The sequence below is a fragment of the Gobio gobio genome (assembly GCF_949357685.1).
Source record: "Gobio gobio genome assembly, chromosome: 23".
Lineage (NCBI taxonomy): Eukaryota > Metazoa > Chordata > Actinopteri > Cypriniformes > Gobionidae > Gobio > Gobio gobio.
Genome location: NC_137119.1, coordinates 32,182,657 through 32,254,745, shown reverse-complemented (window position 1 = coordinate 32,254,745; position 72,089 = coordinate 32,182,657). Strand labels below are relative to the sequence as shown.

At 39.0% G+C, this 72,089-nt stretch overlaps 1 protein-coding gene across 2 annotated transcripts; it reads right to left on the bottom strand.

Moving 5' to 3' along the window:
* Positions 1–44,473: 44,473 nt before the first annotated feature.
* rnpc3 (RNA-binding region (RNP1, RRM) containing 3) lies at positions 44,474–64,356 on the bottom strand. Of its 2 annotated transcripts, none has more exons than XM_079805879.1 (16): positions 64,310–64,356; positions 62,261–62,420; positions 62,115–62,162; positions 61,918–62,027; positions 59,081–59,176; positions 55,697–55,808; positions 54,997–55,065; positions 54,643–54,782; positions 51,872–51,997; positions 51,585–51,739; positions 48,127–48,294; positions 47,693–47,787; positions 46,080–46,138; positions 45,805–45,937; positions 45,526–45,598; positions 44,474–45,091 (listed from the first exon to the last, which is right to left on the bottom strand). In XM_079805879.1, the coding sequence occupies exons 2-15, from the start codon at positions 62,414–62,416 to the stop codon at positions 45,530–45,532; spliced, it is 1,536 nt and encodes a 511-aa protein (XP_079662005.1). In that variant the 5' UTR covers positions 62,417–62,420; positions 64,310–64,356; the 3' UTR covers positions 44,474–45,091; positions 45,526–45,529. The 2 variants fall into 2 exon arrangements, with proteins under 2 accessions (XP_079662005.1, XP_079662004.1); XM_079805878.1 differs by having other exon boundaries at positions 44,954–45,352.
* Between the last annotated feature and the right edge of the window lie 7,733 nt (positions 64,357–72,089).

The window sequence follows — 72,089 nt, the reverse complement described above, 5'->3', positions numbered from 1 at the left end:
CACACTATATTGCCAAAAGTATTGGGACACCAAGGCTCATTGATGCACGTACTGTAGGTAGCAAAGGCTTGTCCGTGTGGTCCGATCAAACTGAGCACAGATTGCTCAAGAAGTTAATGCTGGTTCTGATAGAAAGGTGTCAGAATACACAGAGCATCGCAGTTTTTTGCGTATGTGGCTGCATAGCCACAGACCAGTCAGGGTGCCCATGCTGACCCCTGTCCACTGCCAAAAGTGCCAACAGTGAGCATCAGAACTGGACCACGGAGTAATGGAAGAAGGTGGCCTGGTCTGATGAATTACATTTTCTTTTACATCACGTGGATGGCCGGGTTCGTGTGCGTCACTTACCAGGGGAACACATGGCACCAGGATGCACTATGGGAAGAAGGCAAGCCGGCAGAGGCAGTGTGATGATTTGGGCAATGTTCTGCTAGGAAACCTTGGGTCCTGCCATCCGTGTGGATGTTACTATGACACGTAGCACCTACCTAAGCATTGTTGCAGTCCATGTACACCCTTACATGGAAACGGTATTCCCGGGTGGCTGTGTCCTCTTTCAGCAGGATAATGTGCCCTGCCACAAAGCAAAAATGGTTCAGAAATTGTTTGAGGAGCACAACAACGAGTTTGAGGTGTTGACTTGGCCTCCAAATTCCCCAGATCTCATTTTTCAATATCTCAATATTAATTTATTTTTATTTAGCTCTAAGCAAGCAAGTAGTTTAACATATATAGCGCTCTTCCTGAGATTAAAGTACTTTACAATAAACAAATACATAAAAAACAGGACAAATACAATAAACGATACAGTATACACGTCAATCACCACATGGAATCGGAGTCAAATGTATAGTCCGGAGTGAAAATATATACGTCCGACCCAACAGTCCAGACAGAATGAGCAAAAGAGTAAAAAGATGTAACCAGAGTAGTCCCTCATGGAGTGAGTACACAAAGCAACCTGTGTCAAACCGCATCTCAAATGCCACAGAGCCCAAACGAGAGCTAACTCCAGGACCCCAAGCGGAAAACTAGAACACTCAATGATGACAGCCACCACGCCACAAAATCCTCCTGTCAAAGACTCAGCCACTTCATCCACATCAACCACACTGCAAACATCGTCAGGTAGACAGGCCGGTGGAGTCAGATAGGCCAGATGAGACCTCAGCAAGAGGCACAGTGGAGCAAACCAAACTTTACTTTCACCTAAATCTTGGGAACTTTATAATTTCAGTTTTAACAATGTTAATACTACAACTTCAACTTTTGTATGTCAGTTAGTTGCCAAGGCAACAATCATTTCAATTTTAATTTTCACGTAATATTTAGATTTTATTTTATTTCAATTATGATTTTTAATAGTTTAATTTTAGTTAATAACAATGCTCCACACAAAGTGCATTTGAATTTGACATTAGCATATTGCTAAGACACCGACTCAATACTCAAATAAGCATAAAATAAGATGCACAGCACACACACATTTTAGGTATTTAGTTATATTGAGGATACTGAATGAAATACATCAAGGCTGCTTTTGTTTCATCCAACATTCTGTATTTTTGGAGTTTCCTGCAGAAAAAGAAAAAAGTTTTCATCAATCTAAACTGGTTTGATGTCTAAGCTAGTTTAAGCAGTTCTAGTTCTAGTCTGGCCAAGCTAGTGTTCAGCTGGCAAGTGCCCAAAACCTTTCTAAAACCAAAATCCAGCCTGGCGAAACTGAGAGAGCAGATAGACTGGAAACCAGCTTCAGCTGATTTAAGATAGTATTGCAATCTGGGATTGCTTTCTCAATGAAAGTATATGCAATACTGCCTTTGAATTGGAAAGATGTTTGCCCAATTTACGATACATTTGTTGTTCTTGATTTGAAACGTTATTCAAGCAACCATTTTGCCTTATTCCCATTCAAAACTGTGCTTGCACGATTGGAAAAAGCTGTTTGGAGACTGTAGCAATACGGCCACCAAGTGTCCATGAATTATAGTGAATTGCAGAGTGAACTGAATTGCCAATAACCACAACTGTGATGTAGATTAAGCCATAAACTGACAGTAAACTAAAAGCTCTCTACGTACATTACAGTGTCCTGACAGTGACGGCAAAGCTGCTAATGAGCTTGTTAGCCTTGCACATTTTGTGTGCATGAAAGCTGTACTTGCTGGATGCTGCAGAGAAAGAAGGAGAGTTTTTCTCTCTGTATTCAACAGCAAAGCCCAGCTCCCATTGATGCAGCACTCAGCACAGCACTGCTATAAGAAGACGTGAACTGTGCCTGTGGCCATCGTCCCATCACCCTAGCTGTCCGTCTCCCGTGATGGGCCTTTGAGACACATCAATATTTAACCAGCCTCTTTCATTGACTCAGCAATTGTTCCTTAATTAATATGTGGTTGATTACCATCAGACATCACCAGCTATTCTGAGCGCCGATTTCTCAAAATAAACGATTTTGCTTGGCGTGAATGTATTTGCAGGAATATTATAAATTAATCTGTTTGGTTGGGGGGGAGGGGAGAAAAATGAGTCATTAAAGTGAATTTTTACATGATGAATGAGTCAGCAGATGCTCACTTTTTAACGCAGCGTTACAAATATGGAGCATGTGCATATTTACCCTGAGCTAATGCATATTTACAAAGTGGAATATATTGGAAAGTGGAGTATTTTTAGCAGTATAGTGTCACAATCACTTACAATGTCGAGATAGTTGCTAAACAGCAAGACAGATGACACTGAATAACAATGTGGAATAGTGAGAAAGAATCAGACACACACGCACACACACACATACGCTAAGCCATCCAGCCCAGCCAATCAAAGCCACAGATTCTGCGATTCAACAAAGAGGCCATCCTCCGGAGGCAAAGTCCTTTTAGATGGGCAGTTTGACACATCAATCAAACGGCAACTGTGGCCTCAATGTGCCTGTAATGTTTCCTCCGTACAGCTCAAGGGAGGGAAAAAAAACTGCAGTGGTGTCACTTCGCTCAGGATGTTATAGATTTTTTTTTTCCACATTACGATGTTTGCCAGCATCCTTCCGGGTAAAGCTGCGGAATTCGTGTTTGTCCAAAGTCAAGCATAAAGATGCTGCATTCTGTGAAACGATCTGCCTTCTAGAGGACGAATTTTGATGTGTAAAACATTTTAGATGAATCTGCAAAAAAAAAAAAAAGCTCTTGCACAGCTGCTAACAAATGGTAAAAACATGCTGGAGCTAAATGAGAGACCATTTTTCCCCCAGCACATAGCATTTAAAAAAATATTATGTCATAATCAGAGTCAAAACAGAGTCGCGGCAAATGCATGATTCCTAGTAGAATGCAACAGTGCACTTTTTCAGCAACTTTGGTTCTGGAAGTATTTTATTTTTCATTTTGCCTTCAGGGATTTAAAAAAAGTTTACATCAAAGAGTTACATGCCATGAACCAAACCAATGAGGTGAATCACATAACAAACCTTAATTTGAAGCAAGAATTTGAAAATATGACAAAAATCAAGCGTATAGCGTCAGTTCTGGCAGGTCACGTCAGTCAAGCTCATGCAACGGAGGCCAGCTAGTAGTTGCTGTGCGAGTAAACCTCACTCCTCTGATCTCAAGAGATGCTCTAGTGACTGACACTAGAGGTTGCAGCCTTTAGCCTCCGTGTTAGAGCCTCCAACTCTCATGCCGGCGGACCCGGGTTCGAGTCCCGCTTGGAGCGGACAAGTCGAACAGGAGGGGTTACTTGGTGCCGTGACCCGGATGGGAGTGAGGTTTAGGAGGGTGACTGTAACGGAGGCCAGTTAGTAGTTGCTGTGCGAGTAAACCTCACTCCTCTGATATCAAGACATGCTCTAGTGACTGACGCTAGAGGTTGCAGCTTTTAGCCTCCTTGTTAGAGCGTCCGACTCTCATGCTGGCTGACCCGGGTTCGAGTCCCGCTTGGAGCGGACGGGTCGAACAGGAGGGGTTACACTCGCATCAGCTGACTGTCAGCTGATCACGTCTACCTATAGGAATACGACGTCTTTCACAGCATACATACTGTATATAAGCTCCTTCAGTACTATTAGCTGCTATCGCGTTTCTCCAGAGCTCATTTACCCTCCTCCATCCCCAGTTCCTCCTCTCGTCCAGTCAGGATTTAGTATTCTGATTCCCCCTGAATCAGACTAAATTCCTAAATTATTTGGTACATTTAATAATATGACATTAATGATATCTGCATCATGTTTACCCTTAGGGGGGTTATTGCTGCTCTCCCTGCTCTTATCCATGCTAGGCTGCTTGGATGCGCGGGAAGTTCTTGCCCATACCGTTCTTGCCCAGAACAGAACCATACCGGCAATCCAAACTGTATGCTAATAGTCAATCAATCATCTTTGACGATAGTGGTCCTGACAGAAAGAGGAAGGTACAAGATTGTATACTTAATGAATCCAAAAAGTATTGTAAAGGACAATCAAATGGATAAATATGAAAATTTTGATTTATAGATGTTGATTATAATACAGAAATAATAAATTTTACATTAATTGCAAAATATGCATAATATATACACACCATATTTAAGCAATTTGAGAATGTAGGAAGAATGTAAGGAGACCTTTTTTTTTTTAAGGCCATGGCTGTGTGGACATTGGCAGAACATTTATCCTCCAAAATACCCGCGGCTTAATTTGTTTCTGAAGTGATTATGACTTCGCTATTGGCTAATTAGGAACTCTCATTAAAATTTCCTACGAATGCTTGTAATGCATTAAGCTGCACTGATTGAATATGAGATCCTTGATGACAGCTCACAGCAGTCGTAATGCATCTGAAAGTAACCTTCCCGTCAGCATGCAAATTCTGCCACCACTGCTCTCGCTGAACAAAGCAGAACTCAATGAATGCGCTTTTATGTCTCAATTACAGAGAGCTCAAACTGTAGACTTTGAGGACAGACTAAATGGTTTGTGTATTGTTTGAATAACGGTATAGGATTACGCCAATACGATTTTTTTTAAAACAATATATGCATATACCATGAGATCCAAAATGTTTATTCAGTGTCTGAGATCACATAAAAAAATCTGGGATTTGAAATTAAATTTAAACCTGAAATTACAGAATGTTTTAGCATTTGTAAAAAATTTAAACAATGAATTTACAAATAAAAAAAATATAATAATAAATATAACATATATATATATATATACACACACTCACCTAAAGGATTATTAGGAACACCTGTTCAATTTCTCATTAATGCAATTATCTAATCAACCAATCACATGGCAGTTGCTTCAATGCATTTAGGGGTGTGGTCCTGGTCAAGACAATCTCTTGAACTCCAAACTGAATGTCAGAATGGGAAAGAAAGGTGATATAAGCAATTTTGAGCGTGGCATGGTTGTTGGTGCCAGACCGCCAGTCTGAGTATTTCACAATCTGCTCAGTTACTGGGATTTTCACGCACAACCATTTCTAGGGTTTACAAAGAATGGTGTGAAAAGGGAAAAACATCCAGTATGCGGCAGTCCTGTGGGCGAAAATGCCTTGTTGATGCTAGAGGTCAGAGGAGAATGGGCTGACTGATTCAAGCTGATAGAAGAGCGACTTTGACTGAAATAACCACTCGTTACAACCGAGGTATGCAGCAAAGCATTTGAGAAGCTACAACATGCACAACCTTGAGGCGGAGGGGCTACAACAGCAGAAGACCCCACCGGGTACCACTCATCTCCACTACAAATAGGAAAAAGAGGCTACAATTTGCAAAAGCTCACCAAAATTGGACAGTTGAAGACTGGAAAAATGTTGCCTGGTCTGATGAGTCTCGATTTCTGTTGAGACATTCAGATGGTAGAGTCAGAATTTGGCGTTTAACAGAATGAGAACATGGATCCATCATGCCTTGTGGTGGTGTAATGTTGTGGGGGATGTTTTCTTGGCACACTTTAGGCCCCTTAGTGTCAATTGGGCATCGTTTAAATGCCACGGCCTACCTAAGCATTGTTTCTGACCATGTCCATCCCTTTATGACCACCATGTACCCATCCTCTGATGGCTACTTCCAGCAGGATAATGCACCATGTCACAAAGCTCGAATCATTTCAAATTGGTTTCTTGAACATGACAATGAGTTCACTGTACTAAAATGTCCCCCACAGTCACCAGATCTCAACCCAATAGAGCATCTTTGGGATGTGGTGGAACGGGAGCTTCGTGCCCTGGATGTGCATCCCACAAATCTCCATCAACTGCAAGATGCTCTCCTATCAATATGGGCCAACATTTCTAAAGAATGCTTTCAGCACCTTGTTGAATCAATGCCACGTAGAATTAAGGCAGTTCTGAAGGCGAAAGGGGGTCAAACACAGTATTAGTATGGTGTTCCTAATAATCCTTTAGGTGAGTGTACATAATCTGTAATATAATTCTCATACAATTCCCTAACTGAACATATTATGATTTTTAAAAAGAGATACATTTTCACTAGTTGTGAAATTATTTATTTATTTATTTGTTCATGCAAACCATGGCACAACCTTTGTCCATTGTGATTAAAGTAATTTGATTGGCTTTTTTTGCTTTCACCCCCAGCAACTGTGCTGTCAGTCACTTGTGCATTTTTGTCACTGTCCCAGTATCCCTTGCCTTCTGTGCTTGCCCTCTAAGGTGGCCTTCGTCGTTTTGAGGTCGCCCACACAATAGCTTCCATCTCAGATAAGCCCAGAGCCACCAGAAGCCCAAGGAAGAGCACAGGGTGAACACAATAAACATGCTGTTTAACAGTGCACTGCCCTTATGTGGGTGAAAGAAGCAATTTCCAGTAGCTGTTTATGACTAAAGCAAGCCAATGAGATGATGCTGGGAGCACATATGGAGAGCACATTCATCCCCTTCTCTAAAAAAAACCATCACCATCTACAACCAGAGCACTGACTCAACAGCAGTGCAATTGGGCTTACAACCACATACTACAATAATGTTAGAAACTTGAAGGGAGAACACAATTTGAATCATGAGTACTTGACCTAAACCATTAAGTCAAAAGGTCTCATCATCAATGAAAGTGGGATTTTTCTTCCAATTGTATCATCCTTAAGGTGGTAATCGTACATTACAATCTTTATAAAAGCAATAGCACACTACGACACATCAAGTTGATGTATCAACTCATGTCCATAACAAAAATTGTGCCGGATGCCCCAAAATGCAACTCTATCACCCTGATTAGGCAAAAAAAGTGCAAGTTATTGTAATCAACGTGTTGGAAGCAGGAAAAATGTGCAGGAATAAAGATCTGGGCGACTTTGACAAGGGCCAAATTGTAATGGCAAGGCAACTGGGTCAGAGTATCTCTGAAACAGCAAGGCTTGTGGGTTGCTCCCGGTCAGCAGTGGTGAGAATTTACCAACAGTGGTCTGGTGAGGGACAAACCACAAACAGGCGATAGGGTATTGGATAGGTTTGGGTACCGTTCACATTTTAACCGGTAAAAACCAACGGTACCTTTTTTCGGTACTTTAGGGATGCATCAATAACTGTAAATAAACTGTAATTCATTTATAGAAGTGTTATTGACATTATGCCAGAGCTGCCTTGGTTTGCCATTGTCTGTGATCTTTGTTCACTGTAATATTAACCAGTAAATAGTACTAGCTACTAAATTAATTGAATTCATAAAAACAACCATATTATTATTTTTTTCTTTTTAATTCAATTTCTATAAAAAGATTCCCCACAAATTCTGTGTTGTGTATTTTCTGGTAATCAAATAAAGACATAAAACATTAAATGTATCTTAATTTAATTTAACTTTTTTTGACAAACAAAGCTGCACAACTGAGCTTTATACTGTTAAAATTAAAACATGGAAGAAAAATTTATATATTACTTAAAAAATAAAGTTTTGATAATTTATTATTATTACATTGGTGTTAGTAGCCTATTTTTATTACAATGAGACGTATCTAAATTCTACTGTACAACAGTTATATATTTTGTCAAGTTAAACCAAACTTTTATTTTGACAGGTTGCCGTGATTACCTTTCTGTGTGTTTCTGTAAGTTTATGACATGACGGTAGTTTTTCTCAAATGAAACGGTAAAATGCTCATGAAGTGACTCTCAGAGCGCCTCTGGAGATGATGGACATGCGTTCATGTCCTCGTATGAGATGGAAACACGCGACCGACACAAGCAATTCTGTGTGTGAGGTAAATAATCTGAGGGTCAGCGCCATTCATTCACACAGACACACAGGATTCGTATTTAAATATTCTTTTTGCTGTTTAATATTCACAGACAAGTCTATATCACCAGATGCGTTCTCAGATTGAATTAATGTGAATCGGTACTCTGTAGTACCAACGTAATTCGGTCAGTGCCCTTAAAAGTACAGAGTTCAGTACCCAACCCTAGTATTGGATGCCCAATGCTCATAGATGCACGAGGGCAACGAAGGCTATCATGTCTGGTCTGAAGGTCTACAGTGGTACAAGTCACACAAAATGTTTGTGATGGTTATGGGAGGAATCACAACACGCGTGGGGCTGCGTAGACGTAGATCACGTGAACGTTGGAACTGGACCTTGGAGCAGAGGAAAAAGGTCTGATGGTCTGATGAGTCCCGTTTTCTTTACATAACATGGACGCCCGTGTAAGTATGTGCCATTTACCTGGTGAAGTAATGGCACCAGGATGAACTGTGGGACAACGACGGTGGAGGGACTGTGATGATTTGGGCAATGTTCTGTTGGGAAAACCCTGGGTCCGGTCATTCATATGGATGTAAATTTGACATGTGCCACCTACCTAAACATTGTTGCAGACCAGGTAAACCCCTTCGTGACAATGGTGTTCCCTGGTGGAAGTGGCCTCTTTCAACAGGATAATGCACCCTGCCACAATGCACACATTGTTAAAGGGATAGTTCACCCAAAAATGAAAATTAGCCCATAATTTACTCACCCCCAAGTCATCTTAGGTGTATATGACATTCCTCTTTCAGACGAATAAAATCGGAGTTATATTACAAAAGTCCAGGCTAATCCAAGCATTAGAACAATGATTCATAGTTGCTCTGTTTTTGAAGTCCATAAAAAGTGCATCTGTCCGTCAAATAACGTGCTCCACGTGGCTCCGGGGTGTTAATAAGGCCTTCTGAAGCGAATCGACGCGTTTGTGTAAGAAACATATACATATTTTTAACTTTATCAAGTAAACTTTCGACTGACCGCATTCCATGGCATTCCATCCAAAAGTGTTGAATGTTGAAAGTGAAACTCAAGATGCGTCCGTGACGTCATGACAAGCGGACCTCGTCGCGTTAGTCTTTCGATCGGCAGGGTAACTTTCAACAATTTTTCCATAAATTGAACAGGGAAGGCGGTCGGTCGAAAGTTTACTTGATAAAGTTAAAAATATGAATATTTTTCTTACACAAACGCGTCGATTCGCTTCAGAAGGCCTTATTAACACCCCGGAGCCGCGTGGAGCAAGTTATTTGATGGGCAGATGCACTTTTTATGGACTTCAAAAACAGAGCAACTATGAATCCAATTCAAATGCTTGGATTAGCCTGGACTTTTGTAATATAACTCAGATTTTATTCGTCTGAAAGAAGAATGTCATATACACCTAGGATGACTTGAGGGTGAGTAAATCATGGGCTAATTTTCATTTTTGGGTGAACTAACCCTTTAAGGAATGGTTTGAGGAACATGATGAAGAGTTCAAAGTGTTGCCCTGGCCTCCAAATAATAAATAAATAGCATTTTTGGACATGCTGGTCCAACAAACTCGATCCACGGTGGAAGGATCTGCTGCGTCTCGGTGCTAGATACCACAGAACACCTTCAGGGGATTTGTAGAGTCCATGCCTCGACACCATTTTGGCAGCATGCGGAGGACCAACAGCATAATGTTTTGGCTCATCTGTGTATATTATATACACATACATAGATGTACACATACTGACACACACTCAAATGACTTGGAATCAAATCAGTTTCGATTTGGAATTGAATCAAAAGCAAAAACTGAATTGGAATAAATTCCAGCCCTACGAGATATAGACAGAAGAGTCAAGTAAATGCAATGCATTTTGAAAAAAATTAATCCTAATTTCAACTTAACTTGACTCTCATTCATTGCAGTCAACTATCACTTCTTGTGTCAATGAAAACAAAGACTGATTATGCGGGGTTTATTAATTACGCTCTGTTATCACTGCACTTTTGCCAGTTAAATAAAAGTACTCTTTAAAACACCAGAGAGCTCCAGGGAAGATGTCCCAAGGACAGGGTTTAACAAGTGAGTGCAGCGCTATGCTTAAGCGCACACTCATTAAGTAAAAATCTGAGCATACAGCACAAATGAATATAGATGTATTGTTGCTGGTAAGTAATCAGTTTTGAAAAAAGGTTACTGTGTAAGCAGAGCAGAGAGAGATGTGTACACGCTCAAGAGAGAGAGACACAAACAAGCAGACGGTTTGTCTGATTCAGCTTGGCTGGAGACCGGGCCAGACTGTCTTGCTCCATGTATCTCATCTATCACTGACTATTTCCAGAGATGCACCCCTTTCTCACCTCAGAGAAAGAGGATTCAATCTTTCCCGGCCTTCTGTTCGTCTCTAAAAAAGCATTTATTTGGGTCTCATGAGGGAAGCTGCCAATGATGGGGCCCGTCGTAAAGCAGATGACCAAGAGATCCAGAGCCTTCTTCATGTATTCTCACATCAATTTGTAAGGCCCCGAAGCACAGGACAACTGCTTATGGGTACACGGTCCATTTACGTGAGTTCAATGAGGGCATTTTAAGGGAGGGACAAAATGTACTCATGTTTAGTTTGTCAAAGAGTCAACTGCAAATTCATGACAATAATGTCTAATGGCACAAGAACAGTCCTAAAACCTTCACTAGCAACTATATACTGCGTTTCAAAGGAAAAGCTATTTGCCCCAATGCTAACCAGCCAAAACTTGGTCTGGATATTAGAAGGGTAAGCTCTTAAAAGGACTTGTGATATTGAATGTGGTTTGAATTTTGTTAATGACACAATGAAGAATGAGCAACAATCAATTTTAGTTTCCAAATGTTAAAAAAAATTATTGAAAACGGAACTGAATTTTGTTTGCTTTATTTTAAAGATAAAAAGTGGTTACGATGTTTCTTCAAAAAGTATGAGACAAAGAAACGTATGACATTCTTTTTATATTTATCTCAACATGTTTACTGTCCAGAATTAAATCCACCTGTAAGAAAGAAAGAAAAAAATCTAAATGGGAATAATATAAACTTTTGATTAATTCTTCGACTTACAATATGTTTTTTTTTCCAGAGAAAAAGTCTCAACATGTCAAACTGTTGAGAAATGTCCAATTTGCAATAAATTGTCAAAGACTTCAAAATGGTCAAAAGTCAAAGGCTTTAATATAAACTCGATTTTTCCAAGGCCAAATGATCTGAGCTATGCCATCCACATATACTATTAGTACTATGTCAACAAATGACTAATTTGCTTCCACTTTTAAGAACTTTGACACTAAAAATAACTGAAATCTCCATGAATTCTCCTGAGCTATAAGAGAGCAACCTCTGAGCAATAAAAATGTTCTCCGTTCCAAACCTCAACACCCTCGATGAGAGACAGACCTGAGAAGCGAAAGACCTTTGCACATTAATGTTCCATCAGAGCAAACAGCAGTTTAGAAAAGCTTTCACATTTCCTCATATGAGAGCGGAGAAAATGAAGTGCTCACTTCAACACTGCCCCCAAGTGGTGTTTTCAATGACCAGGCCGGCTACAAACAAGAAAGCACACGATTGTTCATCCTCTGAAGATAATTACACATTCTGATCAGATATCACAGCCATAAACATGATTTAAACACTGTGATGGTCTATTAATAAAAGAGGAACAGTTTGATTGAAGGTTATAAATCCTCAGAGGAAAGTTTTAAGTGCTGTGAGTCACGCTCCTTGTCACCTATGTCTTCACACACTCAGGTAAAGTATATCTCCAAAGGTGACAGAACGGAGGAGGTATTAAAGGATCTACTCGCAGTGTTTATCACAGCATCTGTGTGTAGGGCGAGATAAAGGAAAGGTTGACGGCAGAGCAGGAGCTATACTAGCTTATAATTACGTAGTGGTGAAGCTAGCGACTGACCTCTCAGCAAGAGTCACTGATAAGAGTTTGTTTTCACCCCGACATCTGACCCTCTGCAGTGAATGTGCTTCGGCAGTGTTTAAAAACTCGGATGAAAAATATAGAAGCTCTTATTGTGTAAATGCATAGTGGCGAGATAATGAGACGGTGATGAATGTGAAGGTATTACTCTATAAGTGAAAGCCGAGGGAGGTTGACCTGATACGTTGACATGCGGGACTCTAATCGGTAGCTACAGCTTTCAGTGTGGTGCAGAGCCAAGCCACAGAGTGGGGCTAAATAATTTAACAGGTGCAATATGTTCAGGCTGGAAAATTCTCTAAAATGGCTTCCTTGTCCCAGAGTTGTTAAGAGGCATCAGATGTCGGCCAAAACGTTGAACTATTGCTCTTGTTTTAAGCCGTTGTATCCTCCGGTCAGTGTCACAGGCAAAATTTTGTGCATTTGCTTTTGGAGGGGTTTTATCAGCTTGTTTTCATATAAATAATATATGTGTATAAATGTATATTTTCTCTGGTATAAATCATAACAAAGCTGATTTTATCAATCAAATCAGATTTTATACAAAATAAATGCAAATATAAAAATTAGGGCTGTCAAAAGATTAATCGCGATTAATCGCATCCAAAATAAAAGTTTGTGTTTACATAATATATGTGTGTGTACTCTGTTAATTATTATTTATATATAAATACACACACAAGCATGTATATATTTAAGAAAAAAATATTATTTTTATATATAAAACATTTATATTTATATATAGATTATATAAATGTATATACAGTATATACATGCACACATTTCTTAAATATATACATGAATGTGTGTGTATTTATATATAAATAATAATTAACAGAGTACACACAAATATATTATGTAAACACAAACTTTTATTTTGGATGTGATTAATCGCGATTAATCTTTTGATGGCCCTAATAAAAATATATCAGATATTATGCAGAGAGAGACATAAAAAATAGAGACTCTCCATAACATATAATCACCTCATTGTAGTTTGCCAGCTTTATGCCAGTTTTAAGCTGTTGTCTCCTCCTGTTAGTGGCAAAATTTAGTGGATTTGTTATCCATCACATTACATTTCTTTGCCTTTTTTTTTTTTTTTTGAAGATGTTTTATTGTTTTCCTGCTTTTTTTCAGCCATCAAGGCCGGGTTTCCATGACAACAAAGTGGAATGTCATGCTGAATTTCACCTTTCCTGTCTCACCTCATATGGCGTTCTCAACCCACTCAAATATGGATAGCACGGCTGCCATACAGATGCCTGGTATCGCCCGGATGGCTGCTGGGAGCTGACCTTGAGAGGGTGGCCCTCTGAGTTTTGGAAGCAGCTGCTTAATTCCCAATCTGGTGAATCCTCAAATAGTGGATGCCACAAATGCACTCAGGTGAAACCAATGGAGCAACGGTGTGAGGTTGTCGGGCAAATCGAGAGGCCGCAAAGTCTGCCCTACGTGACAAACTTGTCATGTAGTTGCATAAAAGGGTGGCCAGGAAAAAGAAAATGGACAAGAATGGAATCACCTCTTAGTGTCAGGTTCAAACTTAGAGAGCCACAGAGGCTAAATTCCTAAAACGGTTATTCATCTGGGACAAGGAATCGTAACCCTTGCATGCATTTCTCAAGAGTTGCCACCACAGTTCGCCCAGAGACAATCTCTCCTTGTCACTCTAAAGTGGCAGAGAGAATGACAAACGTCCTCTGGTGGAAAATACTTTGGGTCTCTGCTTTCACCATGAGGCGTATCGTAAGAAACCTGTCAGTCTTCCAGACAATGCTACTTGGGGCGGTGTAGGGCGAGTAAGTGACAATAGCGGGCGAGGCTGTCAGAGCTGACGGCTGTATTATTCACCTTAACTAATGTGTTTGAATAGGAAGAGGATAGGAAGTCATGGATCAAACCACCCATAATCCAACTGGGCCACTATAATCCTCATCCTCTCAAAAGGTGATGGACAAGTCTATTATGGCACTCCAGAGGCAGGGTCCCTTCTCTGAGTAAATTTGGCAGACGAGCTGGAATATGTGGGCTCATGCATAAGAGGGGAAGAGCTGCTCTTGACATGCCTGACATCAATTGTTAGAGCCGGGGGTGGGGGGCGGGGGGTGGAATCAGACCGTTAGAGAAATCACAACGACAGTAGCAGGCATAAACCCTTTTACTTCTGCTGCATTGCAAAGAACGGGTGAATATCTGGATGTGGGGTCATTATTTGGAAATCACAACATGTCAGCAACTGGCAAAAACAAACTTCCAGGTGAATGTATTTTAGTTTTCTCAAGTAAAATAATATACTTTTTTCCCATAAAGCTGATAAGCAGTGCCTCAGAATAAGCCGTTTGCAGTTTCTATGCAATGTGGCGTCACCAAGCGGCAACCTCCCGCAGTTTCTCTTGAAGCCAATACGGAAGTGACTTAAACTGCAATTCATTGACTGGCCACTAGGGACATGCTCCAGAAGGGAGCAGAATCTCATTGAGCCCCATGTTAAAATGCCCAACTTTACAGCAGATTAAAACATGTTTACAGCCTGGTACAAATTGTGGTTTTGGTCTATACGGCTAATTTTGCCCTTCATGACAACTGTGAGGGGGGTGAATTTTTTTATAACTCATTCGTTTACATTATATAAAGCATTACAGTTCTGCATAATTAAGGGCGTGGCCACTTCGAGTGACAGATGGATAGCCATTTATCTGTTGTCTGTTAGTCATCGTGTCACTTGATGGCAATGGCCAGCTCATCCATACTTTGCGCTTCAGAACGGCTCATCAGAATCCTATGGGTGACGTCACGGACACTACATCCATATAATTTTTACAGTCTATATGCTTAGGCCCCGCCCACGACTGCAGACGGACTCTGTCCTATTAGCATAGACCCCGCCCTGAGTGAGCTGTACGCAGTCCGCCATGTTTATTTCCTCGCCAGCATTCTTATTAAAGCTACTAAAGTTATTTAATCAAGAGCAGTGAGTGTTTTTCTTTTGTGGTTTCATTTATATTATAGGCCTACTGTATATTACTCTGATTTCACTTCAATACACAGATCTAATCCCCAAATGCGATTTCTTTGCTTGCTGTTTATGTTCACAGATAACTGACTGCTATTATGTGGACTGTGTTTCTTTACATAACCTTGTGTGTATTTGACAGTTTAAGTGCTATAAGAGGTGAAAGAGCACTCATGGGACGCGTCGTCTGACATCCGGCTTTCTGTGCATGTGCTTCCGATGTGTGTGTTCAGAAAAACATAAATCAGAAGTTTAGACTGATATGGCTTTAAAACGCATGCAGATGATAAACTTTCGTGATGATGAAGAACTGCAATGTCACATGAGCGTGACCACAATGGTTCATTTTTTGGCAGAGTATCTGAGGCATGAGCTGTAAAGGCTCCGACCTCTTCTAGAAAGCGGGGTGAGGTGCAGCAGCTCATTTGTATTTAAAGACATATGCACAAAAACTGCTTTTTTTCCTTCCAGTCAAATATGGGCATTTACAACATGGTATAATGAATTATCTGTGGGGTATTTTGACATTATCTGTGGGGACACCTGAGACTTATATTACATTGTAAAAAGGGGAATAATAGGTCACCATTAATATCAAATATTAATTGCAATGCATGTAACAATTCATATGTATAATATTCAAGTCTAAGGCAAAGACTTATGTAAAGTCTAAAGCTTATGTAAAATTGGATCAAAGAAATAACTAGGCATTTGATCCATGTGGACAAGTCTTGAATATCTCATTCTCAGGCATGATAAACACTATCACAGTAAAAACAATCTTGACCTCTCCTTGAAGACAGACCATTTCAAACATTTTGAGATCACAGACAAAAAAAACGCACCACGTTCTTCGACCACGCTCAAATCAAAGCCCTCAGAAAAACCACACATAAAACAGACACTAGAAACCACAAAGGCCACAGACTTGAGTTCAGATCAAGATCACTACTTCCCAGGAATATACTTCTGTCAGTTAAAATAAAACAAGGGGAATAGATGATGTGTTTTGTGGCCCTGTGGGTTCCCTGCATGCTGTTAGGATTCATTAGGCTGAATAACCCCTATGGATTAGCTTTGCTTCAGGGTTCTGGCACCAGGCCTGCCACTCTGACAGGTCATTATTGCGCATCAAGCTGGGACCAACTGCGGAGCTAACCGCAGCAGCAAGGCCTTTGAATCACACCCTGCTCTCTCTACCCACATTTCATAGGACCGCAGTGTTCCAAACGTCCTCTCGCCTGCACCGTGGGGCTCTCTGTGGGACGGCGGTTCGCTACACCTGTCTTAAGGTGCTACTTGAAGAAGTACAGCTGACAACAGCATGTGACGTCAGAATCGATGAGACGGAAACTTCCATTTAGACATTAACGGCTGATTACCCTGGACACAGATTAAGGCTAGGACTAGATGATGCTGTCAATGGACAAACACATTTAGATAAATAACAAATACAAATATTAGTCATTACTATATATATATATAGCATCATACTGCCTCCGCCAGCTTGCCTTCTTCCCGTAGTGCATCCTGGTGCCATGTGTTCCCCACACACATCCAAATTAATTTCCTATCATCACTGTAAAAGCTGCTTTGAAGCAATCGGTGTTGCAAAAAGTGCTATATAAATGAAGGTGACTTGACTTGATATAAAAGAAAATGTACCTTCTTCCATTGCTCCGTGGCCCAGTTCTGATGCTCACGTGGTGCTTTCGGCGGTGGACAGGGGTCAGCATGGGTACCCTGACTGGTCTGCAGCTATGCCGCCCCATACACGACAAACTGCGATGCACTGTGTATTCTGACACCTTTCTATCAGAACCAGCATTAACTTCTTGAGCAATTTGAGCTACAGTAGCTCGTCTGTTTGATCGGACCACACGGGCCAGCCTTCGCTCCTCACATGCAATGAGCCTTGGTCGCCCGTGACCCTCTCGCCGATTCACCACTGTTCTTTCCTTGGACCACTTTTGATAGATACTGACCACTGCAGACCAGGAACACCTCACAAGAGCTGCAGTTTTGGAGATACTCTGGCCCAGTCGTCTAGTCATCGCAATTTGGCTCTTGTCAAACTCGCTCAAATCCTTACACTTGCCCATTTTTCCTGCTTCTCACACATCAATTTTGAGGACAAAATGTTCACTTGCTGCCCAATATATCCCACCCACTAACAGGTGCTGTGATGAGGAGAAAATCAGTGTTATTCAATTCACCTGTCAGTGGTCTGATATATACTACAAAACTCTCAACTTTCAAACTAGTCAATATATGTTGTCAATAAATACCGGTTTGCAAGACTGCTTTTCAACAAAGCTGTAAAGAGATTCCTACAAGTAATCATTATACATCCTGCAACTCCAGTTTGATATCATCTTCTTGGCATATCTCATGCAGATAAAATCAGCCACTTCACAGGGTCAGAAGATACAGTGGGGGGAAAAACAGCACCAATAATAAATACCCAGATACACAGAAAATCAATAGGACTTGTGTGTGGGTTGATATTAACAATTGACAATGTCATAGAGCTGCTCGCTGTGCTGAGGAGAGATGATCAGGATACATGAAGGCAGATGGTATTGATTTGTTCTCCTGTTTAAACAAAGCTCTGTAATGCAATTCTGAGGGTAACTGACAACCAAGGAAAAGCTATTATTTCTCAATATTGCAAAACAAATTGTAATTAGAGGATGGGGCCACAGACGATTGAGAAACGGCGTTTGCACGGAGCACTCCGAATCGATCAGCTCTTTTTCACTTGACCCCTCATAAACGGCTCAGATTAATACGGTTTAGATTATGAACCCTCCCTGTGCTGGGTGTTTGATTGGCAGTCTTTGCTGAGAGGGGCTGCAGATCTCCAGAAATGAAAAGAGCTTAACCCAAAGACTGCTTTCAGGGGCCGCTCACCTCTATAACGCACGCCTCCGCTGCACTTGGCCCGGTTAGCAGAGACTTTAATAATAAAACAGTGAAGAGTGGGATTTATGAACAGGTCATTTAGAGTGCACCGGAAAAGTGCTCTCAATCACACAATATTGAGAGATGATTAACGATGACCTGTTTGAACTCGAAGAAATCCGTGATGAAGTCATCACAAGAAAAATTCTCGTATTCGTGACTAATTAGCGTGCGGCCTGCCGATCAATCTGACAGCTCAAGTCATGTAACGTTGAATTATCTGGAATTTTAAACTCGTAAAATTCCTGACTAAGTTTAGAAATAGTTTAGGAACAAACCTGTTGACAAGCCAAGGAGAGAGTGAATTACTTGGCTGACCTTGTTCAGGTGCAATGTGTTAGCGCAAAGTTAGCTATAGTTTTAACTAAAATGCTCTTTGGTTGCCACCTCATGTGAAAGTCTGTGAGTATGTATTTAATGCATTCTGATTTACCAGTTGTCTCCTGACAACTCGCAATAATGCAAACAAAACTGTAACAAAGCGGTACAACATGAGTTGTATGAAAAAGGTAGTTGTACTTCCTAGTAAAATCATGGTTAGCATTAGAGTTTGAGTAAAAGTAAAACTTTAATGACGCTTGTACTATTTTCATTTTCCCAATTTTGTACAAATTATTGTGACGTGAGTCTGGGTTGGACTTCAGTTGTTAATAAAATGTTGTGCTGATATTTTTAATATTACCCATGCTCTTAAGTTTGTATGTTGTGATGTAGAGTACTGGTCAAAAGTTTGGAAACATTGCTATTTTTAATGCTTTTATGATCAAAAACACAGAAAAAACAGTAATATTGTGAAATATTATTACAATTTAAATTAATGGTTTTCTATACTTTAAAATATAATTTATTTCTGTGATGCAAAGCTGAATATTCATCAGCCATTACTCCAGTCTTCAGTGACACATGATCTTTCAGAAATCATTCGAATATGCTGATTTATTATCAATGTTGGAAACAGTTGTGCTGCTTAATATTTTGTATAAGCTGTGATAGTATTTCAGGATTGTTTGATGAATGAAAGGAAAAAAGAACAGCATTTATTTTAAATATAAATATTTTATAAAAATATACACTACAGTTCACAAGTTTGGGGTCAGTAACTGTTTTTCTTTCTTTTTCTGAAAGAAATTAATACTTTTATTCAGCAAGGATGTGTTAAATTGATTTTTAAAAAAAAGTGATAGTAAAGATTTAAATTGTTAGAAAAGATTTCTATTTTAAATAAATACTGTTCAGTCAGGTCCACTTAAGTCAAAAACACAATGGACAAACTTTTTATTGGCATATTTTGCAACAAAATGTACATTTGGCGATATGGCTCTGTTCTTAATTCCCCATCCTTTTCATGATCTCCATGAAAAGCCAAGACAGGGAACAGCAGCAGATTCAGGGGACAACCTCCCAGTTTTTAAACTGGGAGGGCAGCAAAATCCCCCATTTAGAACAGTGTATGCATCAATGACAACAGAATGACATTGATTAAGTTAAACACGGTTAAAGGAGGAGCTGGGGGTGAGGTGGGTTGCAAAGTGTTTACAAAGTGCTCGTGTGAAGACTAATACAAATTCCCTTTACCAAAAACACTAAATTTTCAACTTCAAAATTAGGGATATATCATTGTTTTACCCTTTTTTTTGCTAAAGGGCATTTGTATTAGTCTTCACATGAGCGCTTTGTAAGCACGGGGGCGGTACTTCTGCCTACGTCTAGCGCAGGGGTCTCAAACTCATTTTACCTGGGGGCCGCTGGAGGTAGACTCTGGATCAGGCTGGGCCGCATCAAGTATTACACATAAAAAGTGTTTCAAGTATTCCAAAAAAAAAGGGGCACAACTGATCCAATCTTCTCAATCTTTATTATTAACAGTTCTTCAACATGAATGTTTCTTCTGAACATGAACTGTTCCTCTGAATTTGAACTAAATATAGCCTATAGAAATTAAATCATGTAATTTGAAATAATGAATGATTTTAATTTTATTTTAAACAATAGACTAATTCACAGCAAGGCCGTAACCAGGTCAAACAGAACAGTGAGCGAAATTCTAGGTCTAATTCTAGTTGGGAAATAATCTTTTTGGGACTATTTGTCAACAATATTTGCATTAATTGGCATCAAATATATATTATTAGTCCCGATATTCCTCGCATGAGTGAGTGAATAAATACATAGATCCACTATTTACTTACAGATTCCCTAGTGGTCTGGTGGTAAAATTTTTGTCAACCGTGTCAAAGGTTCCGGGTTCTAATCCGCTCTCATATAGTTTTTCTTCATTAAAATCAAAGATGTTCATCAATGATTGTAATAAGACCATGGACACGTTTGCATTTTGTTTTGTGAATTCACCGGAAAGAATAGAGTCTCTCTCCGCAACGGCATTAAGCGATAGATTGGCGCGCTCGTCTGTGTGTGAAGACTGTGCAGTGTGCACGAGCCAAAAAAGAACGTTAACCCCGCATTCTTTGATTTGATTGGCCATCTCAATCATTTTGACATTGACGAGCGTTGTTAGACCACATTCGTTTTGACTGTCTGATCAGCTTCGTTCGTCTGTTCCTGTCAATCACGCGGTGTCAACCAATTATACTGCACGAGGGAGGGGCGAGCCAACTCTCTCTCTCTCACACACACACACACAAAGGAGGCAGCAAGCATGGCAAGCGCGGCAAGCTCTGCACACGCAACGATTCAGCAAAAAGGTGCTTTTCAGAGCAACGCGTGGGCCGCACTAACACTAAACTTTGATGTCAAGAAGGGGGCCACAAAATATCATCCTGCGGGCCGCAAGTGGCCCGCGGGCCGCGAGTTTGAGACCCCTGGTCTAGCGTGACCGTTCCGACGTGATTAAGTCATCCTTAGCACCAGAGCTGCACAAGATGAACAATTTAGGTTAAAAAGTATATGTGACCAGTCACGGAAATTAGGGACACAACTCAGCAGCACAACTTTCGAGCAAAATGAGAAAGAAGCGGGGTTTTTTTTTCAAAATTGGTGATTTTCGCTTTTTTGCAGAAACTGTTAGTTGAGATCACGAAGAAGCCTCTCCGTGTTTGAGATAGCAGTATTGGTATATTTAAAATCATACACTTTGAGGTTGAAATCGGCTTGTTTTTCGGAGATTCTAGCATGCAGCAGAGGCGTGTTTCTTCTGTTATTGCCCCCGCCATCCAAGGGAAGCGTGGCTCAGTGTTGCCAAGTCAGCGGTTGGGCTACTTCAACACTGTTGCCGTGGGCTGTTTTTCATGTCCAAGGGTTGAAGCAAGCCCAATTATGTGATATTTAGCCCCGGGAATGCAAATTTTAGTAGGCAACCATGCCAAAAAAACACATATTTTACCCCACAAATGCGATTTTTACCGGAGAAGCCCCCCTGAAACGCGATTGGGCTTGTTTTGGGCTAGTTTTGTGTAGCAATTGTGTGGGTTTTGTTGTGAAAACCTGGCAACCCTGGTGGCTGGCCGCGCACAGATCTCTGCTGGCAGTGCTAAAGCAATAACGAGCAGCTGATACGAAGTGCAATTTGCAAACCTCTCAGATGATAGAAAGTCTGAGGCAGTAAAGAAGCAACACGATCATCTTTCCCTTGTGCAGAAAGAGAGGGCTGTGTACAACGACATGACTGAAAATAAACATACATACAGGTCCTTGAAAGTGCTTGAATTTATTTTGTGCAAGAAGTTTTCTGGAAGAAATTCCATATTATTCCATATTATTAGTCCGATAATGTGTTATTTCGCCAACACTTCGTGGACTATGCTTGATTTACGTTTGTTACTTGCATTTACGCGTTATGTTAAGTGTTTCCCGCGTGAGGTAATTTGTGATGTACGTTGCCATGATGTTCACGCGCGCACAAAACTATACAGTACCTCAGCGTTTCACAGACACACCGTGAAATATTGCAAAAATAGACTGGTTACATGAGCCTAAGCTCTTTTCAATAAAATCCATGCAAAAGTTAATATCAGATCATTTTAGAATACAGTATAGGATGTACCGAATATTATTCAGTTTTATGCAAAACAGAAATATGTCAAATAGAATATCAGACCTCTGTCATATGGCCAAAAATAAATGCAAAAAAAAAAAAGCTGGACCTGGAAAGTCCTTGAAAGGTTCTTGAATTTGAAGTTAACCAAGCTGTGGGAACGCTGTATTAAAGGTCCCATGGCATTAAATTATAATTTTATGAGGTTTTTCAACATTAATATGAGTTCCCCTAGCCTGAATATTGTCCCCAAGTGGATAGAAATGTTGATCGGTGTAAACCCGAGTTCTGGCTGTCTTTCTCTGCCTTTGAGAAAATGACAGGCCAGACGAGCCAATCCTGAAGTCTCCTGGTTTGACGTCCAAGCAGGAACGGTTACCTCCCTTTCCTCCGCCCAGAGAATCTGGCACACCCATGCAAACACTCGAGAGATCATGGCTTGTGAACGAGTGAACGCTGGCAGTTTCTCAGTGTTTGGATGTACAAATGAAAACAGAAGTCTTTTTTCAGTTCCTTCTGATCTGTGATCAGTGATTTCTGATGTGTAGCTAATTATTTATTATTCCTGCACACGCAGCGGCTTCTCTCTCCAGACAGAACGGTGTTTTCTATCTTGTGAGTCAGTGTTTTTGTACGTCCTCGTCGCGTCTATCGGTTCTAAAATGTGCATACAGTCATGAGTTTCTGCTCAACATCGGCAGAGTCAGATCTTTAGAGATAAACTTCACACACGCCGAAGCTCGGGCTGCACTGACTCGGCCTTCAACATCCCCGACCCCCAGTACTGCATCTGGCCCACAGCGGAGGCACCAAACGCGGCGTGAGATTAAGCAGAAGGGGGGTAAGCGTGAGCATATTCAAGCTAGCCAGCCTAGCCCCACAATAAACTGGATTACATTCGATTACTGCTGTTGTGTCTTTGTTTGCGCTGTGTACTCAACGCGCGTCACTGACGCTTTTATTTTATTTAAAAGATAATGCTATTATCAACACTTACTTTTAACTCGTTCATCTCGACAGCTGTAATGGTACTTTGCATGTGTTACAAAGTTGGTAATAATGATGAAGACGGACTCGGTGTGACTGGGACTCGTGTTTATTCAGAACTCTCAGATACAAACACAATAAACTCGCGCTGACAGACAGCGCTCTCACAACTCAGTAGTTACTATAAATAACTTTGTTAGCAATCGCTCCGTCTCCGTGATGTCCGGTTCGCGAACGAATCATTCTTTTGAATCGGTTCTTTTTAGTGAACCGAACCAGTTCACCAAATCGGACTGAATCGTTCTAAACGGTTCGCGTCTCCAGTCAGCGCTGATCCATAATTTACTAAAGTTACTAACTTTCTGACATGAGTGACAGTCCCTCCGACTAGAAATAGACTAATATAGTCTGAAGTATATGCTGTAACTACAACAGTTCAGACATGCTGAGAACTGATGTGAAGTGAACTCAGGTCCATCCGTCTCTCTGGCAGCAGCTCGTGCCTGCTCGTGCCTCGTAGACCTCGTTAAACCACGCCCCCTCCGCTCATTTAAAATGCAAAGATGTCAGCCAATCACAACAGTGGGCGTTTTTACTGAAGTCTCACAGCAGACACGCCTCTTGAAGCAGGGCATTCAGCCACATGGCAAACAGCAGTATAGAAAAAATGCCTTTTATTTCTAAATTATGACATTTTATGATGTAAAAGTCATACTAACAATATAAGTACACCTCAGGAAACATTATAAAATAATAGAAAAATGCCATGCCATGGGACCTTTAACAACTATCCAAACTGTTTTAGACCTAAAAGAGTCTTTGTAGGCCTATGTTACCCTTAAATGTCAGAGAAAAGAACAAAATATAGAAAAATATAGAATAAAAATAAAAAATATATATAATTTTTTTTTTTCTAATAGAAAATTTTACTTTGCATATTATACTATAAAAACACAATTATAGATTTTAGTTGATCATAGTTGATCATAACTAAAGATGAAATGGCATGAAAATTTAATTTCATGATTATAGTGACCAAAATGATCACGGTTATCACAGAATCCTGTTCAAAAAGTCCTAATGCTACACAATGCATCCCGTTGGGTCTGTCGTTGCTATGCAACCATGCAGCTTTACAGGGGGTATGGCTTATCTAAATGAGATGTAAATGAGCCCTATTGTCACTCCCAGCAGGTGAGAACTGCAAAATGTTTAGAGGTCATTTTCTCCTTATTAAGGTTTTTTGAGTGCCTATTTTCAAATGGCCACAACTTCTCCAAATATTATCAGATTTCCATGTGTTACACATCGTTGGAAAGCTTGGGGACTACACTTTCAGAATCTGTGAATAACTCAAAATGCCCCAGAACCGACTTGTGTCCCTACTTTCCGTGACTGGTCACAAATTCGTTTAATTTTTTTTTTGAAAATGACCGATCGTTTCACTAGATAAGACCCTATTCCTCATCTGGGATCACGCAGAGCCTCTGGAGCCCATCAAAGTGCTTTGAAAATGCATTTATTTGGACCTTCAGCATTTTGGTTGTAACTGAAAAGCATTATAGGTTGAAAAACCCTGGAATGTTTTCATCAAAATACTTAATTTCTTTTCGACTAAAGAAAGAAAGACATCTTGGATGGCATTGGGGTGAGTAAATTATCAGGAAACTTTCATTTTGGGGTGAACAAATCCTTTAAACCATTGTTGAATTGGAGTGACTATGATATTTTCTATAGTTTGATGGTATTTTGTGTTTTGGCTGAATAAGATCAAAGGTCATGAACAGGCCATTATATTGGTGGCCCAGGCTGGCTACTCACCTTTGACTCCATGTTAAACTCAACTGTTGATCCAGATTACTATGCTGATCGCAGAAAAAGTCAAACTCTTAATGTGGACGTACAGGGTCATCTCTCTCTGCATCACAGTTTTAATTGTTCTTGATTTAAGGATTATAACTCAAAACCATTGGACTGCGCACTTAATTCTTTTGATATTAACTTTGCCACACAAAGGACACGTGAAGGATTACATCAATTTAAGCAATTACTGTTTGGCTTATAGTTGACTACACACAGTGCCTCAGAGTTTACTTGCTATATTGATTTCCAAGCCATTGTTCACTGTAGGGAAATCCCAGGATGCCTCAATAATCTGCAGCCAAAATTCGTTTTGACTAAGGCTGTAGCTTTGCCAGAAACTGTCGGAATCACTTGGGACGCAGTTTTGCAGACTTAACAGTTATTTTAGGTGTACAAAAGACCCAATTCAATACACGACTGCAATTTCATGTATAAGTTGCAAATGGGAGACAGAGGAATCATCAACTAAAGGGATTCTTCAGTCTTTTTAGAGTGGCACTCTGAGGTCAAATGTCAGGCCTCTTTTCAATCCAAACTTGGAAAATGACTGCGATGAATTTTACACTATGTCAGTTCAAATACAATTTTATCCTTATTACTTAGGTATCAATTTACTCCCTCTTCCAGAGGATTTCACTGCGTGCTCATGTGAAGTGTTTTTCTAAGAGTTGACTCACGTGATAGTCTCACACACACATTGACACGCTCACTCACACATATTCGCATTCATTGGTATGCTAGATGCGATCTCACCAGCATCCTTTTGAGAAAACCTCCCACCTGCTTAAGGAGAATGATGAGACATTAGGAGACGTGTTCTGTTCAATAATTCATGTTATTAATAATGAAAGCTACAGACATATCAGTTGGTGAGAAATATCGTTTCTGCTCAGTAATTTTATGAGGCTGTAACATATTGCCAACTGTGCCATATCGCTGCCTTCCCACATTTTCTAGCTTTCGACTTGAAATTAGCTGGGCATGAGATGCATTGATAATCTAAACCCTGTCCAAGCAAACTAGATTCATTTACACAACAGTTACGGAGCCTCTAATTCAGATGGCCAAGCATAGTTTCAATACTGCTAATATTTAGTGTAACAGCAAGGACGGTTCACTCTCTGTATCACACTGCTTGTCTGTGTTGTTCAAAGCATTTAAAGCAAGAATATGTGAGTGGAATACCAACAAGTGCCTACTAGGGTGGTGCAAAATTCAGAATTAAAGAATTGGCTTTGAAATGATGGGTTTAAATTGAATTGACAACACCCCACCGGAATTTTAATTTGAAGTGGAGGGACAGAAAGAGGTATTTATTGAATTTAAATTAAACAAAAATAAACACAGGTAAAGCATTCTGAGAAATCAAGTGTTCCTCCACCCGGGTTTGCAAAAGTGAATTTAATACAAAATTATGACATAAGCTGAATACAAACGTGTATAGGTGGTTACAAACATCTATCTATAAAAACCATCAAATGTCAACATTTAACTTCTTTCAAAACATTCAAACAAGGATTTGTCAAGCCAACATGTATTGCTTTTGTAGTTAAAGATTACAGTTACATTTATTTTAACTTGACTTAAAGCCGCGTTTCCACCGCAGGAACTTTACCCAAGAACTAGGGGCTTTGGGGTGGTACTCTGTGTGTTTCCACCGCAGGGACCAGGGTCTAAATCAGGGGTGGGTCTAAAAACACTGGCCCTCCAGGATCAACGTTCCCCACCCATGGTCTAAATGAAGTCCGGGTAAAAATTTCCCCCTCAAAACTTGCCTGCTCTAGAGGTAGTACTTTTCCAAAGTTCAGAAACTTTCGGGGGTAGGTTTTGGGTTCTGAACATGCTAATTAGTTGAGTTCATGCAGCATTTTGATTGGCTGAATCCACGCAGCATTTAATTTCAACCTAAAAGTCTGTTGCAGTGCGTGCAGTAAGAGTTGTTTGCTATTCGAATCAACAATGGAGTTTAAAAAATAAGACAGACGGACCGACGATGAAGTTTAGGCTTTATTAAGTTTATATATGGAGGACGAAATCCAGCGGGAACTGGAAAGTCGCGTGCTGTCCTACGTCACCAGACTAATCTTCACGGTACTTTAGACCGCGATGGAAATGCAGACAGCAACAGGTCTGGAGGAAAAATGTTCCTGGGACAAATTGTTCCGGGTAATTGTGGTGGAAACGGGACTTTAGCCACATTTAAATTGCAATTCTGTATACTGTTTGTAACCTCAATTAAAATGTCATTCAATTCTCAATTTAGTTCTGAATGGTGCACAACCCTGGTTGACAAACACTTATATATTTTTTATAACTTAGACAGTTATCATGCAATTCTTCACTGACAAAACCTCATTTTCAAAGTTCACCATCATTCCTGCCAATCAAAAGTACAATGGCTTTTGCTCTGTTATTTTGTGTGCAGTGTTAAGCAATGACGAGCAAGCATTTCACAGCATGGCTCTGGGCAAACAGCCCGATAGATCCCGTTTCAGCTGCAAATATAGATCCTTGTGCCCCCATTCCATGTCCTTTCTTCACTCCTGCTGAGTGAAAACCCATCTGGGATTCTAACAACAAAAACCAGCACAGGATGTCTCACAGCGCACACAAGCTGACTAAGATTCAGCACTGAAGGCCGACATACAGCTGGGTAAGAATCCCACTGCAGTCATGTCGGCCCTGTTTGGCATTCAGCGAAGGAGGGGAGACGTATTAGTCACAAAGAGTCTCAGAGGGAACCGTTCTTACACATTCTGATCACTGTCCACCCCAATGGCCCTGAAAAAGCCAAACCCAGGATTTATACATTTCTCTTAGATCGTCATAAATTCTTTACACCAACACAAATACGTCCATTGGGAATAAGCAAGGTTACTGCAGATGAAATAAGTCAAAGATTCAGCTGGGCTTTCAGACAGCACAAAAAACTAATGAGATAAAGACCAGCTCTGGCCTTCATTTTGTCAGCGCTAAGTTAACCTGAGCTATACTTTAAGATGTGATGTCTGGAGGAGGTGCAGTAGAGATGTCTTTATGATTTCAAAGCACAAAAGCTCAGAACACACTACACATAAGGTTATTTATATATAACTATTTGCTTTTCTGTATAGTATGTCCAAGCCAGGAAGCCAGGGCCCTCAGCAAACTTCCAGGGAAATCCAACAAGTCTTACAATTATTTAAATGTATTTATATTGACATAATGCAGAAATATTAAATTAAACTATCATATTTTTTTAGCTTATTTCTTTTTATTGCAACAGAAGTACTAGAATTACATTTCAGCCCAGACAGATTGGCCTTTGAAGGGAGCCTTGGAGTCAAAAAAATTGAGAACCTCTGATTAAGATTCCATAATATTTTGGGCACTGAATCATCCAATGTAGGACTGCACAATTCAAGGCCGTAACCATGTCTTGAGCATTGGGGGGACAGATTTTTTATAAAACCTATAGAAACAAAACAGTGAAGGAAATTCTAGGTCTAGAAATAATCATTTTGAACTATTTGCAAATATTAAAAACGTAAAACATTTCTTGCCTCTTCACACTCATTTAGGAATGAATGGAATCACATAAATGCATATTTTCCAAACGGCCATATTTGAGAAAAAAGTTTAGCATCACTGGATGTTACTGACGGACGTTTAACATTCCTGTCGCAAAACAGTTCACATGTTTTAAATGTTTCGCTTACCTTACTTTCTTTCAACATTAAACTGACACTGACACTCTGCTGCTGGCTGTGACAGGTAAACTCTGCCTACTTTGATTTGATAAACGCTGTTAGACCGCTGAGGAAGACCAGACTAAAAATTTTACTTTTAAACCTTTTTGTCATGCTAACAACAACATACAGAGTGCTGCGTAATGAAGTGCAGCAGAGCAGTGCAAGAATTTCATAGTTTAGGGGGGACAATTTGCCCATTTCTAATTATTGGAGGGGACTTGTCCCCCTCAATGTTTATGGTGGTTACGGCCCTGGCACAATTAATCTAAATGAAGCCACACATGATTTGGCAAAGGCTGCAATTATTTTTTATGCACAGCTTGTCAGTAGCCATTAGAGGGCTGCATTGGGATTGAGTCCCGCCGGGTCCCGCGGGACCCAACGCAAATCTCGCTGGAGCGGGCGGTTTGAATTTCGCTGCGGGCGGGAATGGGCGGCTAAAAAAAACACAGCGGGAATCGGCGGGATAGGGAGGTTGCCTAACGACATGATGGAGAAGATGTCAATAGATGATGTAGAAAAGAACCTCAAACAAGGTATTTACAGCACAAAAGCTAAGCAAGGAAAGTCTGACATTTGGAGAAGTTTCTCAATTGTTTTGGTAGACAAAATCATGCGGTATAACGTTATATGTATCCACATATTGCGCAGCTGGCAAATACATAGCTACTTGATCATACCTCACCAAAAACGCTCAGCACTCCCTGCAGGTCAAGTTGACTGTTTGGTGTTTTTGACAAACAATACATAGAAGTTTAGTGAGTGGAAATGGATTGTTTCTAAATGTCCGTTTGCTATTTTGTGTTCACATTACGTTCTGTTGAAGCATGTTTTCTCAGGTTTCCTTTCAGTCGGTCACGTTCGACGTACGACGGAACTGACCGACGAATTGGGATCTGTTTTTTGTTTCTCAATCTGTTTTTCTGTTTTGCAAAGCAGTCTATTTTTATGTGCAAAGTTTTTGATAAAAACGAAATAATATTTGAATGTCTTTTTTTTTTTTGAATGAATCTCTTTAATAATATCAATACAAATACGTGGGTTTTTTTTTCCTGCGGGACGGGAGAAGACACAAAATCAATGCATCTCTATTATTGTGCGGGAATAATTTCTCAGAGTTTTGCGGGTGCGGGCGGGAGTGGACATACATATTGCGGGAGCGGGCGGGAGTGTAACACATACGTTGCGGGAGCGGGCGGTAATGGTCAGAAATTCGGCGGGTGCGGGCGGGAGCGGGATGAAGAAAACAGTCCCGCGCAGGGCTCTAGTAGCCATTACCCTTCAAATTGCGCAAATTGAAATTGCGAATTGAAAACACGCCCAATGGAAACGCGTCAATTTCGCAAAAACTCACATATATCGCAAAAAAGGTTGCACGCTTGCATGAGGTGGTTTTTCAGGTAATTCGAAAAAAAAAAAAAATTCCGCATTTACAGGTTTACGTAATTACCTGGTGTACGTAAAAGTTTATCATTCTTTACAGATGACGCGGTATGTTTGGACAGAAGACGAGTTCTTTATTAAACTCATAAAAGACAATAGAATTACAGGAATACTGGATTCTAGACAACAAAGAAATGCCACAAATGATCATGAAGACCTTGAAGCAGATATGAGGGAGAAACATCCACAAACACCTCATACGTGCCACTCAAGTATAAGGTGCTTACCGTGCCATTAATGCTTGGATAACACGCCTATGTCTCCTTCAATTAAAAATAATGGCTAGTGTAGTGGATGGGATATACATAAACATACCAACATATGTGGCATAATTTTTGGAATGACTGAAAAAATATGTTTTAGTCGCATATAGGGTTGGGAATCGTGAGAAATTTTCCGGTTCCGGTTCCGGTTCCGGTTCCGCCTAACGATTCCGGTTCCGATTCCGGTTCCATTAAAATTATTAAACAAATAGTGGTAAAGGAAAAAGGCACAATACGCAACTCAAACAATCCATTTTGTGTTTATTACTTGCTCTAAAATTTATTTACAGGTTGGCAATGTCAAAAAAGTCCTGTACTGTACATATATTACAGTATTAATTAAGCCATTCTTGCAACACATTTTTTTTCAAATGAACACCTCTGAAATTGTCTTATTACATTTTATCTCTCTGTCTCTGAATAAAACCAAGTTATAAATTATATTTATTAGTTATATTTATTAATTAGTTATATATTCATTTAATAGTAATTCAGTTATTCAGTGAACTTGTAAATAATAAATTGCAATTCAGCATTACAAAGGTAGCCTAATTGTGCCTAAACGCTTACCTAAACCATGGTGACTCAACGGTTGACAAATATATATATATATATATATATATATATATATATATATATATATATATATATATATATATATATATATATATATATATATATATAGGCTATATATATAGGCCTTTCACTATAAATCTGGTATAAGCCCTGTGGCACTCTGTGCTGTAGCAAATGTTTTGTCAAATTGCTAGTGCAGCCTCCTTTGCATGTTATTAACTTTTCACGTGTTACATTTTGCTTCATTATCATTCATTCTTTGGAAATGAATCCATACTTGTGACTTTCTCTTCGCTATGCTGGTGGTCAACGAGAAAATATCTGACGCAAAACCGTAAATGTGTAGCACGAGGGCTTTCAGTGCTGAACTGCGTTGCCCTCCTGGAAGCGGCAGGCAACGTAATTAATATTCATGATGAGGTGAGCCAGGGTTGCCAGGTTTTCACAACAAAACCCGCACAATTGCACAATCGTTTCAACCCGCGGACATGAAACATAGCCCGCGGCAACAGTGGAAAACGGGAAAGAGGGGAAAATCACGGAGTTGGCAACACTGGCTGTCACTCGCTATGAAAGGATACGCTTCCAGCGCTTCGCACACACATTGCACCAGAACCGTTTTCGGAACCGAAACTTAGGAATTTCGCGCGGTTCTGGTATTTTTCAAAAATCAGTTTCGGTTCTGCATAAGAACCGGTTCTCGGTTCCCAACCCTAGTCGCATAACATCGGGTAATGGAAACGCTGTCATTTCGCAATATTTTTTTTCTGTAATCTGTAATGGAAACACGGCTAGTGAAACACAGCTCTGTGAGTAGTAAATGTTGCTCCATTTGAAAGCCAGAGGGTGCTCTCGTGCAGAAACTCCAAATATGCCCCGCTGAGGTACGATAACGCACAACGTTCCAGGAAATCCATATGGGCATCATACTATCACTGTAGCTGAATAAACAGAAGACTGAAACGCTTTCATTAAACATGACTAATAAACACACGACCGCGGCAATATATGGTTCTTAAGGCCTTCTCGGGTATTTTCATGATAATAAAGCATATTTATACTTCAATGCTAATCGACGTAGCCTTTATAACTCTATAGAACACTATTAAATAATATGTTGTGTGCCTTATTCTGTGTAAGAAACCACATCATCTCACAGAAGGATGTTTTCAAACACTCAACTGATGTTATGAAGTGAGCCTGGAATATGTTAAATGTTGTCTTTTGTTGGACAAGAGGATCATAAATGGTTCTCATGTTTGGTAAGATGTTTGACGCATTTCTTTTTCAAATGCACGTTATAAGCAACTCAAACTCGCAGTGCTTTCAGATGGAGCAGCATTTACTACTGATCACAGAGCCGTACTTCACTGACAAGCTGCGCATTAAAAGTAATCACAGCCTTAGCTGCCAAATCGGTTTTAAGAGCGAATTCGGGTTAATTGCGATTAATCGTGCAGCCCCAGTCCAATGTAATATTTTCTCCTGATAACTGTACAGGGCCTCTGAAAGGAAGACCCTGGATGGTTGACCCATACAGTGACTCCAAATAAATATTTCAAAATGACTTTGCATTATATAACAAGTTTTGTTTGGTTTTAAATGAGTGCTCAACAAAAAGTATAAGTTTGATACATTATCTAATGCAAGGAAACTAATTAAAAAAAAAAAAAAGTTTTTAAAAAATCGTTCTACAGTGCATTTAATATACAAAATTGCACTGCAATGAGATTATACACCTCAACAATTTAAGGTCATAAGAGTCTTACCGGTTAACTAAGTTGCCCATTCGCAGCTTTTTTCAAACAGAACAGACTGCGAAGATAGTCACAAGTTGACAAGGACAAGAGCTCATTACTGTAGTCTTAGGTTTGATTGAAATGGTGACATTTGTGATGACTCTTATCGAAGGCATTAAACATCAATTATTCAAATGAATTACTTCACTTGCTCTCCAAATCTTACTCATTCGGACAACGTCATGAAACTTTTAGGAGTTGCATGCATGAAATATTTACAGCGAACCCATCACTCATTCCATAATGAATAAGCACACCTTGGCATTGACACATTTACTCTTAGGGCACGAAGAGAGAAAGTAAGTTGTGTCCTTCACGGGGCATCATAATGCTCATCTTCTGCTTTGATCACCACAGTAAGCAAAATGTTGTTGGGACGCAAACTGATAGTGTGACATAAGGGAAAGTGATGATAGACAGACAGACAGACAGACAGACAGACAGACAGACAGACAGACAGACAGACAGACAGACAGACAGACAGACAGACAGACAGACAGACAGACAGATAGATAGATAGATAGATAGATAGATAGATAGATAGATAGATAGATAGATAGATAGATAGATAGATAGATAGATAGATAGATCTAGGCTGATGTCAGACTTTTTGTCTATTTTTAGATCCACAGCTGTCACATTTTACCCTGTTGACTCTCTAGTGCTTTACGTCACTGCAATCCACCTTTCCTTTCACAACATACTGGTCCCAGCAGCAGCTTGACGTGACCCTTTCCGTAGGGATGGGCCACAGTCATTTTGTACATTTTGAAGACCATGAGAGCAGACAAGAGTCATCATTCATAATGTTTGTTTGGCTCCTGCTGAAACAGTCGGTGTACTTTAGTCTCGAAGAGGACAGCTCCTACCTGCACTCCTAAACTCCTAGACCGGGTGGACGGATGCCCCGACAGCCACATGACCTCTCCGGTTGTCATGGTTATTCACAAACACCAGGGCTGTGTCACAAGGCATCAATCTCAAGCACTCACTGAAACAACAAGCTTACATTTGAACAAATAGAAGACAACATACAAAAAGCCACATGAAGGGCAAGAGCAAAGTTATGTTGTGATGTGAAGTGAGTCAATATTTATCATATGGAACATGACAGCTGGTTTCTAGCTGGTCCACTGGGTTCATTTGCTGGTCAAACTGGTATTGGTCTTAAAATAACATTCCTTACAACCAATCAGAAATATATATATATATGGCGTTTCCAAATACAAACATACATATACATATGTACATTTATCCATCCATCCTTTTTTTCCATCCACACAAATTGCCAAACCCATTAACAAACTAATAAAGTAATACTTTGCATGTTTACACATAAGTGTTGTATATTTTAATTGCTTGTGCTTACTGTTATTGTTCATGTTATGACTAATACTCACCTTATTTATGGTCTACAAGTCAACAAATCCTGGGTAACGTGACACGCAACAGGTGTTGTGATGTTTGTTGGGCTAAAAATGGCTCTCACACAGATAATTTCAAGTTCGTCACAAGTTTTGATTCGAAGCGAAAGTTGGGGTGCGTCTCAATCAGCTTCAGTAGTTTGGGCACTGAACAGGGAATCAGGGTGCATTCCATTCGACAGGGTCCCTACGCACTGTTCACTGCTCCCTACTCCCTGAGCACGGTATAGCAGTTGAAGTGGACTTCGCCGACAATAATCGCTCATTTGGAACCCCCTGCAACGTCATCAAAGAAAGGCAACGACGGGTGCAGATTATGACATAAATTAATATTGTAATTTACTTTACTTTCAAAAACCATATAATAAGCATACATTTACAAAACACACAGTAGGCTAAAACATATAATCAAAACATTGTCCATTAGTTTTATTAGTTTACTTATAACCTGTATTGACTATGAACAGATTTGAAGCTGCTGTCATTCAATATGAAAATACTTTGATTTGGTTAACTATGTTTGTAGGCTATTCTTAATGGGCTTTGTAGCGGTCTCATCTCGTGCGCTTTCTTTCCCAAGTGCAGCTGCACAGTAAACATTCCTGGGGTAAATAAAGTAAAATATAAAATGACAGCCCTCAGGTGCTTCTCAACACTTTTAATTTGTTTACATATTCATAAAATATAATATACAAATGTAACAGTTATTGCCATAACAATTCATAAATACTCTAGTTTGTATAATAACTATGAATATTCAAATGCATATGTAAACTCCTTAATCGCAGAGCTGTTTAAAAACTATTCCAACCAACGGCTCTGCTCCATCATTAATTAGTTCAGACAGGTGATGCATGCGACGCGCAAAAAGACATTTGGGTGATTTTCACTCTCCACTTCCTGTGAAGTGATGTATCGATGTTCCCTTCTTCCCTGCGCCGTTCGCAGTACCCTTCGGACTGAACATGTTCGCTCCCTTTGAATTGGAATCTCACTTAAGATGAATACCCTCTGAAGTCCACTTCGCAGTCCACTTACGGTCGAACGGAACGCACCCTCAGTCAATGCGCTGACTCCCTGATCAGTGGCCTGACTACTGAACTAGGGAGCTGATTGAGACGCACCATTGGGGTTTCTGAGTGGCAGGGGCGCCCCCAGGGGGTGGCTAGTGGTGGCCGCCACCTGTAGTATGATTTTGCAGTGTATATTTATTTGCGAAATGTAAATTCACAATAGTTAATGAGATGAAAGAAAAGCAGCACCCACTGCAGCCACCAAAAAGATTGTAGATTGATTGGCGACACCAGAGTAGTTGTTTTTTTCTTTGTGGATTTGCTTGTTCACGTGACAATTCGCGGCATTTATTACGACAGCTCTCCTGCACGCTGCGTTTGAAAGCAGTCCAGAATGCGGCCGCCAGAGTCAGACTGCTGACAGGTACTCGCAAGCATGAGCATATTAAACCAATTATGTGTATGATTTTTAGATTAAAATATCCAAAAACCACTAGAACAATGTTATATATTTTGTTGACTTGTGTACTTACAATATCCCAAATGTTTCCAAGATTGTTTAATCCCAGCGATATCAGAGACTTTAATGCAGAGACTCTCCTCATGTGTTTGCAGTTTAAAAATAAGAATGCATTTGAAAGTTAATGGCCAAACGTATCATTACAAAAGTTCACAATGAATGTTGCTGCAGGTGAAATATAATGTGGATAACAATAAATAAATATATTGTTGTGTGGTTAAATACAGATAATTGGTCACTCAAGCCCCTTAATCTAAACCTCTCTACTTAAAGGGATAGTTCACCCAAAAACGAAAATTTGATGTTTTTCTGCTTACCCATCCAAGATAGTTGTCTTTGTTTCTTCAGCAGAACACAAATGAAGATTTTTAACTCCAACCGTTGCTGTCTGTCAGTCGTATAATGCATGTGAATGGGGTCCAATTCTATTAGAGTAAAAAAAAAACATGCACAGACAACAAGCGGCTCGTGGCGACACATTGATGTCTTAAGACACGAAACGATCGGTTTCTGCGAGAAACCGAGCAGTATTTATGTATTATTATCAGACGAATGTCATCAGCTCTCCAGACCGCCATAACTTCCTGCAAATAAGGTCAAAATACCTGTGCGGTCATAGATATACAGATGCCTCATTAGTGCCAGCGCAGATTGGTCGAATGAGGAATCTACGCACATATTTCTATGATCGCACTGGTATTTTGACCTTACTCGCAGGAAGTTATATAAGTTATAATAGCAAATACCGTTCGGTTTCCCGCAGAAACCGATCGTTTTGTGTCTTAAGACATCAATGTGTCGTCACGAGCCGCAGGGTTTAATTTGAAGTTGTCTGTGCATGTTTTTTTTACTCTAATAGAATTGGACCCCGTTGACATGCATTATACGACTGACAGACGGCAACGGTTGGAGTTACAAATCTTCATTAGTGTTCTACTGAAGACACAAAGACACCTACATCTTGGATGCCCTGTGGGTAAGCAGAATTAGTTTTTTTTTTTTGGGGGGGGGGGTGAACTATCCCTTTAACCGTCGGACTTGCACATCCGTCATGTTTGTAGTTCTTTAACACCTTTTATCCGCGTTTGCAGTTCTAATCGAATCCTCGTCCTACTTGCAGTGGGTTGCTGTTGCGTCGATCTGCACTTTGAATTCTGACTGGAAATAGTAGACCATCCGGGTATCTTTGGAATACTCTTTTCAACAGACTATGATTTGTGACATACAAATTCTATTTTCAAATACTATTTAGGACGGATAGTATGTGAATTGGGACGCAGCTTCGGGCTCCAAGTTGCTACTGGGCAGACTAGAGACCCAAGATGTCAGTGCCATATTTGAACATTGGGGGCTTCACAAACGTCAACGGAAGAGAGTGAAGGCGCGTCATCCATCTTTTTTTACAGTCTATGTGCACGGACCGCCTATCCATGACATCATACCCTCGATTTACGGTTTTATTTTGTAGAAACCATGGAAAACAGCAAAGACGCTTTAATATATTATGTGTTTTAATAGAGAGATGAGCAACTGTTTGCACACATTCATCTACAGAAAACTAATTGTAATAAAGCTAAACACATTCTTATTGTTTAAATCTCGTTTTCTTTATTTACCGCGAGTACCATGTTTTACCATGACTAATATTGATCTATCTTACTGCAGTGTGCAACAAGTGTCTCATAGTAGCCACCGAGCGAATGCACAGAGTAGCATTATAACATAACTTTCAACACACTCAAATGTATCTAACATGATAAAACAGCGCTGCGTTACCTCACATACGTTCATGCGTCTACATTGTCAACATTACTCACCGAAGCGAAAACACGCTGGAAAGTGAATCATTTGACGAGCGCAAATACAGATTACGCACTGGATCTTTTGCCAACTCTTTTTCGCTAATAATATGCTATTATTACAAAGAAAACAGATCCTAGACCAGCCATTATGGACAGATTTTCCCTCTAAAAGCAATCAGTAGCAGAAGCAGCAGGTGGCAGTGGTTTGAGTGAGAAAATATAACGCTCTTATCAAGTCCGTGGCCAAGCCCCACAAAAAAGTTGCTCCATGTATCATCACCTTCAGTCTTTTTGCCACTCAGTGGGCGTAACTGCGTCACGTGCATACTAGGGATGCACCGAAATGAAAATTCCTGGCCGAAACCGAAAACCGAAAAAGAGGAAACCAAGGCCGAAACACCGAAAGAAATTAAGCCAATTATTAGTACCATTGCATTTATGGCTATGACTGTGTACTAACTTTACTAAAATCAAGGCATTGCAATTGCATAAATTAATATTAAAGTTTCAAAGAATAAATCAATTACAAATTATGCCAATATTTATTTAGCACATTGCAACAATGCACAGTATAAAATAAAATTCTAACTAAAATGTTTAACTTGACCCCACTCATTTTTACATTAAATAATAATGTACAGGCCTACAGAAAGGTTATAAAATTACATGTTCTCTCATAAAAACAAAGTGCATTTAGGTCTAGTGCATTTAAAATTTGTCTCTGTAGGACTACTACAAGAAAGTGCATTCAGAACAAGTGCAACTGCTTAAAGATACAACTATGTTCTCTGTAGGCCTTCAACATAGTGTATCAAAACAAAGACTGCCATAGTCCATATGTTAACTGTAGAATAGGGGTGCGTGTAACGGTACACAAAACTGACGGTTCGGTACAGCAGTTTTACAAAATGGCTTTTTATTTATTTTTATTGGTTTACTGAAAAAAAAGTATCTGTCCTTAAATGAATTAAATTATAACTAAAAGTTTATAGAATATATTGCTCTAAACTATATAGGGAGCCCTTACTTGCACATTAATATTAAAGGTTAACAACAGAGCCCAAACTATTAGCCTAAATTCAGTTGCTATGTATTTTTAGGTCTAATAATCAACACTCAAATAACATAGTACACAAACATGTAAACTTCACATAAGGCAGTTTTTGCAATAACTTCTAAATCTAATAATAAAATAGTTTTTTATCCAATTCGTTGTTGAAATATAATCATTTATACACAGTGTCTGTCATTTTATTTAAACATACATGAAATAATCAATATATCATTAACAGGTTAAGTAGAATATAATGAATATAACGGGTAATATAGGTCATATATTTAGTGAAAGAGTTGATTTCTCTAGTGAACTAACAGATGTGGACACTGAATGACTGCCTGAGGTAAATGTAATGCTACATGACTGTTTAGTTTACAGCAATTATAGTGAGGTCTTTCCGCCGTTGAGACACTGATTTAGCGATTACACCACATATGATACGTGACAGTAAGTTGTAATGTATCCTCAACACACCTTAGATGTTCATTCATGTTTATTCTTAAGGAAGAGATGATCGATCGCGCTCACAGATGATCGCGTTCACGCGCGCGCGCCGCCGCCAGATTGAAGTGTGTTCCGCGCTTAAAACATGCCCACTGTTAAAGATTGCATTCAGAAACCGTTCGGGTTCACAGTGAAGTCTGGTCCTCTTCTCATCGAGAACATGAGCTCTCGCTGTCAGTGCTTGTGCATGGAGCAGACGTGGGTGTTTCTCAGATATACTGAAATACGTCCACAGACTCCACACCGCGGACATGTTGCTTCAGACAAGCACGTGCAGGTCGCGGTTTCTGTTTGCGTCATCACAACATTTCGGCCGTGTTGTTTCGGTGATAAAAGTCTTTCGCCGAAAACCGAAAATGCACTTTTGGCCCATTTTCGGCCGAAAATGTTCGGTGGCCGAATATTTGATGCATCCCTAGTGCATACCCTCTATAGGCCTGTTTCACAGACAGGGTAAGATTAAACCAGGAGTAGGCCTAGTTCAATTAGGACAATTAAGCAGCTTTTATAAACGTGCCTTAGAAAAAACATTACTGGTGTGCATCTTGAGCAAAAAATCAAATATGTTGGTGCAAATTGCTTTCAGTTAAAACAGCTCAAATATGCATTTTAGTCTGAGACTAGGATTAAGCCTTGTCTTCCTCCCTAAACAGGAGGATAGTGTGCAATGTGAATTAAACCCACCTTCATATTAGCTTGCTAATGAAGATACTGTATCTTCAAGTGTCAATCATGTTCAATAATATTGACTAACCAAATGATATATGGCCTAGACCAGGGGTTTTCAAACGTTTTAATTCCACAGCACAGACAAATATGATGTCCCCTAATAATATTAGGGGCTAATAATTAAAATTAAGAAATTTTCAAATGCACCCCTGGCCTAGACCAAACACTATCTTAGGGAATTCCTGTAGATAAATTAAACCACCTTAAAAGGTTATTAAAAAGCAAGATTCTTATAGAAATCAGGGCTCTCAATATATTTTATATGGGTGGGGCCCATCTCCCTTCTGGGCATGGGACCGTTGTCCTGCCCAGGTGATGTCCCTGACAGAAATTATATTCATCTAAATGCAGATCTCCTCATTAAAAACGTTCTCCTTGTATTAGAGCTCTGAAGCCCTTTGATACCCTCATTGCGTTCCCGCTGTAGGTAAGAAAGCACAGCAATGTCCTTTGATGTGTCCTGCTAGGCAATGTTGTGCTGTGGGCTCATGGTAATGAACCGATGCGGCTCCTGCAGGTGAAGATCTACACAGACATTGTCATCAATCACACATGTGCATCGGGCGGAGGGGAGAAGAGGCACTCGACCTGCGGCTCGTACTTCAATGCCACCCGTGAGGAGTTCCCATCTGTGAGATACTCTGCCACTGACTTCAATGATGACAAATGCACCAGCCGCCGTGGAAATATTGAGAATTACCAAGACATTTATCAGGTATAATTTCAAAGGTGATAAAAGGGCCCTTGTTGGGAATGCCATTGGACATAGATGGAAACTGGATTTTTTTCTCTCATCTAGGCGAAGCAATCAAGAGTATTTGAATATCAGATGGGCTTCATATGACCCACCACAATCATTTTACATGTTTACACCAAGGACGAACTATAACGATAAAGATATAAGCTGTGTCCTAAATGACGTACTATACTACGCTCTATGTACTCAACCATCTAGTGTATGAATTTTATATGGTGATTTTGTCATCCAGCATTTCTTTTTTAGCAATTCTGAGAAAAAAGTCTGAATTGTGAGACAAAAAGTCACAATTACCTTTTTTGTTTTGTGGGGGAAACAACTAGTTAGCCCCTCCCCCTCCTGTTTGTAACAGTGCGCAACAGTCGGGTTTCGGAAGTAAAACGCCATTCATTTTCTTCATAGAGAAATTTATTTTTAATGACAACTTATAAACTGTTAAAGACAAACATACTGTGAGCTATGAGGTGGTCAATCAATGGTATTTGATTCAGTTGAAGCCGTAAACCTGCATAAATTAAACTTATATATATATATATATATAATCATGTTGAACAGCATTACCGATGATGTTATGCTATACACAGCCTCGCAGCAGACTTCTTTCCGACAGTCAAAGTGGCGTTACATCATGAAAGTGCAGACTTGTAGGAAGACAGCTAGTGTTTTGGTTGCCATTTGGGACAGAGCCAATGACGTATTTGAGTCAGTCTCCCTGCACTTTCTTACATTTTTGAATATATATCCACATTGTGCAATATATTTAAAATATATTGTTTTTATTTATACTACGGGGTAGTTGAATGCTTGAATCTGATTGGTTGACAAAAATTCTAAGGTGTGCAATTTATGTCCATATCACTTCATAATGATTTATAATAAGTACACAGTCGTGGCCTATAATGCTTTATTCAAAAATAATGTTTATCCCTATGGGAGAAATTAATGGAAAAATATTTCTGGAACCAACAAAGCTGGGCAGCATTGGGAAGTGTTAGTGCACCCAAAAATGAAAATTCTGTCATTAATTACTCGATTAGAAAAGGTGAAATAAAGTCGTAATTTGGGGGGTTTTTTGTGCACAAAAAGTATTCTCGTCACTTCATAACATTAAGGTTGAACCACTGTAGTCACATGGACTATTTTAACAATGTCTTTACTACCTTTCTGGGCCTTTAAAGTAGTAATAACGTTGCGGTCAGAAAGCTCTCGGATTTCATCAAAAATATCTTAATTTGTGTTCTGAAGATAAACGAAGGTCTTCTGTGTTTGGAACGACATGAGGGTGAGTAATTAATGACAGAATTTTCATTTTTGGGTGAACTAACCCTTTAAAGGTGTGAAGTTTGAGTGTATGGCTGTGTCTGAAATCGCATACTAAGGCCCCGTTTACACGTACATGGTTATTTTGAAAAACGGAGACATTTCCCTTCGTTTGCGCCCTTCGTTTACACGCAAACTGAGATTTCGCCTCTGAAAACGAGTCTTTCTAAAAACTCCGGCCAGAGTGGAGATTTTGAAAATCTTCGTTTGCACGTTTGTATGTAAACTGAGACAAACGGGTGTTTAGGCAGCCAACGTCACAGTATGCGCCAGAGCTCGCACCTACGTCAAAAGTGCGACCAATGTTTACATGTGATCATGGAAGAGTACAGAGTAGCAGTCGCATTTATGTTGGTGCAAACTCTTCTCGTGTGTTTGCCTTTGCAAATACAGCTGCTCCATTATGTCGAGGAGCAGACGAACAAGTGCTCGGAGGTCAGCAATTTTGCAACAACTTCTCCCTCCAACACGAAGAACCAGTCCGCGCATAGACAGTAAAAGAAATGGACAGCGACTCCATAGACTTCAACGGGGAGAATTGAAGTCAGGTAGAAGCACTCACTTCCTGATGGCTGATGTACTGCGCAGCCTCAGACTGAGCTTCACGACGTAGATGTGACTTGATCAGCCTGTCCGACAGTGGCAAGTCTTATAGTAGTTGTGCAACGTGAAATTTGAATCACCGAATCTCGCAGAGACAGAGAGTGTGAGCAGGAGCAACTTTTGATGAATGAAGCAGGATCTGCAACATCTCTATCTGCGTTTATGCCTCCACGTTCTCCGGATTGCCTCATAGACAGTAAAAGATTGCCTACGAGCTTCTCCTCGGGTCTATACGGTAATTTGCTCAACAGCGCGACACAGTCGCGTGGTTATGACTCAATCGTTAGCCTATATTTTACAAAAACAGAATTGGGCGATAGTGTAAGATACAAGGTAATGGAGCCTTTTATACATTGTCGTGTTTGTTTAGAAATAAACAATGGACGAATGGAGTCTTTAAACGCCTCAGATGTAAAGATATTCACTGTCAAAGTGAGGCCAAAATGAATGGGAGTCAATGGGATGCTAACAACAGGTGATGGCTTGGTTAGCAATGGCCGCGCCTATGGGTGGTACGCTTTCCGGGGGGCTGGGCTACCCCCTTGAGTCCGCGTCACCGCCAGCGCTGCCGGTTTTCAGGATTCTGATTGGTTTACATGGGCTTGAGCTTCTCGTTACACCGCCACCTACAGGTTTGGCATGCTCTTGACGGCATATATACACGGGTACGTGTAAATTAACACTTTTCTGAAAACTGACATGTGTGCACAATGTTATTTTTGAAACCGGAGAGGTTGAAATGTCCGTTTATGAAAATAGCCACCCACGTGTAAACGTAGCCTTATTATATTGTAGGCCAGTGGTTCCCAACCAAGCGGCAACCTCTCACAGTTTCTCTTGAAGCCAATACGGAAGTGACATATACTGCAATTCCTCGACTGGCCGCCAGAGAAGGCTCCAGAAAGGAAAAAAACACAGTGAGACAAAAGAAGTATGCCTGAATTCAAAAATACTCAAAAAAAGAGTAGGCAAAAAGGACCTGGATGAACTACTACTTCTGGTGAGATTCTGAAGTGTGCATATGATGGGAGAGGAGATGATTTGTGAATATCAGTGAAGTGACGCAATTGACACTGGTAGATCACGTGATGACCACATGGCAAATGTAGTACGTCCAGATTACATTCATACTACACACACTCATATTATATAGAACATGCTTTTTTAGCCCTCGCTGAGTACTTATTCAAAATAAGTAGCCTACCTACTCAAGCGAGTATGCGATTTCAGACACAGCCCAAGAAGTATCCAACATTTCACACTTCATTTTTCAGTTAATTTAGTGCATCATCCATATCGTTCTTAGTGTGAACGGGCCTGTTTCCAGTTGGTTTTATAGGGATAGTTCACCCTGGAATGAAAATAAAGCCATCTTTTACTCACCCTGCTGTTGTTCCAATGCCCTATGTCCTTCTATCTTTTTCGGACCTCAAAAGCAGAAATTTTAATAGTCTTGCACGCGCTCCTCCATATAATGGCAGAGAATAGCGACCAGGATAAACAATACAAAAATGATACAAAAGTATCACACAATGATACAGTGAGACGCGCGCCATATATGGCAAGGCTTCAAGAGGCATATTATAAGGTTTTGCGAGAAAGAAACCATATTATTCAGTCAAAATATTGAGCTCGGCCATTACTCTGTGTGCGTTCCTGTGAGTGCGTGCGAGCCGTCAGCAGCCGCCCGGTTGTCATGGCATCCAGCATAAGCACACACATGCACCATTTTGAGAAATCAGGCTCAATTGAAACAAACGCGACTCTTATCTTTTCTATAAGGTATATGATAAGGAATAATACAATAATACTACTAACAAAGTAAACCTCCTGAAGTGAATGTTGTGTATCGGTTGTCATGACATCGCATGAGTTTTTTGGGGGCAAAGTGGTTGCTTTCTGTGACCAAAATGTTTAAAAGCAGAAAATCTCAAATCTCATGCATGTTTAATGCAATGTCAAGAGCATCATGATCGATCATAAAAACCAGTAACATTTGGAGTCCCTAAATCAAACCTAGCGCAATGCATCTTGAGAATCTTAGATCACAGAACTACAGACTAAGCACAATAAACAAATAACAGCTAATCTTCCGAGTCGAGCCAGCCCTGGTCACAGTCTTTCTTGTGTATTGTTTGTGTTTGTCTGAGCTCTGCTGTATTGACAGCACCATCTGTTGCTGTGCTGCTGGAAGATGAGCTGGCTGACTGATAGCGACTTCTAAATTTATTCTCCTTCACATCAAAGGCACATGTTGTGCGTGCAGAACAATACTGGTACCATTAAACATCTAGGATCCGACCTTTTGCAACCTTGAGTGCACAAACAACCCAGATTAATAACAATATTACATAGAAAAGTATATATAAACAACATTGCAATGAGAACGTCTTGAAATCGGGCAGCAGTTTCAATGAAGATGCCAGATGGCGGTATAATTTCCTTTTATTTTACTGTATTTTAAGACATATCAACAAAATCAGATCCTATAAAAAATATTACATTAGATGATGATGAACTTCAGCCCAACAGGACTCAACAGCGGCAGTCTGCAATAAAATTGGAGGGGAAATATGTGAATATTAATAAGATTTATGTGCAACAATGAAGAACAGTGCTGTAGCAGACAAATATTGCTTGACATTTGGAAGAATTCAGTTATTATTACCTATATTTGTTTATATATATATATATATATAAAAGCAAGCAATTTAAATAACTCTTTTAAAGGATATTTTAAAGGATATGAAGTAAAGATGGAGCTCCTGTAGGCTCATGATTGAGGTAATTTGATGCAACATCAACATCATCTTAAATAAATAGAAATGGTGAGTTAAAAATGTATCTGGAGAAAAAAAAAATCCAAGAAGCTATAATCCAAACCATTCAAAATTCAGTACATTTTCACCAACCCACTTCAACATACGGAAAGCTTGAAAAATAAATGGATAAAATGTTGGTCTCAAAGTGATCCTTAACCCACCGGTTCAGTGTTTTTTCCCTCCTTTCTTTGGATCAGAAGATTCCAGTTTAGGTTTCGCAGACCTGGCGAATTGCTGGAGTTTAAGTTAAGGCATGTTATTTGACAGAAAAACATTTGTAATAACAAATCCTAGGTGTAACGAGACAAAGTAAATTCCAGTTGAAAAAGACAGCATGTCTAAAACCAGCTTTGATTTGTCTCAAGTGGGTTCCTAGATGCCTCTACATCTATACGTCTGTCAGAGTGTTAATGCGGAAAACGGCTGAAAGCAAAGGATACCACCACAAGAGGTTTGTCGTTAAGTATATATCCATTGGTTTCCTTTAAGGCCTTCTCCGCGCTTCTCTCGCTGGGGAGTCCGATGAAGGCCTGACCTTTCATCCTCCCCTCTCTCATCAAAACAATATCAAACCTGAAGGGAACAAGCACACTAATACATCAGCACATGTTCATGAAGAACTCGCCAACAATGTTTGCTTTTCATTGGCTTTGATTGTGATTGGAGGAGTTGAGGCTTCCGACAAGGGCCCGAGGCGATAGACAGTGGTGCTTACATGTTTCTCTCCTCCTCTGAGGAGATGTCGATATACCGGCCGTAGATGAACTTCAGATCCTGCGGAAAAGATTGAGCTGGGTTATCTATCTGGTACTAAAGTGAGAATTATGAGCTGTCAGGCTGTTTCAGACACTTGCTGAAGTGGTATGTGATCTTAAGAATTTGCTATTTAAATGGTGTATGGTATATTTGGAATATACTGTAATGATGAGTAGTGATATCGGTAGCACTTTATTTTACAGTCTTGTTCTGCATGTACATGCTATGTACTTAATATAGTAATTACAATAACTAGGTAATAACCCTGAACCTACCAAAAACCTAACCTTAACCCATGTAGTTAACTTTTAGTGTACTTACCTAAGAAAGTACTGGGTAATAAGTACACATACTGTAAAATAAAGTGCAACCGTGATATCAACCACTAACTGTTAAAAAGTTTTAACAATTAACAAAACTGGTTTATTTTAATCCATAAATTATATAGTTATCCAGAAATTACTAAATAAAACATGTTTGTAAAAATAAATAAGTCATTAAAATGTTTAAAATACTAAAATATATAATATTAAAAATAAAATAATTTATTAAAAAAGATTTATCTATGAAATAATAAATTATCTAGTTATGCAATAATTGTCCAGTCCTATTATTAAAATATTAAATTAAATAGTTATTCATAAATTAATTATTCAGTTATCCAGTAACTGTAATTATTCGGTCCAACTCATCCACTAATATTACAAATAAATAAAAGAATCAAAATAAAATAACACATCATTGTCCAGTTATTGTCTAGTCCAGGGGTTTTCAAACCCAGGGGTCCTCCAGAAGGTTCTAAGGGGTCCCCAGAAAATTTCAGAGAATAAAAGGACGAAGCAAAAATTGATTAAGTCGAACTGATTCGAACTGTTATACTTTCTGTCTCCTTTCTTGCTGTATACACACGTTCCAGAATTGTACATGTTTTTCTTTGTATCTTTCTAGTGAGTTTTTCTCACTATAGTCCCATTTATCTTTCCCACTGGGGTTGTGAGGTAGTATTCTTAACGAAGTACGTATGCTCCTTACATACATTTATTGTGAAAGTTGCTTATACAAATAATTTGAAAATGTTGTTCTTCTTGAGGTTTATACATCCAACATTATATAGTAGATTTAAGTTGGGAAACAATATGTTGTATTTATAATGTCCTACTTACTATTTATCTATCAATATCAAGGCTTAAGCTAGTCCCAGACTAAAATGCATGTTTGAGTTATTTTAACTGAAAAAAAAAAAAAACTTGCACTGATATATCTTAAAATATGTCAGTGGCATTGTTTTGTCTCAAGATGCACAGCACTAATGTTTTTATATTTATATAATGTTTATAAAAGCTATACTTAATTGTCCTAATTGAACTAGGGCCTAAGCCCTGTCTGTGAAACCGGGCCTAAATGTTTTTCAATACATTCAAATATATAGATGAATTTTAGGAAGGGGGTCCCTCATAAACGGTTCATCATATTTGGGGGTCCTTGGCATCATAAAGTTTGAAAACCCCTGGTCTAGTCCAATGCATATATATTTATTTATTTCCAAGACTATTATCATGGTCCAGTACTTACTTTTTCTTCAACTTGCTTTGCAATATTCTTAACGTAAAGCCTGCAGGTTGGTTCTCCAGGATCGTAATTTTTAAATACAGACATTTTCTTTATCTCTGTAAATATAAAAGAATCAATGACAAAATAAAATAGCCGTACACAATCATGTGAAAAGGAAATCCGAAACATAAATAAAGTCATTAAATGTACGATCAGGAATGACTTAAAATAAATACCTACTAGTAATCACTAGAAAACATCTAAAAAAAATACAGTCATATGACAGCCTGATCGCTTCGTATTTAAATATTAATTTCCTCTTTAAAGACCGACTGCATGTTTCTTGTGAACACTCGAAGGTAAATTCTTTAGCAGAGCTTCTCAATTCTATTTGATGTTCGGCCTGCTACAAAGAAGAAGAGAGTGTTTGCGAGCACAATTTGAGAGTCTTTTACCATCTCTGGAGAGTCTGCCTCTCTCTAGCTCTCTCCTAGAGATGAACTCCGTAGGGATGTCCTCATCTTCCTCCCTCTCTTCCTCCTGTCTGGGGACCTGAGCGCTTGGGTAGATCTTCCCAAACCCTTCTGCAGCTTCCTGAGCGGAAACCTCCTTTTCTGCCGTGTCTAGGAAGAAGTTGCATAAACATAATTAGAGCATGTTTTGAACTGTCACGGTGCTCAATTTCAATCTGTTTGTGAAAGGCTGCCTGTTGCAGATTTCAACGATGACAAGTGAAAGGCGCCGCTGAAGTCTTGTGTGAACATGCATCAAAATGACAAGCCTTTGACACTTCAAAACAAACTGGAAAGCACAGGATTGTTTTCTCGTCATGAACAAAGGCAAAATCAATTCTTGTAATCAATAACAAAAGGCACATAAATACAGATAAAGTGGAAAATCCATGCCAGAGGAAAAACAGGCGAGTGTATTAATCTCTGAGGGTGATACTGGTGTGTTTGCGTGGGGTCACGCTCCATGGGGTTTCCTTTCAGGTTCTTTCATAGCGCAGTTGGAGATGTCACCAGGCAGTTGGCAGTAAGCCGTAAGCAAACGCGTATGAGGAATTATGGGAAGCAGCGAGGCTACACAAATCCTCTGGAAACTTGTCTGACAGATCTATAGTGCCTAATGTGTACTAGAGCAGGAAGTGCTGATAAGTTCCCTCAGAGAGGTGGATTCCTTTGACGTTTCTCGTCATTTAAACATCAGTTGAACGCGAGCATAATAGAAATAACTATCAGCCCTGTGCTATTTTCTTTTATAAAGAGGGTTAGGAAAGCTCTTTCTCTTTGACTTTCAAAGGTTTTCCATCTCTGTTTTTGGTCATAAACATTAATGGAAAACAAACAGGAAGATAAGGCAAACAAAAGACCGGGGATCTCAATTTGAAAGCAGAGGATGACTTTTATTTGCTGTGTCTGCGTAGAGTGCCAACCTTAGATAATTGCTAAGATGTACTCGCTCCGAAAAGTTTAGTGTGTTTTTTATTTTGTTTGATAGTTCCATCAGTCCTGATTCCCAAATGAGGGTTGCACAATATATCGAAATAAAACTGATATCACGTTACTGCTTAGTGAGATTGTCAAATTGCACAGGCTGTGATTAAGTTAATATATACACAGATCAGGCACAACATGACCACTTAGAGGCGAAGTGAATAACACTTATTTCTTCATCACAGCAACTGTCAGTGGGTGGGATATATTAGGCAGCAAGTGAACATTTTGTCCTCAAAGTTGATGTGTTAGAAGCAGGAAAAATGGGCAAGCGTAAGAATTTGAGCGAGTTTGACAAGGGCCAAATTTTGATGGCTAGATCTCCAAAACTGCAGCTCTTGTGGGGTGTTCCCGGTCTGCAGTGGTCAGTATCTATCAAAAGTGGTCCAAGGAAGGAACAGTGGTGAACCGGCGACAGGGTCATGGGCGGCCAAGGCTCATTGATGCACGTGGGGAGCGAAGGCTGGCCCGTGTGGTCCGATCAAACAGATGAGCTACTGTAGCTCAAATTGCTCAAGAAGTTAATGCTGGTTCTGATAGAAAGGCATCAGAATACACAGTGCATCGCAGTTTGTTGCGTATGGGGCTGCATAGCCGTAGACCAGTCAGGGTGCCCATTCTGACCCTTGTCCACAGACGAAAGCGCCAACAGTGGGCACGTGAACATCAGAACTGGACCACTGAGTAATGGCCTGATGAATCACGTTTTCTTTTACATCACGTGGATGGCTGGGTGCGTGTGCGTCCCTTACCAGGGGAACACATAGCTTCAGGATGCACTATGGGAAGAAGGCAAGCCGGCGGAGGCAGTGTGACGCTTTGGGCAATGTTCTGCTAGGAAACCTTGGGTCCTGCCATCCATGTGGATGTTACTTTGACACATACCACATACCTAAGCATTGTTGTTACACCCTTTCATGGAAACGCTATTCCCTGATGGCTGTGGTCTCTTTCGGCAGGATAATGCGCCCTGCCACAAGGCAAAAATGGTTCAGGAATGGTTTGAGGAGCACAACAACGAATTTGAGGTGTTGACTTGGCCTCCAAATTCCCCAGATCTCAATTCAATCGAGCATCTGTGGGATGTGCTGAACAAATAAGCCCATGGAGGCCCCACCTCGCAACTTACAAGACTTAATGGATCTTACATCTTGGTGCCAGATACCACAGCACACCTTCAGGGGTCTAGTGGAGTCCATGCCTCAACGGGTCAGGGCTGTTTTGGCAGCAAAAGGGGGATCAACACAATATTAGGTCATAATGTTATGCCTGATCGGTGTATGTGCTACCAGTTCAGAGTGAACCATGTAATTTACACACGTGTAGTTCATGATACAGTGTTTCAGAGTCTCAGAACAGCTTGGTTAATTTACTGTGAATAAAGCCATTCTGAGACATTCTTTGTCGGCTGGAGACCTAAATTTGGTTTGAAGATGTTCATATGTAAATTGAACCCATAGACCTACCCTCGAATAAATTAGGACAAAAGTGATTGAAAGTGGACAAAAGAGACGGATTAAAACACCAGGTGTAAACGAGTATGTGTCTCCCTCGTCTACTTGTGATCTGATCGACCAAAACACATTATAATACCAGGTGTAAACAGGGCCTAAAACCATTTATTTGTTGGCAACCCATAAAATAAAAAGCTTTATGGTATGCAGTTTGAAAATGAAGAAATTAAGATGTAAATACTAGTACTGTCATTTTACAGTAAAATAAAATGTTTTTTAATAATTGATTTTCTTATTTTAAAGTACAATTATTACAATATATTTGTTATTTTGTTTCATGCATTTAATAATAATCACAATAAAATCATTATTATTATTTTATAGTCAAATTGAATAGTCACATCTAACACATGTGAATGTGCCCTAAGAAAACTCAATTGGAAAGAGATTTTTTAAAACTCTATGGTTAACTTTATGGTTTGAGTTGTTTTTTGTAAGAGTAAACACAAATATGAACATCCATATTTTTCAAGTTTTGTCCAAATCTTTCAGCCCTAGAAAGATTGTATTTATGTATTTTTGTAATTCTTCCCAAATAGAACTATTCAAGTCATCTGGTGAAACGTCCTATATTTTTCATATTGCAGAAAAATGAAAGCTTTTTTTACGATTTATTGAGTTTTTTTTCCAGTATCGTGCAGCCTTATCCCGAATAAAGTTTCAGGGTTATCCTGACACAGGGGAGGGTCTCGGCGCCTCATGGTGAGAGCAGCTCGGCCTGCTGACAGCCCGATACATTAAATCTTCTCTCCAGCTGAGACACTATTCTCAGGGCTAATTGCTGTGTTAATTGAGCAGGTCCGCTCAGGATGGATGGGTGAACCTGGGGCGCATTCGGTGATGCAGGCGGATAGATAAATGAATGATGGGATGGAAGGAGTGGCGGGGGACCTGCAGCCTTACCTTCAGTCGCATCTGCGAATTGCAGCTCTTGATTCTGTCCGGGCCCCTCGAGGATGGTGGACACCTCAGACGATATATGGAACTCAATTTTTTTCTGTCCAAGCGTCTGAGGTTGCTCGAACACGTCTGCTGGCTGCAGGGCTGGGCCTGAGGCTCTGAGAGATACAACATTGAGCTATCAGCAAATCTCTTTGTATTCCTGAATTTGGTCTACAAGGCAATCTTTCATTTTACTTAATTAATGATAAAGCAGCTTATGGTTGAGTGAAATGCAGCTGAGAGATTACCCGTGGGAATCCGGTTTGGGAATAAACAGGAGGTCTTTTAGTTTGGGTTTCTTTCTCTTGGAAGAAGTCTTTGCTCTCAGCGGTCTTTTGCATGGCTGGTTAACAAGGCCCATCAGTCTGATCATCCTTTATGGTACGCAGGGAGAAGAAGTGCGAAGCTATTAAACATGTATGGCTTTTGAACACAAGGCAAAATGCGGCAATGAAACAAACAAACTGAACACTTTGCAGCTTTCAGCTGCTGCCATTCTGGAGGCTGACAATCTGTCATGAGAAAACGTGCCAGTGCTGGTGATGCATAGTCAAAAATACTACCACATTTATTTTTAGACATTTTTGTTATCTGTCTGTCTGCAGGGGAAATGCCCAGAAAAAATTGATTGATTTATTATTATTATTTGATATTTTGATTTAATTGTACATGCTCATTTCTAATATTTTTACATTTAGGACTTTTGGGGTGGGTAAATGTTTTTGAAAACAGTAAATAGTAAAAAGAGTAATATTGTGAAATATTATTACAATTTAAAATAACATTTCTTTTAAATATGTTTTAAAATGTAATGTATTGCTTATTCCTGCAGTCATTATCTAGTCTTCAGTGTCCTTGAGAAATCATTCTAATATGCCGATTTGCTGCTCAAGAAACATTTCTGATTATTATCAGTTAAAAAAAATAATTTCTTCAAGAAACAAATCTTACTGATCACAGACATTTGAAAGGTAGTGTATATCTAAAAACATACTTCCCCTTTTAAATTTAGCTACTGTATTTTTGCCGTATCTGAAGTACTACTCAGTAGAGTTTGTTCAAATGTCTGTGACATTAAACCAGACATGTTATTATTCAAGAAGCTAGCTATTAACATGTTGACAGTTTCTGAGAAACACTATTTGAAATCAACCCAAACAAACACACCCCTCCCTTTATTGCCCCGCCCCAAAATGCATGAGTGCACGCAATGCAAGAGTGGATGTCTCTTTATCATAGCTGAAGCGAAGCAAAATAATGACACCAGACAAACAAGGACACACAAAACTGTCCTGTTACTGGCTAACATTTCAACAGAAGCATATATTGGTTCTGTAAAACGTATGGAGCAGAAACAACACAAACTCTGTGTCCATTTTCACCTTCCCGCTGAAGTCTCTCCAGTGCTGGAAAGCTTTCCTAATACTAACACGGGTCCTAAAGCTAATTATAACCCTTCTTTTTAAAGTGATATTCCTCTGAAATGTTCTCTTTTGCAATGTCTTTCAGCCATCTCTCTTTCTAAGGTCTTCAAATCTCCCTCTTGCTTACTCTCTCTCGTCCCCTATCATGAGTGGACACGCCCCCTACTGCTGATTGGCTATTGGCACAAGTGTGTTGTGGTGCTCTGTCCGATCCACTTTCAACAATGTTTCTCAGAAATCACTTAGTGCGCCTTTAAAGGCATATATTTTAGTGGCATCTAGTGGTGAGGATAGACCACAGCTCACCCCTCCCTTTCGAAGCACATAGAGAAGCTACAGTGGCCGACACAGGGCAAAGATGTCGTCGTCTGAGACAGCAGAGAGTAGCTAGTGCTCTGTAGAGCAATTTGTCCGTTTAGGGCTACTGTAGAGCATGGCAGCGCAAAATGGTGACTTCACTATAATGGTGCGTTCACACCAGACGCGAATGAAGCGTTAAGCACGAGTGATTTACATGTTAAGTCAATGCAAAGACGCGAATAGACATTCGAATGAGGCAGCACGAATGACACGATTTTTGTGAATGATGTGGTGCGAATTGAGCGTTTCAGGCATTTGATGCGCTGAAAAATCGGAACTTTGCCGGATATTCGCGGTGTGTTAACCAATCAGGAGCTTGCTCTAGTAGTGACGTGATTACGAGCGGAGGCAGAAATCCGAACAACAATGAAGGACAAAATCATTGTTGCTGTATGTATTATAGAAACAGGAATAATAAGGATCTTGCTTGGAAGAAAGTGAGTGAGGAGGTCGGACAATCTGGTAAGTTGTAAAAAAACGTTCTTTACTCAATTTGAGCTATATATATATCCATAGCAAATAAAGCGCAGCTACCCTCTCAACAAAATCCATGTCAGCCATTTTGCAAAGAGACTGGAGCAGAAGCCACTCCCATGACGCAAATTTCCATCTGTTGTAAAGTGAATTTCACGCGCGAATGAAGCGAGTAAACTCAAAATGTTCACGCACCCAACTACACGCGAATAGCGCGATTTATTTGCGCAATCACGTCTGGTGTGAACGCACAGTAAGGGGACCCAAGGTGTATGTAGATAGAAATGGCTCATTCTAAGGTAATAAAAACATAACGGTTCATTATGTAAGGTTTTTAATACACCAATGGAAACATAGTTATATATATTATATTACATTTCTGTCAATAGATCCTAATAAATATTACACACTGCATCTTTAAATTTAACTACACAACTTACTTGCATACCTACTGCTTATTGGCTACAAGTGTGTTGTGGTGCTTTGTCCGATCCACTTTCAACAGTGTTTCTCAGAAATCGCTTAACTTTAGCTAACCCTATAGCTATAGTGCCCATTTGGAAACACTGAAAAATGCAGCACATACTTTGACACATTTAACACATACTACTGATTTTCAAATTCAGTTCCGATACATTTCAGAACACAACTTGCTTCCATACACTGCGCTTCAGACATTATTTTGATTGCAAGCATCTACTAATAATGTCAAACTACTAAAACAGCTTGTAAATAAAATAGAAAGATGGAAAACCAGCTACCTCTCTTTGTCTTCATCTCCACTCTCATACTCAGATTCTTCTTCGCTACCCGACGCCCCCTCCTCGTGCTCCGGCAGAGGAGGGTTCTCTGGGGGGAAAGGTGGGGGCATGGGCGGCAGTGGGCCTGGGGGCATCTCAAACTGAAACGATACAGATGAGTGGGTTACACCTTTGTGTAGCTCATCAATATTAGCGGAGCACTTAAACCGATGGGATTCAGTGAATTGCAAAGCATCCGGAATGAGGTTGACTTTTAATTCCGGCGATGCCTGACATTACACATTCGTCATCATGCTGTTTGAATTGAATTTGAGATAAGATAAACATTTACAATAGTGCATAATATCAACTCACCATTGGCGGACGAGTCGTCACTGGCCCAAATGGGCAGGGGAGGTTCATCTTATTCATCAAGTGAAGAACCTGTGGAGGAACATGTTCATCTGATGAAGAGCGCATGTGTGTGTGTGTGTGTGTGTGTGTGTGCGCTGTTTTCACACACCTGGTGCTGCGTATTTCTTGGACACAAACATTAATTGTGACCCTGGCTCCATATGTAACCCAGATTGCTGCTTGGGAATATATTTAGGCTCAGTGATGGCTCTAAAACAGAGCTCTGAGCAACAGATTTAATGTGTTTAAACCGCCAGCCTGTTTCTCAGAAAGCTAGCGCCACCAAAAGGCAGCCAAGGAAATTATATCATGCTGTTTCAAAAAACGGTGCGGTGTAGCTTAAGGGAAAATGTTAAATACATCACTCATCCCTCCCACATGAGCGCGATATTAATACCATCAGAATAATTCCCTCCAAATATTGTGGTTTGATGTTTTAGAGACTGGACTTGACTCCAAAAAATCACATTAGTGCCACTCTGAGAGAGAACATTTCCTGTCTTTTACCTAATATGAACTAAAAACCTGAAAGAGGGAGAGAGATGCTGGTACACAAGAGGTAATCATTTACATGTGCATGTTTTCACATTCTCGACATGAACTCATAAATAAAACAACAGAAAAAGATAGGGGGGAAAAATATTTTGTTGTCTCTACTCACTTGAACGTAGAACTTGGGCACGCTCAGAAGTGTGTGTGTAATGTTTGTCAAAATTCCACTTGAAGGAGGAGGGTATAAATATTTCAGCGTTGGATTTGTTTGAAATTTCAACCTGCGGGAGGAAAGAGAAAAAAAAAGCATACATGAAAAATTGCCAGTCGTTCCAGAAATGCTACCCATGACAAAATGCATGAACATAATGGTGAAGCATAAATATAAGAGCGAGGTACAAATATTTGGCTGTGTTTGGTGAATGCCCACGCCTGCAAAACATACAACATTCAGGGACAGACGAGCAGCTACAGTTACAGCTACAAGTTACCAACAAAAAGTAACTAATATATTAAAGTTGCGGGCAACATTTTATATTTTATTATGATCACAATCAGGTACAATCATGTCATTTTTGTAAGGATTGTACACACTAAGTTTATACCATCATCACTTTTATCACTACTACTCACCAATACTGAATATTACTATATTAATAATTACTATATTATTCATTTAGGGCAGGCAATATATGACATATTCATAATTATTTAAAATTAAGCTTTTTAATGTATTTAAGTTTCATAAAGATGCAATTAAACTAGTTTAACGATCGAGAGCAGTAAGACAGTTTAAAGTAAGATTTTAATTATAATATTTGTAATAATTAGAATTAAAATCAAATACCTAATTTCATAATGATAATGATGATTATTATTAATTATTAAGAAGTGTGATAATAATAACAACAACGATAATTTAGGTGTCTGCAATTAGATATAAAATGATATACATTTATATAACAAATATATTTGTGATTAATCACATCCAAAATAAAAGTTTGTATAATACGTGTGTGTGTATAATAATTATGTATATAAATACACACACATGTATATATTTAAGAAAAATAATTATATTTATATTTAAAAAATATTTATATACAGTATAATATAAATGCTAAAAATATAAAGGCAAATATTTCTTAAAGGTCCCATGGCATGGCATTTTTCTATTATTTTATAGTGTTTCCTGAGGTGTACTTATATTGTTAGTATGATTTTTACATCATAAAATGTCATAATTTAGAAATAAAAGGCATTTTGTCTATACTGCTGTTTGCCCTGTGGCTGAATGCCCTGCTTCAAGAGGCGTGTCTGCTGTGAGACTTCAGTGAAAACGCCCACTGTTGTGATTGGCTGACATCTTTGCATTTGAAATGAGCGGAGGGGGCGTGGTTTAACGAGGTCTACGACGCACGAGCTGCTGCCAGAGAGACGGATGGACCTGAGTTCACTTCTCATCAGTTCTCTCAGCATGTCTCAGTTCAGGGTGAACTGTTGTAGTTACTAGCATATACTTCAGGTTATTAGTTTATTTCTAGTCGGAGGGACTGTCACTCATGTCAGAAAGTTAGTAACTTTAGTAAATTATGGATCAGCGCTGACTCGAGACGCGAACCGTTTAGAACGATTCAGTCCGATTTGGTGAACTGGTTCGGTTCACTAAAAAGAACCGATTCAAAAGAATGATTCGTTCGCGAACCGGACATCACGGAGACGGAGCGATTGCTAACAAAGTTATTTATAGTAACTAACTGTTACTGAGTTATGAGAGCGCTGTCAGTCAGCGCGAGTTTATTGTGTTTGTATCTGAGAGTTCTGAATAAACACGAGTCCCAGTCACACCGAGTTCGTCTTCATCATTATTACCAACTTTGTAACACATGCAATGTACCATTACAGCGAGATGAACGAGTTAGTAAGTTTGATTAAAGCATTATTTCTACATATGTTCCAATCATATGAAAAGCATCAGTGACGCGCATTGAGTAACTTACACAGCGCAAACAAAGACACAACAGCTGTAATCGAATGTAATCCAGTTTATTGTGGGGAAAGCTGGCTAGCCTAGCCCGTATACCCTCACGCTTACCCCCCTTCTGCTTAATCTCACGCCGCGTTTGGTGCCTCCGCTGTGGGCCAGATGCAGTAACGTTACTGGGGGTCGGGGATGTTGAAGGCCGAGCTTCGGCGTGCGTGAGGTTTATCTCTAAAGATGTGGCTCTGCCAAAATGTTGAGCAGAAACTCCCGACTGTATGCACATTTAAGAACAGATAGATGCGACGAGGACGTACAAAAACACTGACTCACAAGATAGAAAACACGAAAACACCGTTCTGTCGGGAGAGAGAGAAGCCGCAGTGTGTGCACGAATAATAAATAATTAGCTACACATAAGAAATCACTGATCACAGATCAGAAGGAACTGAAAAAAGACTTATGTTTTCATTTGTACATCCAAACACTGAGAAACTGCCAGGGTCCACTCGTTCACAAGCCGAGGACAATAATATAGCGTTTGCATGGGCGTGCCAGATTCTCTGGGCGGAGGAAAGGGAGGGAACCGCTCCTGCTTGGACGTCAAACCAGGAGACTTCAGGATTGGCTAGTCTGGCCTGTCATTTTCTCAAAGGCAGAGAAAGACAGCCAGAACTCGGTTTTACACCGATCAACATTTCTATCCACTTGGGGACAATATTCAGGCTAGGGGAACTCATATTAATGTTGAAATACCTCATAAAATGAAAATTTCATGCCATGGGACCTTTAAATATATACATGTATGTGTGTACTCAAGTATACATAATAATTATACATACAACACACACATATATTATGTGTAAACAAACTTTTATTTTGGATGATTAATCGTGATTAATCGTTTGACAGCCCTAATACATTATATACATACACACACACACACATTTTTATAAGTGTTACCCACAACTCCAAGATCCAACTTTGCAATGGACTTTGCTCGCAAGCCAAATGCTTTGAATGTCAAGACTCTTTCAAGTTGAATTTGATTGCATGTTCTATCATCAGAACGGTCTGCACCTCATTCAGAGCATCACACCCCTGAAGAACACGCTTATCAAGCGACCCTGCTCTGTACACGAGCTGCTCTGGTGGAATTAAATAAATAAAAATCTGTCACAGCTCCGCTCGTTAAGTGAGGGTGAGGTGCGGGCTCCTTGTGCAAAATTATATCTTAGCCCACGGTCTCTTTATCAAAGGCCACCTGGTGCCACCACATGGCAAGAGCAGACGGGCTGTCACCACAGAACAGACACTCTGAGACATGGGCCTGTAATTGGACATGAGACGGATGGTGACAGCCACTCTCCAACCTCCTCTCTTCGCTATGGGCACTTCCTACCGGATCACCAGGGCCTGAACTACTGACACCAGGTGCGGGATGTCAACCGAGAGCGTTAGCCTGTCTCAAATCTCCAGTGACATCATAAACACAGTGACACAGTGAGATTGCGAATGTGGGAGGATGTCAATGTGCTGATCAAACAAACACAGATGCATGTGCACACCTACCCCAGACTGGGAGCGATGCTGTTGTCTACCATAGGGACATTGTGTTGTTGTTGTTGTTTTTCTTTCTTCCCCTTTTCAGCTTGAGCACCGGCACCACTGAAATATAAGGAAAACCATTATAGGGGGGTGTTTTATTATAAATATAAGCAGTGTTGGATGTAAGGCATTACAAGTAACACAAATGACAAAATCTGATTACTTTTTCAATTAACTAGTATAGTAATTCTGCTTTTATATTTACAACAAAATATGAGTTACTTTTTCAAATAAGTAACGCAAGTTTTCCCATTTAGTGGGTTAGTTCACCCAAAAATGAAAATTAGCCCATGATTTACTCACCCTCAAGTCATCCTAGGTGTATATGACATTTTTCTTTCAGACAAATACATTCGGAGTTATATTTAAAATGTCCTGGCTCTTCCAAGCTTTATAATGGCATTGACTTGATGGGTCGTTTTTTTAAGTCCATAAAAGTGCATCTATCCATCATATAACTGCTCCACACGGCTCCGGGGGGTTAATAAAGGCCTTCTGAAGCGAAGTGGCGCGTTTGTGTAAGAAAAATATCCATATTTAAAACTTTATAGACTAAAATAGCTAGCTTCCGGCGGTCAGCGAGTCGACTTGCGCTAAAAGAGTAACCCCGACACTACGTTTTGTTTTGCTCTATCCTTTGCGCTTCTGGGTTCATCTATACGCATGTGTCAAGGGTCAAGGTTTACTCTTTTAGCGACACACGTACCGCCGGAAGCTAGATATTTTAGTCTATAAAGTTTTAAATATGCATATTTTTCTTACATGATGATATTTCTTCTTATATGATGGATAGATGCACTTTTATGGACTTCAAAACAACCCTTCAAGTCACTGCCATTATAAAGCTTGAAAGAGCCAGGACATTTTTAATATAACTCCAATAGTTTTTTTCTGAAAGAACAATGTTATATACACCTAGGAGGACTTGAGGGTGAGTAAATCATGGGCTAATTTTCATTTTTGGGTGAACTAACCCTTTAAGAGAAATCAGGAGTGCAGATGCGCTGTGTGAACATGATAGTTATTGTATATCTAGACTAAATGTGAGCATGTATTTACTCATCTCATTAGCAAAAAAACAGATGCAGTATTTCTCAAAATGAATAAAAACAGTAAAATGCAAACTCAGAATACGCAAACCTGTAATAAATAAATGTTAAATAACACAAATGTATTTTATGCATTAATATGACTTTCTGTAAAATGTAACGCAATTAGTTACTTTTTTAGGGGAGTAACGTAATAATGTAATGTGATTCTTCCCCAACACTGAATATAAGGGTGTTTCTTTAACTATGGAAATTTTTTTTTTGGTCATGTGAACTTTTAGAAAATAAACTCTCTTAAAACATATTTGTAAAACAAACTAGTTTAGTTTGTCTACTAACAATGTTTAAGGTATAGTTCACCCAAAAATGAAAATTACTCCATGATTTACTCACCCTCAAGCCACCCTAGGTGGACATTAGTTATCCTGATTTTTCCAAGCATTATAATGGTAGTGAATAGCAGCCCAAAATTTGAAGCCCAAAAAAATGTTATCCATCCATTATAAAGGTAATCCACACGGCTCCGTGGGTTAATAAAGGCCTTAACACGTTATAAAGTAAAATATCTAGCTTCCGGCGGACAGCCTTCCGTATTCAACTTACGAAAAAAGTGTAACTGGCGCGACGTATCACTAGAATGTAGCGCAAGCGTTTTGAACTGCGAGAGGTGTTACACTTTCTGCATAAGTTGAATTTGGAAGGCGGTCTGCCGGAAGCTACAGATTTTACTTTATAAAGTTTTAAATATGGATATTTTTCTTACATAAACCTATCGATTCACTTCAGAAGGACTTTATGGACCCCCCGGAGCCATGTGGAGCAGTTATATGATGGATAGTTATATGATGGTTTCAAATTTTGGGCTGCCATGTATAATGTTAATGTTAATATAACTCTGATTGTGTTCATCTGAAAGAAGAATGTCATATACACCTAGGATGGCTTGAGGGTGAGTAAATGATGGGATAATTTTCATTTTTGGGTGAACTATCCCTTTAAGCAGTGTATATACTGTACATGCATAATGTTAAAATTGTCATTTTTTTAATGAAACTTCATAACCATTTCAAATGATAAATTCTGTTTAATATGATTGTGTGTAAGAACTGAAATGTTAACATTTTTAGAATAAAATTTTGTCTTTCCATGGGTAATAACATTTTCACTTTTTTGGGGCATAAATTGAAAAAATACAGCTTGATAAAAAATCACATACAATATTAAAAAAAAAATTTGTTTAACTAATATTTACATACATTTTTCTTTATTTTCTTAAGTCTCATGTTATGTCAAAATGACAATGTTGTCGCAACTTTTAATAAAACTTTATTGAAAAAAAACGTTGGTCATAAATTAAAAGTGTATTTTTCTAAACAATGTATATAAACTTTGTGAATATTATCAATGTTTTTAAAATATATAAGTCAGTTAAGTTTGATTATCCTTTTCCTGGGACAAGGATGATGCAAATTTAGACCTATTCAAAATAGTAGCCAGTCATTTTTATTTGAAAATTAGCCAAAATAAATTATGAAAACATGAACAAATAAAGAACTATATATAACTAAATTAGATATGCTTGTGTAAATCAACCTGTCACATAAAAGTGCCCATATTTGAAGAAACATCCATAAACACAGTATCGATAGTGATAAAATAAAGAAATGGACAGTTAGCCCATCAGAGCCAGCGTATATTAAAGAAGGAAGGAATAGCCGAAAGTCTATTGTTATTATTGATTTTGCCATTTACCTGTTAGTCACAGGTGGATCTTTCAAAACACTGACATTTTCTTGATCTTTTGCAAACTCAACTACTAGTGTGTGGCCAAGGATTCTCAGCTGATGAAGTCTGTTTAGCGCCTGTGGGAGGAAAGAAACAATTTACTTTACTAACATGTCAAAGCCATCTCTTAAACCACAAGAGGAGCATATGTATTTTAATTTTACCTTAGAGGCTGAGGTCTCACTGCTGAAAGTTGCAAATGCCAAATGCTTCTGCAGATGACAACACAATCGAGTCAGCTGTATTTATTCTTTGCATCATATGCCCATAGCAATTTGTAACTTTCAAACTTGCAAATCTTGCGACTTACTAGTGGTCCCTTCTCTGACAGCACTCTGATGGAGGAGGCACCAAAATATTTCAGGAGATCCTCTTTCTCATCTCTGTTGAGTTCTCTGGGTAGATGCCTTACGATGAGGGTTTTGCTTTTCTTTGTTTGAACGTCGGCCTCGTCCGTCTCTGCCATGATTCTACATTTAAAGACAAACAATTAAGTCCATCAGTAACTTTGTTTGTTCATGATGCAAATGGCATGTGCATCTTTAAAGTGGGCAGAGGGTTAAAAAAAAGCATGTTTTCATTGTAGTTTAGTGAGTCAAAACAAACTCTTGCTGCATTATAAAAGTTACAAGTCACATTAATTTTGATATGTCCAAAGCTTTCCTTTACACTGCACACCAAATTAATATGTTTTAACGTCAATATAAAATGCAATGATGTGCATAATACATTTAAAGGGATAGTTCACGCCAAAAATAAAAATTAGCCCATGATTTACTCACCCTCAAGTCATCCTAGGTGTGTATGACTTTCTTCTTTCAGACGAATACAATACAACAGTTATATTAAAAAATGTCCTGGCTCTTCCAAGGTTTAAAATGGCTGTTTCTGTTTTGAGGTCCATAAAAATGCATCTATCCATAATAAACGTGCTCCGGGGGGGTTAATAAAGGCATTCTGAAGTGAAGCAATGCGTTTGTGTAATAAAAATATACATATTTAAAACTTTACAAACTAATCTCTAACTTCCGCAAACTGGCGAGACTGGCGTTCCACGCTCCGGTGAGAATATGCTAGTTCTCGCGAGAACCAAGTTTTGTTTTGCTCTATCCTCTGCGCTTCAGCATTCGTCACCGGAACTTACACTATGCCTGCGTCCTACGTCTCTCGTGAACAGCGTACGACAGTTAGCGGAAGTTAGAGATTACAGTTTGTAAAGTTTTAAATATGGATATTTTTCTTACACAAACATATCGCTCCGCTTCAGAAGGACTTTATTAACCCCCCGGAGCCATGTGGACCACTTTTATGATGGATAGATGCACTTTTATGGACTTCAAAACAGAAACAGACATTCACTGCCTTTATAAAGCTTCAAAGAGCAAGGACATTTTTTATAGAACTCCGACTGTATTTGTCTGAAAGAAGAATGACATACACACCTAGGATGACTTGAGGGTGTGTAAATCATGGGCTAATTTTCATTTTTGGGTGAACTATCCCTTTAACCAATTGTATATGTTCCCAATATCAAAAAAAAAGAATAATAAATGTTGGTGACCAAAAACATAATAAAAATGTAAAAAGCCATTATTTTATGGCATTTATTCTCATTTAATTTATTACTGTAACAACAGTAAATAAATATATAAATCCTGCCCAGACTTATTAAAACAGAAAAACGGAATAATATTGTTATAATATAAAATAACAAAGTATCATTATTTTTGCATTACAGTAATAACAATAACATGTTTTCACACTAACGAGAACTTGTGAGGGAAACGAGGATAACTGTCAATAAAATAATGGACTTCAAAGGTTTTATAAGATTTATCCAGACAGTTATTACCTTCATTATTGTATATTTTATATATATATAAAACACAATTATATACAATGCATGGGTTAGTACTGTGACAGAGCATAATCGTGTCATGTGTAGCGTATCTATCCGGAACTTAATGTAAGCATCTAACGTTATTGTTGTTCAGGGGGAATGGAGTTCTGGAAACACAGTATCGGCACAGGGTAAAGACAAGAGATTAACCCATTTCTTGTCCTTATCAAAGACTGAAGGACACGTTGAATTTGAAAGAGGTACGTTCAAGTTGAAAGGAGAAACAGGCTTAATATTGTGTTCGTAAGTAAACAGTTTAAAAATTAGCAAGTGTTGAGAGGTTTTGTTGTAAAGGGAACCGGACAAAACATTAGCAGCAACAGAAAACTCGAGTACAGATGAACGAGCATATATGGATAAAATAAAAAGGAATCAATTAAAAGCATTGCGCTACTAAAGAAATATAGAGCAGCATAAATATAATAACACATGTGAGCGAGAGATATGAGACACACATACCCGATTCAAATTCACCCTCTTCCGCATTAAAGTGTGTGGGCGTGTCTAATGAGGTCAAGGAAATCGGATACCTGATTGGTTGTGTTCGGGTCATTTCCTTCACTGATTGGTGCGCACTGCACGTCAATCACAAACGGTCAAATTTTTGAGAAAACATTTTGTTTTGTCCAGGAGATGGCACTGCTGGTAACGAAATTAATCATTATCAGCATTTAGTCAAAGTTTTTTTCAGCATTTATTCAGTAAAGAGGTGCTTAATTTTCAGAAATTGTTGATAATCGACCTCAGAAGGTGATTTATTTATTAATGTATTTTTAAAGAATGTAGTATTATTTTCTTAAAGTAGCCATATTATATTATACAATGTTCTCTCTTCTAATAATGTTGGTAACTGGACTGAATGGTTGAGCTTGATGCCGTCAACGTGTCAGTGTGCCAAACACAAGCTGACTTTTGTTTTATGAGTGCCAATGGCTTCACTCTACTGGTTTTACTCTGTAATGCTCATACTATATGGAGATCAGACAAATGTTTGTATGGCTGGCATATGACCAAGCCAAATCTTTGCCTCCCTTCCTCCTTCCTAGTCATACTGGCCCTCTGTCTCCTCAGTCCCACTTTTCAGGATTTTTTCACATTTTCAAAAATCCATATTCAATGAGCTTGAAAGATAAATGGATCGTGTGGTAAGTTGGCAACGGTTTATATTTGCTTAGGGCGGCCTAGAGGTTGCAGGTCCGGATTGGTTGTCACCATTGTGCCTTATGAATACAAATTCCTTGCCGAATTTTAGTCCCATGTCATATTATCTGTTAGTTTTTCATTTTTGAGTTATGAAAGGTAGTTGCAACTTCATTAGTACACAATTTCAAACTTGATGACAGTCCTTATGAGTTCATGTCACACTCTGGGAACAGTCACAGAGAAGTGACCCTGGTTTGTGGGCCAACTTAACTTGGAGATCGTCCTCACCATTGTCAGGCAGCCTCCAAATTCCAGTGCAAATGAAGGTTTTTTTTCTCTCTCTCCCTCTTCTTCTTCATTGCGGACAACATGGGCATTCCTTACCGGGGGGAACAATGCCCCCTTTCAGTCTGGCCGGCTCTGAAATTTCACAGGTGAAGGGAGGAGCGGAAGGTATCTAATCCCTGGCCGAACAGTCAGAGCCTGAGAGCAGGGAAAGGGGCTGCCTGCCTCTGACCACCCTGTCAGCTGGCCTGGCTAGTGACAGAAATGTGTCAAAAATGAAAGGTTTGTGCCCCGTCAGCGTTCCCTTGTGAAGCATAAATCAGCTTTCATGCTGACTACTCATCGGACAGTACTGTGAACTCTCGAGAAGCCTGTCGATCATTGTTTGATGGTGGTGACGGATGTTAATGTAAAGTTTGCAATAAAACAAATATTACAGACCTAGTGACAATATGATTTATTTTAATTATATTGTATTTTTGCAGTGTATTGGCCTGTGATGTTATAAATAATTTTTTTAGATAAAGCAGTCTCTCGATATATATTTTTATTTATTTATTAATGTTGTATTTTTTGCAGCTTATTTAAATGGTCCTGCGGTGTTACGAATACATTTTTGCAGGTATTTATTCAGTAAAGCTTTTTTATTTAAATGGTCATGTTACAAATACATTTTCACAGATAAACCAAGTAGTCTTTCTTTTTTTTTTTTCAATGTTGTATTTTATGCAGCTCATTTAATAATCCTGCAGCGTTACAAATTGATTTTTGCAGGTAAACCATGTAGTCTTTCTCTATTTATTTATTTATTTAGTATTTTTTTTGCAGCTCGTTTAAATGGTCATGGTGTTACAAATTAATTTTTGCATGTAAACCAGGTAGTCTTTCTTTTCTTTTTTTTCAATGTTGCATTTTATGCAGCTCATTTAATAATCCTGCAGAGTTACGAATTAATATTTGCAGCTAAATCACGTAGTCTTTCTCTAATTATTTATTTATTTATTTTGTATTTTATGCAGCTCATTTAATAGTCCTGCAGCATTACAAATTATTTTTTGCGTGTAAACCATGTAGTCTTTCTCTATTTATTTATTATTTGGAATTTTTTGCAGCTCATTTAAATGGTCATGTGGTGTTACAAATAAATTTTGGCGTGTAAACCATGTAGTCTTTCTCTATTTATTATTTTGTATTTTTTGCAGCTCATTTAAAAGGTCATGAGATATTACAAATTAACTTAAGCAGGAAAACCATGTAATCTGTATATTTAATAAAATTAAAAATTAATTAAAAATGTTTGCAGCTCATTTAAATGTTAATCTGGTGTTACAAATCATACTCTCTCTATATTTATTATAAGTGGTTTTTTTTTTTTTTTTTTTTTTTAAACAGGTCGTGGTTTTACAAATACATTTTATATAATGCAGATAATCCATGTAGTCTTTAAAAAAAAATTTCTCCAATAGTGTATTTTATGCAGCTCATTTAATAATCCTGCAGTGTTACAAATTAATTTTTGCAGATAAATCATGTAGTCTCTCTATTTTTAGTTTTTGTTTGTTTGTTTAAGTGGTCCTGTGGTGTTACAAATACATTTTTGAAGGTAAATAACTATGCACATGCGGTCTCTCTATTTTTAAATGTAGAAATCAAAATGATCAGTAATATATTAGCATTGGTTAATGGGCAAAAATACAGTTGATGTTCATTGAATATAATTTTTTGGCCCCACTTTATATTAGGTGGCCTTAAGTACTATGTACTTACATCAAAAAATAAGTACAGTGTACTTACTGTGTTCAAACTGTATTGCAAAACACTTTTGCTGATATTGAGGTGAGATACGGGTAGAGTTAGGGACAGGTGTGGTGGTATGGGTAAGTTTAAGGGTAGGGTTAGGTGTAAGGGAAGTGTCAACTGTGTAATTACAAATGTAACTACAGAAATGAATTACAGATGTAATTACATGCAGGTATTTTTTTTTAAATGTAAGTACAATGTAAAAACATGTATGTACACAATAAGTGCATTGTATCAAATGATTAATTAAAATGTTAGTACATAGTAGTTAAGGCTACCTAATATAAAGTGGGTCCAATATTTTTCTAAATTAGAGATGACTACATTAAAAGGAAACTCATTGAGAACGGAATCCATAAGAGTTTAAAAGCCAAGCATGAACTGTACCAGTGTACCTGCCGTGGGCAGCAGAGCAAGTCTGAGTTGTTTGCTAGTAACAAACATTAATTTGGGTGAGGGGGGGTCAGTGTAACTGGCCTGTCTGCAGTAAAAGTGCTTTTTGGATCAACACAAGCAGAGACACCACATTCCTCTAGCTGTAATTTATATGACAGCTCTAAAACAAGCCTGCTGTCCTTGCTGTAGGCGAAGAATTCTTAATTCCAAATGTTCAGAAACAGCCGGAATCCTAAAGGAAAGTAAATAAACAGATAAACAATCCCAAATTTCCTGTTTATTATCTTTGGGAGTGTATATGTGTGCTTATCCTATTTTTCATGAATTCCTGGCTTAGACATTTTTTTCTCATAATACATAAAGGAAAGCAAAGGCAGCACAGCTTTATTTTTATTTACAGTTATTTTAAGATTCTTATAAACTTTTATCCGGCACAGAAGTGAAGAGCATCTCAGAACATTCCTAAAGAAGTGCATATGCATGCTGTTTCTTGCTTTTCGACCGAACTTGCATCAAATTTTGTGGCTTTTAGTCCATGCTTTTTAGCATACTCCTAAAAGTATGTTTTGTAGCAGATACAGTATGTGCATTTAAAATGTACAGTCTATTTTATGAAAACTAAATAATAATATTGATGACTCATCATGCACTCACAGGTGTTTTCCAATAAAATTATCCCTAAAATGACAATCTCTCTAGCTACTTCTGATCAGGAATAGCAAATTGCAAATTATAGTTCAAGTGTTATGTAAATTAAAGTTATTGACTAATTTAACTGAGAAAACAAAGCATTGATATGTCTTTGTGGAAAGTGTGTGGTTTAAGTTAGCAAAATGGCGGAAGTTAGGAAAACTTCAAAGGGGCACTGTGTACATTTTAGCAGCATCTAGTGATGAGGTTGCGAATTGCAACCGAACCCACCGCTCACCCCTTCCTTTCGAAGCACATAGAGAAGCTACAAGTGGCCGACACAGGACAAAGATGTCGCCTGAGACAGCAGAGAGTAGCTAGCGCTCTGTAGAGCAGTTTGTCCGTTTAGGGCTACTGTAGAAACATGGTGGCGCAAAATGGCGATTTCACTGTAAGGGGACCCGCGGTGCACAACCTAACGCTTTTTGACTCAGTTTGTGTAAATCTACATGGGGTTCAGAGTATTTATTTTTTCCCACATTAATTTCACACGTCTAGTACAATTATGTGGTTTTCTTTCATTAATACAGTGTATACTTTCTTCTTGATTTACCCTGAAAGAATGGAAGTGAAATGTGACAACATGCCCCATAGGTGGGGTTCATTGTAACATGTGAAGGGCACATTGTAACATGACCAAATTACAGCGTAAAATGTTACCTGGTATAATCAAAAAAATATCCAAGACAAACTAAAATATTTTGTCAATAAAATATAATTATTCACTTTTTTAAATAAAATAATGGCATTTTTTAATCATTAAAAATACACACATTTTTGAGTTTGACAACAAACACATCGCTAAATACAGCTATACAGCATAGTTAAAAACATAATAATAATGAATAATTTCTGAACATTGACTCTTAGTCATTATTCACCCTTTTCTCATGGTTCGAATTCATAAAAGTATAGAATATAATAGCATATTTCTAATAGGGGCTCATTGTAACGCAGTGTTACAACACACCCATCTGCGCAACTGGGATTTTACCCACGGCTCGTGTCTTCTGCTGGTTTGATCAGCATTAAAGAACCATCTCAACTGTTAAATAAAAGATATAAGATTAACATTATATCAGATTTGTTTTATTTTATATAAACCCAAAAAACAGAGATGAAAAATAAACTTAAGTAAGAAATTTACTTTTGCTATGGTTAAATAAATGTTCAGTAATATCTTCCAAAGATTTTTTCATTTTTGAGCATTTTTTTCTCTAAATAATGTTGATATGGCAACTAGTAAATACACAACGTTTCGTCATCCTGGCATGTGAGGAAAGTTTTAAACCGTGCGTATTTACGACTAACCCCGCATTAGGTTGTGCCCCGCGCTCCCCTATGATACCAATGGCTTATTCTAATTAAAACATAACGGCTCAATCCGTAAGGTCTTTATGCTCCACTGAAAACATATGTATATTATATTGCATTGCTGTCTATAGATCCTCATAAATATTACACACTGCACCTTTAATTGCTTACACAGCACCTTTAAATCACATTGACAGTGAGGCTGACGAAGTTGCTTCCCTTTGCTGTCTTCCTGTCTCTAAAAGTGAAAGGAAAGATTTAATCAGAAATAATTTTACAGAGGAAGGAAGCTACATTCTGTCTAAGTAGTTCCTTGTGTCATTGGGTACAAGCATGCATCAAGAAAACAGACGAGATCTACTGTGCTGCTGTGATCTTTTTCTCCATCTTTCTCTAACCTCTTCTCTCTCTGTCTCTGTTTCTTTGACTTTCTCTCCAACATGCTTTCCGCACCTGCCAATGTCTAAACAACATGCTTTTGACACATAGTGCTTCTACTTTGGGGTTGTTTTGGGTCTCACTCGGGTTGTAATTACGACAGATGAAACACTGCGCCAGTGGAGTGGATTCAAGTTATCACTTCTTAATTAGTCCCAGGACAACAGAAAACCAAGTCCATATGATGGTGATATCAGCACAAACCAGATTCCTGAGCAATGTGCCATACAGATGTGAGTCCAATACAATGGGAACAACCTAGCCTTTGCGATGTTTATGCTTTTGGTTTTGATATGACAAAAGACACTGAAGCTTGTGACAGAATGTGAAGCAGACAGATTCTGCATTTTGCAAGACAAAATTGCAAATGGTCATGAAAATAAGGACTTTTGTTTTGCAGTTGGCAGGTTGGTATACAGCAGATATACATAATACCAGTGCTCCAGTGTTTCCAGACAGTGACTTTGCACCAGTGTTTTAAGTGATTGTTTTATAATGTTTCCAGACAGTGACTGATGTTGGTTATCCTGTGGTTTCAGTGAGCACCTGTGCTGTGCGCCAGTGATTTCCGGTTATTTCAGACAGTAAGCTACCATTATCCAAGTGTTTGTTTTCCAGTTAATTCAAACAGTGACTGTTCTTTTCAGGGACCATTTTGCCAGTTTGAATGATATAGGAAAGACCCTGACATTCTAAAATTTGAGGTAAAAACGTGTGATCTGAAGCATTTCAGGAGTTTTCCCCCTCTCTCTCTCTTCATATACCATCAATTATGGGAGTTATAAGTTCTGTGGCATCATTCCCTTGATCACAAGAGCTTTGAACTGTGTGGCTTTAACTGAATTCATCATAGAGCTGTTTTGACAGATCAGCCAAGCTCAAAACAAGCCCTGCATTAACATGAAATATCAGATTAGAAATCTTCGGGATGTTTTCAGAAAAGTCTTGTCTCATGCACACATTACTCAACGTGTTAAATTGCTGACCTCATGTTTCAACGTCCCCTTGTGGAGGATATGCGTTGAGTTTTATAACAAGGAATGAGAGGAAGGGTGCTCCACACTTCAGAAATATGGGAGATTCACAAATCAAACCTTGTCCTTTGGGCTGGGAGTTACCCAGTGTTTTACTCTAGCCATGAAGACTTTGCAATTTTCATTTTGTGAAGTGATTTTGTGGTTATGCTCAGAATGCTCATAGACTAGAAGTGATATACATCATTTGAATTAATCATTTGGATGGAATGTCCCCATGAGGTTGGATTTCCACAACAAAGGGCCTTGTTAGTTTTAGAATTAGAGAAGGATGAATTATAAACAAGTAAGAATACCCTTCGTTGCCAAACCCTAACTACAGCTAATTGCTATAGCGACGTCATTTATTACTCAACTTAGCAGTTTATAAAGCTTCAAGGTGACCACAATGTTCATGCATGCGGAGAACATGCTATTTTGGCTCTTGAGCCCCACTAATAAGAGATTTGCTGAGCAGTCTAGCTGTATATTTTCTTTTGATCTACGTTTCATGCACCTCGCCCGCCCAATGCATAGGCCCTACCAGGCAGCAGTATCCCAGCTAGCAATTATGTTGGTGATGCTGTGCCCCACCCCACAGAGCAGCTTGGACCACATGGCCATGGACATGTTCACCATTACCACTATAGCGGTCTCCTCCTTCACCCTGGTTCACTTTGATGTTGCACACATCATTTCTTTTTCTTTTTTTTTCATCCTGAAAATGTCTTCATTGCTGAGTGGGCAGACAGTCTTGAAATTCTTGATATGTAGACCACCTGTCCCACATTTTGTCATGAAAAACAGTCATGAAATTGACTCATTGCATATCTGTAAAAGGAGCAAAGGAACCAGTGTGAACCCCATCAAATGGGTTCTCCAGGTGAAGATTCCAGCTATGACTTCTAAACGTTCTGCAAAATGTCCAGCAAAGCTGCCTGATCCAAAAAAAGATGCTCTGAATTTGGTCATTTACTGTAGAGTCTGTGCAGGGCTGTAGTTAGGGTATCCTGGGCCCCCGTGTGGGTTGTTTTTGTGGGTCACCTTATTGATGTGGGCACCTAAACAGGATTTAGAGTGGTGTGAGATGTAAAAAATTATGGCAATGCACATCACAGACATGGTTTCAACTTTCCATTTTGGAAATGTACACCATGTAG

What these genes read in the sequence shown, in the direction of transcription:
- rnpc3 (XM_079805879.1), bottom strand. Translation starts at nt 62,416, where the DNA reads ATGGCAGAGACGGACGAGGCCGACGTTCAAACAAAGAAAAGCAAAACC. An exon ending in ATTCGCAGATGCGACTGAAG is followed by an intron (nt 48,295 to 51,584) that starts GTAAGGCTGCAG and finishes ACTTCTTCCTAG; the next exon opens with ACACGGCAGAAAAGGAGGTT. An exon ending in TCAGAGGAGGAGAGAAACAT is followed by an intron (nt 45,938 to 46,079) that starts GTAAGCACCACT and finishes TGTTCCCTTCAG; the next exon opens with GTTTGATATTGTTTTGATGA.